At 52.3% G+C, this 72,089-nt stretch overlaps 3 protein-coding genes across 3 annotated transcripts in view; 1 reads left to right on the top strand and 2 right to left on the bottom strand.

Annotated features, from left to right (window-relative positions):
- Positions 1–9,424: 9,424 nt before the first annotated feature.
- Positions 9,425–39,559, bottom strand: LOC133360376 (sodium-coupled monocarboxylate transporter 2-like). Its single transcript, XM_061579075.1, has 15 exons — positions 38,450–39,559; positions 34,639–34,704; positions 31,402–31,453; positions 30,716–30,783; positions 27,851–28,005; positions 26,482–26,622; positions 25,111–25,240; positions 23,409–23,497; positions 22,771–22,883; positions 18,972–19,039; positions 16,643–16,729; positions 14,192–14,409; positions 12,539–12,642; positions 11,741–11,868; positions 9,425–10,263 (listed from the first exon to the last, which is right to left on the bottom strand). Exons 1-15 carry the CDS (start codon positions 38,798–38,800, stop codon positions 10,156–10,158), a joined length of 1,878 nt encoding a protein of 625 aa, XP_061435059.1. The 5' UTR covers positions 38,801–39,559; the 3' UTR covers positions 9,425–10,155.
- Positions 39,560–45,479: 5,920 nt separating this feature from the next.
- The window catches only part of LOC133360374 (sodium-coupled monocarboxylate transporter 1-like), a 41,159-nt gene continuing 14,549 nt past the window's right edge, over positions 45,480–72,089 (bottom strand). Inside the window, exons 8-15 of the mRNA XM_061579072.1 lie at positions 70,379–70,467; positions 64,460–64,572; positions 63,369–63,436; positions 61,356–61,442; positions 59,102–59,304; positions 47,746–47,849; positions 46,802–46,953; positions 45,480–46,029 (exon numbers count right to left, since the gene is read on the bottom strand). Of these exons, the coding sequence (XP_061435056.1) occupies positions 45,901–46,029; positions 46,802–46,953; positions 47,746–47,849; positions 59,102–59,304; positions 61,356–61,442; positions 63,369–63,436; positions 64,460–64,572; positions 70,379–70,467 (945 nt within the window). The 3' untranslated portion in view covers positions 45,480–45,900. The remainder of the gene's footprint in view (positions 46,030–46,801; positions 46,954–47,745; positions 47,850–59,101; positions 59,305–61,355; positions 61,443–63,368; positions 63,437–64,459; positions 64,573–70,378; positions 70,468–72,089) is intronic.
- LOC133360316 (follitropin subunit beta-like) overlaps positions 64,468–72,089 on the top strand; it is a 56,024-nt gene continuing 48,402 nt past the window's right edge. Inside the window, exon 1 of the mRNA XM_061578963.1 lies at positions 64,468–64,580. Within this exon, the coding sequence (XP_061434947.1) occupies positions 64,468–64,580 (113 nt within the window). The remainder of the gene's footprint in view (positions 64,581–72,089) is intronic.

The raw sequence follows: 72,089 nt of genomic DNA on the forward strand, positions 1-72,089 counted from the left end.
ATGGTGGAGGCTACTTGGTTCTTTCGGTAAAGTCACGTAGAATGGAAATAGAAAAAATAAAAACACAATAAAATAATTATCACGACGTTTCGGCCACAACGCAAAGCAGCCGTCCTCTACGTGACTTTACCGAAAGAACCAAGAAGATGAATCCCTGCAGTCACGAAAGCTTTAAATCGAAATTTAACGGTGGAGGCTGTGTTGGTGATGATACGAGTGGTGGTGGTGATGTTGTTGTTGTTGTTGTTTTTGATGATAGTGGTGGTTGTGATGATCATGATGGTCGTAGAGATGGTTGGTGGTGGTGGTGCTGTTGTTGCGGTTGTTGATGAGATGGTGGAGGTTACTTCTTGGTTCTCTCGGTAAAGTCATCACGTAGAATGGAAATAATAAAATAATAAAATAAAATATAATAAAATTATTCTCACGACGTTTCGGCCACAACGCAAAGCAGCCGTCCTCTACGTGACTTACCGAAAGAACCAAGAAGATGAATCCCTGCAGTCACGAAAGCTTTAAATCGAAATTTAATGGTGGAGGCTGTGTTGGTGATACGAGTGGGGTGGTGATGTTGGAAGTGGTTGTTGTTGTGTTTGATGATAGTGGTGGTGGTGATGGTGGTAGAGATGATGATGGTGGTGATGATGATGGTGGTGGTGGCAATGATGATGGTGGTGATGATAATGGTGGGATGATGATGATGGTGGTGATGATTATAATGGTGATGATGGTGGTGGTGATGATGATGGTGTGATTATGATGATGGCGATGATGATGGTGGTGAGGATGATGATGGTGATGGGGATGATGATGGTGGTGGTGGGGATGATGATGGGGATGATGACGATGATGGTGATGATGGTGGAGATAATGGTGATGATGTTGATGATGATGTTGGTGATAATGATGATGATAGTGGTTGGGTTGGTGATGATGGTGGGGGATGATGATGACGGTAGTGATGATGATGAGCAAATGATGGTGGTGGTGATGGCGGGCTACGCAGAGGAGCGCCACGCTGGCTAGGAGATGTTAACTACCTCGCCTGGTGTACAGGAGGTCATGGGTTCGATCGCGACCCTGACGCCTGCTGCTGTATATTTGGAGTTTGCGTCTTTCATCATCACCACAGTGGCTAGGAGATGTTAACTACCTCGCCTGGTATATATGAGTTCGTGGGTTCGATCACGACCCTGACGCCTGCTGTATATTTGGAGTTTGCGTCTCTCATCATCACCACAGTGGCTAGGCGATGATAACTACCTCGCCTGGTGTACAGCAGGTCGTGGGTTCGATCGCGACCCTGATGCCTGCTGTATATTTGGAGTTTGCATCTCTCATCATCACCACAGTGGCTAGGAGATGTAACTACCTCGCCTGGTGTACATGAGGTCGTGGGTTCGATCGCGACCCCTGACGCCTGCTGCTGTATATTTGGAGTTTGCGTCTTTCATCATCACCACAGTGGCCAGGAGATGTTAACTACCTCGCCTGGTATACAGGAGGTCGTGGTTCCATCGCGACCCTGACGCTTGCTGCTGTATATTTGCAGTCTGCGTCTCTCTTTCTCTCCGTGGTCACGGGGATTTTTTTTCTCCGGCTCCTCCGGTTTTGTCCCTCCAGATTTCGAAGCTCACGCGTTTAGAGTATTTGTCTACCGCTAATAAATGTCACGTGGTGATGAGCCACTTCGTGCGGCTGTCACTTGTGATGGTCAAGTCGCTCCTGACAAACAGCGGCTACTGTTGCTCAGTGGGGTCTTGCCTGGTGAAAATAAAATCATAAAAAAATGTTTGATGATTTTCTTAGTTCTCGCGATCGAACTTTACCCAAAGAACCAAGAAGTATGAATTCCTGTAGTCACCGAAGCTTTAAATCGAAAAAAAGATGATGATGATGTCGATGATGTAGATGATGATGTTGATGCTGATGTTAATAATGATGATGATGTTGATGATGATGTGAATGACGCTGTCCTTTCCGACAGCCTGTTCTTCACCTGAGGACGGCTGCTTGCGTTGTGGCCGAAACGTCGTGAGAATTATTTTATGATGTTTTATTTTCATTATATTATTATTTCCATTCTACGTGACTTTACCGAAAGAAGCAAGAAGATGAATCCCTGCAGTAACGAAAGTTTTACATCGAAATTGCCGAGTGTCACCCCATGGGCGTTGTGAATAGTCACTCAACAATAACGACTGAGAAACGGGCGAACACTTGGCAAAGCAACACACTCCCCCCCCCCCCCCATCTCTTTCCCTGGAACAATGAAACGAACTAGATTTGAAGCTTTCGTGACTGCAATGATTCATACTCTTAGGTTTTTTTCCGTAAAGTCACGTAGGGGGAAATAAATAAATAAATAATAGATACATAATAAAAATACTAATAGAAATAAATTAATTTCGATTTAAAGTTTTCGTGACTGCAGGGATTCATCTTCTTGGTTCTTCGGTAAAGTCACGTAGAATGGAAATAATAAAATAATGAAACATAAAAATAATAAAATAATAAACGAAATATTTTATTACGCTTTATTTTTTATCATTTTATTATTTTCCTTCTACGTGACTGTACCGAAAAAAACCAAGAAGAGAAATAAAATAATAAATCACGACGTTTCGGAGGCAACACAAGCTTCATATTCTTAGGTTTTTTCGGTAAAGTCACGTAGGTAAAAAAATAAAATTAATAAAAGTAAAATTAAAAATAAAATAATTTCTCTCACTTGATACAGCTATCGTGCTGTGACGGTTCCACCTGAAGACGGAAGCTTGTGTTGCCTCCGAAACGTCGTGATTTTTATTTTTTTGATTTAATTTTTTTACCTACGTGACTTTACCGAAAAAAACCTAAGAATATGAATCCTTGCAGTCACGAAAGCTTCAAATCTAGAATTAACACAAGCTTCCTTCATCAGGTGACTTTACCGAAGAAAAAAAAACCCCTAAGAGAATGAAACGAACTTTGTTTTCTGTGTTGAAGGTTCGAGGTCTCGTTACGAGTTGGAGATCCGGAATTCTTCCCAGCTCACCATGGCTGGACCTCGCTTTGGCTGCGAATCATCACTGCCGCCGCTGCTGCTGCTGCTGCTGATGATGATGATCGCCTTAGCGTGACGCTAAAGTCTCCGGCTCTAGCGAGGTCTCACTGCTCGGTCCGAATCACCACCGTCGCCATCGAGGACACATTGTGCGGCATCTGTTACGACGTCAACACGACCATCTGCCAGGGCGCGTGCGTGACCAAGGTGGGAAGAAGTGGTGGTGGTGGTGTAGTGCTCGTGTGTGAGTCGCCTCTGTTGTGCGTTGGGGCGATGCACTGCTGATGAAACCGCGCGTCGCCAGCCGAACTCTGGGTTACAGCAGAAACGACGATCAGTTGAACGCGTGTGAGGCTTTCGCCACCAATATTATTCATAAGCAACGTTTTTTTGTGGTTTAGAACCCGTGTCGCCAGGCTCACATAGCGCAGCGCGCTAACCGCTGCACCACCGCTCCTCCCCCACCACCGCAACGCTCACAGCAAAGCTACGCGCTCCACGGCCGCTCGGTGCAGCGCGCTAACCGCGGCACCACCGCTCCTCCCCTACCACCCCCCCCCCTACAGCAACTCCACGGCCGCTCGGTGCAGCGCGCTAACCGCTGTACCACCGCTCCTCCCCCACCACCCCCACCTCCTCCCCCACCCCCCACAGCAAGACTACGCGCTCCACGGCCGCTCGGTGCACGTGCTAACTGCTGCCCCACCACTCCCCTACCACCCCCACCCCCCAGCGCGCTAACCGCTGTCCCACCGCTCCTCCCCCACCAACCCCCCCCCCCCCACAGCAAAACTACGCACTCAACGGCCGCTCAGTGCAGCGCGCCTGCGTCTACTCGGAGGTGCGCTACGAGTCGTCGGTGCTGCTGCGCTAACCGCTGTCCCACCGCTCCTCCCCCACCACCCCCCCCAGCGCGCTAACTGCTGCCCCACCGCTCCTCCCCCACCCCCCACAGCAAAGCTACGCGCTCAACGGCCGCTCGGTGCAGCGCGCTAACCGCTGCCCCACCGCTCCTCCCCCACCACCACCCCCCCAGCGCGCTAACTGCTGCCCCACCGCTCCTCCCCCACCCCCCACAGCAAAACTACGCGCTCACGCCGCTCTGGTGCAGCGCGCTAACCGCTGTCCCACCGCTCCCCCACCCCCACACAGCAAAACTACGCGCTCCACGGCCGCTCTGTGCAGCGCGCTAACCGCTGTCCCACCGCTCCCCTACCCCACACAGCAAAACTACGCGCTCCACGGCCGCTCGGTGCAGCGCGCTAACCGCTGCCCCACCGCTCCCCCCACCCCCCAGCGCGCTAACCGCTGTCCCACCGCTCCCCTACCCCCCCCAGCAAAACTACGCTCTCCACGGCCGCTCTGTGCAGCGCGCTAACCGCTGTCCCACCGCTCCCCCCACCCCCCACAGCAAAACTAACGCGCTCCACGGCCGCTCAGTGCAGCGCGCTAACCGCTGTCCCACCGCTCCCCCACCCCCACAGCAAAACTACGCGCTCCACGGCCGCTCAGTGCAGCGCGCTAACCGCTGTCCCACCGCTCCCCCACCCCCCACAGCAAAAACTACGCGCTCCACGGCCGCTCAGTGCAGCGCGCTAACCGCTGTCCCACCGCTCCCCCACCCCCCACAGCAAAACTACGCGCTCAACGGCCGCTCTGTGCAGCGCGCCTGCGTCTACTCGGAGGTGCGCTACGAGTCGTCGGTGCTGCTGCGCTAAACCGCTGCCCCACCGCTCCCCCCACACCCCCAGGCGCGCTAACCGCTGTCCCACCGCTCCCCTACCCCCCCACAGCAAAACTACGCTCTCCACGGCCGCTCTGTGCAGCGCGCTAACCGCTGTCCCACCGCTCCCCCACCCCCCACAGCAAAACTACGCGCTCAACGGCCGCTCTGTGCAGCGCGCCTGCGTCTACGCGGAGGTGCGCTACGAGTCGTCGGTGCTGCTGCGCGGGTGCCCGGCGCGTCCCCGCGCGGCCACCGTCTCCGTGCCCGCCGCGGTGTCGTGCGCGTGCCGCCGCTGCGACTCGCGCACCACCGACTGCACCGAGCGGAGCGTGGGGCCAGACTTCTGTCGACTGCGCAGAGGCGGCGGATGAGGCGGGTGGTGGTGGGGGGAGGGGTGGGGGGTGGATGAGGCGGTTGGTGGTGGGGGGAGGAGTGGGGGTGGGGGGTGGATGAGGCGGTTTGGTGCGGGGGGGGGGGTGTGGGGGGTGGGGGGTGGTGGATGAGGCGGTTGGTGGTGGGGGGTGGGGGGTGGATGAGGCGGTTGGTGGTGGGGGGGGGGTTGGGGGGGGGGGTGGGTGGGGGAGGGTGGGGGTGGGGGGTTGGGGTTGGTGGCTAGGAGTGGGGGGGGGCTAGGGCCTAGGAGCGTTTGGGCCAGACTTCTGTCGACTGCGCAGAGGCGGTGGATGAGGCGGTTGGTGGTGGGGGGGTGGGGGGGGTGGATGAGGCGGTTGGTGGGGTGGGGGGGTGGGGGGGTGGGGGTTGGATGAGGCGGTTGGTGGGTGGGGGGTGGGGTGGGGTTGGGGGGGGGCGGTGGATGAGGCGGTTGGTGGGTGGGAGGTGGGGGTGGGGTTGGGGGGGTGGTGGATGAGGCGGTTGGTGGGTGGGGGGTGGGGTGGGGGGGGGTGGTGGATGAGGCGGTTGGTGGTTGGGGGGGAGGGGGGGGTTGGGGGGGGTGGGTGGATGAGGCGGTTGGTGCGGAGAGGGGGGGTGGGGGTGGATGAGGCGGTTGGTGGTGGGGGGGTGGGGGGTGGGGGGGAGGGGGGGGTGGGTTGGGGGGGGTGGTGGATGAGGCGGTTGGTGCGGAGGGGGTGGGTGGGGGGTGGATGAGGCGGTTGGTGGTGGGGGGGTAGGGGGTGGGGGGGAGGGGGGGGTGGGTTTGGGGGGGGTGGTGGATGAGGCGGTTGGTGCGGGGGGTTGGGGGGGGTGGTGGATGAGGCGGTTGGTGGGTGGGGGGTGGGGTTGGTGGGGTGGTGGATGAGGCAGTTGGTGCGGGGGGAGGGGGGGTGGATGAGGCGGTTGGTGCGGAGGGGGTGGGTGGGGGTGGATGAGGCGGTTGGTGGTGGGGGGGTGGGGGGTGGGGGTGTGGGGGGAGGGGGGGGTGGGTTGGGGGGGGTGGTGGATGAGGCGGTTGGTGCGGGGGGAGGGGGGGTGGGGGGTTGGGGGGGGGGTGGATGAGGCGGTTGGTGGTGGGGAGTGGTGGGGGGGAGAGGGAGAGGGGGGGTGGGGGAGAGGGTTGGGGGGGGAGAGGGGGGGGTTGGAGTGGAAAAGTGGGGGGGTTGGGGGGGTGGGCTTGTTGGAAATATATTTGAGTGGGGGGGGGGGTTGGTGGCTTGGGGTAGGGGTGGGGTGGTTAGGAGTGGGGGGGGGTCTAGGAGTTTGGTTGGTGGCTAGGAGTGGGGGGGGGGTGGACTACGAGTGGGGGGGTTGATGGCTAGGAGTGGGGAGTGGGGGGGGGGTGGCGGTGGGGGGGGTGGCTCGGATTGGGGGGAGGGCTAGGAGTGGGGGGGGGCTAGGAGTGGGGGGGCTAGAAGTGGGGGGGGGCTAGGAGGGGGGGGGCTAGGAGTGGGGTTGGTGGCTAGGGGGGGGCTAGGAGGGGGGAGGGCTAGGAGGGGGGGGGCTAGGAGGGGGGAGGGCTAGGAGGGGGGGGGCTAGGAGGGGGGGGGGGGCTAGGAGGGGGGGGCTAGGAGGGGGGAGGGCTAGGAGGGGGGGGGGCTAGTAGTGGGGTTGGACAGGAGGATTACCTCTGGAATGTGTTGTCTTGAGTTTTGTGTGTTGTGTTGTTGTCTTGAGTTTGTGTGTTGTTGTTGTTGTCTTGAGTTTGTGTGTTGTTGTTGTCTTGAGTTTGTGTGTTGTTGTTGTCTTGAGTATTGTGTTGTGCCATGTTGGTCTAACATTTGTCGTTATATTCTCCGGGTTTTGCTCGAAAGGCCTCATAATGTATGGCGCAATAAAAGTGACGCCTCACCAAAGGGGGACCCTATTACAGACTCCGCATGGAGTGGCTTCTTGTGTGACTGGGAGCGTTGACGTTGATTGTGTGTGTTGTGTGTGGTGTGTGTGTGGTGTGGTGTGTGTGTGGTGTGTGTGGTGTGGTGTGTGTGGTGGTGTGTGTGTGTGTGTGGTGTGTGTGGTGTGTGGTGGTGTGTGTGGTGTGTGTCTGTGTGTGTGGTGTGGTGTGTGGTGTGTGTGGTGTGTGTGGTGTGTGTGGTGGGGTGTGTGTGTGGTGTGTGTGGTGTGTGTGTGGTGTGTGTGGTGGTGTGCTGTGTGTGTGATGTGTATGTGTGTGGTGTGTGTGAGTGGTGTGTGTGGTGTTGTGGTGTGGTCTGTGTGTGGTGTGTGTGTGTGTGGTGGTGTGTGGTGTGTGTGGTGGGTGGTGTGTTTGTGTGGTATGTGTGGTGGTGTGTGTGGGGTGTGTGTGGTGTGTGTGCGTGGGGAGGTGTGTGTGTGTGTTTGTGGTGTGTTTGTGTGGTGTGTGTGTGGTGGTGTGTGTGGTGTGTGGTGTGTGTGTGGTGTGGTGTGTGGTGTGTGGTGGTGTGTGTGTGTGTGTTGTGTGTGTGTGGTGTGTGTGTGTGTGTGGTGTGTGTGTGTGTGTGTGTGTGTGGTGGTGTGTGTGGTGTGTGTGTAGTGTGTGTGTGGTGTGTGTGGTGTGTGTGGTGTGTGTGGTGTGTGTGGTGGTGTGTGTGTGGTGTGCGTGTGGTGGTGTGTGTGGTGTGTGTGTGTGTGGTATGTGTGTGGTGTGTGTGTGTGGTGTGTGTGTGCGGGCCCATTGCTGAAAAATTTCAAAGCTTACAGGCACATTTTTGTGTGTTTTACGACGCTGGCCACTGGCACACCTCCATTGTTTCGCAGCCGGAGCACCCATTGGTTTAGAGACGCCTTGCGACACTGAGCTTTCTGATTGGCTTAGCCTGCACGTGTACGGAAGTGGATGACGACCACTCACAGGAGCGCGGCCGAGTTACCGCCTGCTCGCGATTGGTGGGATTTGCACGTGAGGACGAGGGGGGGGGGGGGGGTCGGGAATGACTCGTCATACATTCAGCAGGCGATTAGTTGCCCGCTCACTATCGGCCAGAGGTCGCAACCGGGTATCCGATACCCGTACCCTACCCGATACCCGGCTACCCGTACCCGGCCGGGTACGGGTACCCGTTTGCGACCCTGGTGCGGCCGGGTACGGGTAGGCCGTGAGTCACTGGTGAGTCACCGTTTGTCACTCATTTCCCAACGTCTTGTCTCTTCTCACAATTCAAGTTCCTAGAATCAACCCACCCGCGCCTGCAACATGGCTTCATCCCAGAGGTCGCAATCGGGTACCCGATACCCGTACCCTACCCGTACCCGGCCGGATACGGGTAGGGTACGGGTACGGCCGGGTACTGGTACGGGTACCCGTTTGCGACCCTGGTGCGGCCGGGTACGGGTACGGGTAAGGAATCAAAACCCGTTTGCGACCTCTGCTATCGGCCTATTTCGCAAACGCTCTACAATTCGAGCGGTCGATTGCAACAACGGGCAGCAGCTCCGATTTGAAGCAAAGAGGTACAAGGCTGAGAGGGTGGGGCCTGCCATTCCGTGGACTCGGATGGATCGGGGCTGTACATCTTCTCGGTTGAAATTATGTCTATGTTTATATATCTGAATGGCTTCATGAACAAACCTTTGATCGTCGCCCGAAGATTTGCAGAGTATCTTGGTCTCGGAAAAAAAACAATATCACGCGAGCCCACAGCGTTATAAGGATGGCCAGCCACGTGACTTTACCGAAAGAACCAAAGGGTAAGTGGGGAGACTGTTTGACTTGTTGAAGCTGTTAACATTACATTAAATCCTTTATATTAAGTTCACTGCTTGCTTGCTTGCGTGCTTGCGTGCTTGCTTACGACCGTGCAAATCTTTCGGTCGTTTTTTAACCCACTTCCCGTGATCCAATCGAGCTGACATTTTGCACACAGACTCGTTGTGCGTGACAATTAATTTTCGTGAAAATTTTTTTCTCAAATTTTACACTGTTTAGGGAAATGTTTTTAAACATTTAATTACCAATTGCTTAATGGTGGCAGACAATCATCTGACCCATAGGTGGCAGCCATCTCAAGCCAGAGGACGAGAGGACTCTAGCCGCCCCGATGCCACGCATATAAAGGATTTATAGTGAAAAACTTAGTTTTTACGGGTTAATTTTTTTCGTTTAAAGCTAAAGTCCCATACAAGTGTTAACATTGTTTTGAATCACCCTGTATTTAGGGTGGTTCCCTTTGTTCTTCACATTAGGAATCGGGGGGGGGAGCCTTGCCCCCCCCCCCATTCTCCACCCTGCTCCCCCAAACTCCACCCAGAGCGGACAAACAAAAACAGACAACGAGGAGATGCAAAAACAACCACAGATGAATATTTAATCGATACCGTGACCCCCATCGAAACTGCGAGCCCTTTTGTTTGAACTAAAAGGAGCCAGCAGCAGCAGCAACACAGGAAGAGATGAGGATTGTTGTCTCATCCGAACCGTTGTTGTTATTGTTGTTTACATCTCACAAACATCTTTCTTTTTAAATCCTTTATATTAAGTTCACTTGCTTGCTTGCTTGCGTGCTTGCTTGCTTGCTTAGGACCGTGCAAATCTTTCGGTCGTTTTTTAACCCACTTCCCGTGATCCAATCGAGCTGACATTTTGCACACAGACTCGTTGTGCGTGACAATTTATTTTCGTGAAATTTTTTCCCCAAAATGTTTCACTTTTTAGGGAATTTTTTTTCATATTTAATTTAATATACCAATGTGATAAAAATGAAACTCTTACTCAAGAAAAACAGAAATGAATAATAAAATAAACCCGATGCCACGCATATAAAGGAGAACGTGGACAGGGTTACTCGACACAAAGTGGCTGCTGGGATTAAAACAAACACGACAACAACAACAACACACACTCGCAAAGAGAGACACAGCGAGACAGAGAGAGAGAGAGAGATCTCAACGAGGTTAGATCAAGTCCAAATCTTAGTCCGGTCCGGTGGGGTCACGTTGGGGTCACGACCAGACGAATGTAGCCCATCCCCTCCACACCGCCTCGAAAGGTTCCGTTTGGAGGCGCGCCACGCTGCTACAGCTTCGTCTGCCTGATGGGACTTGCGGAGTTCGAATCGAGGCCGTTCGTGTCGAGCGGCTGCTTCTTCTCCTCCGGCACCTCCACTTGAATATCTTCGGGTTCCTTTTTACAAAGACGCGAACGCACCACAAAACGCACCATTGGAATTCTAGATTTGAAGCTTTCGCGACTGCAGGGATTCACGTAGAAGGGAAGTAGTAGTCACGGCACGTGTCGTGACCACGTGTGTCGTGACCACGTGTGTCGTGACCACGTGTGCTGACCACGTGCCGTGACCACGTGTGTCGATGACCACGTGTCGACGACCACGTGCCGTGACCACGTGTGTCGTGACCACGTGTGTCGTGACCACGTGCCGTGACCACGTGCCGTGACCACGTGTCGTGACCACGTGCCGTGACCACGTGTGCCGTGACCACGTGTGTCGTGACCACGTGTGTCGTGACCACGTGTCGTGACCACGTGTGTCGTGACCACGTTGTGTCGTGACCACGTGCCGTGACTACGTGCCGTGACCACGTGTGTCGTGACCACGTGTGTCGTGACCACGTGTGTCGTGACCACGTGTGTCGTGACCACGTGTGTCGTGACCACGTGCCGTGACCACGTGCCGTGACCACGTGTGTCGTGACCACGTGTGCCGTGACCACGTGTGTCGTGACCACGTGTGCTGACCACGTGCCGTGACCACGTGTGTCGATGACCACGTGTCGACGACCACGTGCCGTGACCACGTGTGTCGTGACCACGTGTGTCGTGACCACGTGCCGTGACCACGTGCCGTGACCACGTGTCGTGACCACGTGCCGTGACCACGTGTGCCGTGACCACGTGTGTCGTGACCACGTGTGTCGTGACCACGTGTGTCGTGACCACGTGCCGTGACTACGTGCCGTGACCACGTGTGTCGTGACCACGTGTGTCGTGACCACGTGTGTCGTGACCACGTGTGTCGTGACCACGTGCCGTGACCACGTGCCGTGACCACGTGTGTCGTGACCACGTGTTGTCCGTGGACCACGTGTGTCGTGACCACGTGTGTCGGTGACCACGTAGTGTCCGTGACCACGTGTGCCGTGGACCTACGTGCACGTGACCAACGTGTGTCGTGACCACGTGTGGCGTGACCACGTGTGTCGTGACCACGTGTCCGTGACCACGTGTGTCCGTGACCACGTGTGGTCCGGTGACCCACGTGGTGTCGTGACCAGTGTGCCGGTGACCACGTGTGTCGTGACCACGTGTGCCGTGACCACACTGTGCACCGTGACCACGTGCCCGTGACCACGTGTGTCGTGACCACGTGTGCCGTGACCACGTGTGTCGTGACCACGTGTTGTCCGTGATGACCACGTGTGTCGTGACCACGTGTGCCGTGACCTACGTGGTGCCTTGTGACCACGTGTGTCGTGACCACGTGTCATCGTGACCACGTGCCGTGACCACGTGTGTCGTGACCACGTGTGTCGTGACCACGTGTGTCGTGACCACGTGTGCCGTGACCACGTGTGTCGACGACCACGTGTGTCGTGACCCGTGTGTCGTGACCACGTGTGCCGTGACCACGTGTCGAGCTCACCTGAGGCTCGTCCTCGCCGTGCCTCACCCCGCACCGCAGCAGGCGCCGCATCTTGTCCGACCAGAAGCAGCAGAGGTCACAGACGGGGCGCACGAGGCCGGGACTCAGACTGGCGCCTTTCGTGGGACCTGGCAGCACAACGGGGACGCTCGTCAGGACGGACGTGGTGGTGGGGGGGGTGGTGGTGGGGGGGAGTGGTGGGGGGTGGTGGTGGTGCGGGGGGTTGTAGTGCGATGGTGGTGGAAAGGGTGGGGGTGGGGGTGGTGGGGGTGGTGGTGGGGGGAGTGGTGGTGGTGTGGGGTGGTGGAAGGGGTGGGGGGTGGGGGGGTGGTGGTGGGAGGAGTGGTGGTGGTGGGGGGTGGTGGTGGGGGGGGGTGATGGGGGGTGGTGGTGGGGGGGTGGTTGGGGGGGGATGGTGGGGGGGTGGTGGGGGGTGGTGGTGGTGGTGTTGGGTGGGTGGTTGGGGGGGTGGTGGTGTGGGGTGGTGGAAGGAGTGGGGGGTGGTGGTGGGAGGAGTGGTGGTGGTGGCAGGGGGTGGGGGGGGATGGTGGGGGGGGTGGTGGGAGGGGATGGTGGTGGTGGGGGGGTGGTGGGGAGATGGTGGTGGGGTGGTGGGGGGTGGTGGTGGGGGGGGGTGATCCAGTCGGTGTTGCCAGCTACTGGGGTGCAGCGGGCGCGACTGTATATGTGTACACACACACACACACACCAGGGTGCTTCAACAAAACGTTAACCCTTCCGAGAGTTTGCCACTCCGAGGGTGCCACCCGTGTGCCGCCGCCTCCTCCTGCTCCTCACCTGTGGCGAGGCTGACGACGAGGCCCACCAGCACGGCGGTGATGGCTCCCACCGTGCTGATGTAGAGGTAGGAGACGGCGTAGAGCGAGTCCGCCAGGTCGGGCCTGCGGACACAGAGGACACGTGACCCCTCGCGACCCCTCGCGACCCCGTGCGACCCCGAGTGATCCTGCGTGACCCCTCGCGACCCCTCGCGACCCCTCGCGACCTCTCGCGACCCCTCGCAACCCTTCACGACCCCTCGTGACCCGTCACGACCCCTCGTGACCCCTCACGCGACCCCTCGTGACCCCTCACGCGACCCCTCGTGACCCCTCGCGACCCCTCGCGACCTCTCGCGACCCCTCGCGACCCCTCGTGACCCATCGCGACCCCTCGTGACCTGTCGCGACCCCTCGTGACCCCTCGCGACCCCTCGCGACCCCTCGCGACCCCTCGCGACCTCTCGCGACCCTTCACGACCCCTCGTGACCCCTCGCGAGGGGTCGCGACCCGTCGCGACCCGTCGCGACCCCGTGCGACCCCTCGCGACCCCTCGCGATCCCTCGCGACCCCTCGCGACCCCTCGTGACCTCTCGCGACCCTTCACGACCTCTCATGAACCCACTTTGCGTCGTGCCAGATGGTAGCGCCGAGGCAAGCTGGCACCCGTGTAGTGACGTAGAATTAGCTCGAGATTTGAAGCTTTCGTGACTGCAAGGATTCATATTCTTAGGTTTTTTCGGTAAAGTCACGTAGGTAAAACATTTAAATTGATCATATTATATTTTATTATTATATTATATTATTTTATTTTTTATTTTACTTTTATAAATTTAAATTTTTTACCTACGTGACTTTACCGAAAAAAAATCTAAGAATATAGAATTAGCCGTGTAGCAGCATAGCGCTTGCTGCTGGCGGGGAAGGGGATCTGCAGCCACAGTAGCCCTGACGTCAGCAGGCCACGTGACACACCAGAGGGGCCTCTAGGGGGAAGCTCACGGAAGGGGCACATCGAGAACCCGCTGGTAGGTTCTAGAAAGGGGGCGTGGCCACCGCTGGCAGTATAAAAGGGGGCACATGGTGGGGACCTCGGGGCTGTCGTGTGGAGTGGGGTCCCCGTGGTTCTGCTGAAGTCTTCACCGTCTTCACTATCTCGGCGTCACCAGTGAGGCAGTCTACCAGCTGTCCTGGCTGGGAACCGTAGTCGGCTATAGACGGATTCATTGGAAGTGTGAAACTTTGAAACTTCATTTGGCAGTAAAAAATATGATGATTGGTTTTTTACCCTTCTATCTGGCAAAAAAGTGTCAGTTTTGTTGCCAGATAGAAGGGTAAAAAACCAATTATAAAGTGTGAACCTGTTGGTGCGTGTTAATAAATGGAGGACGGCTGATTGCGGTGTGGCCGAAAGGTCGTGAGAATTGTATTTTATTATTATTTAAAAAATGTTTTATTTTTATTATTGTATTACTTCCCTTCTACGTGACTTTACCGAAAGAACCAAGAAGATGAATCCCTGCAGTCACGAAAGCTTTGAATCGAAAAATTATTTTATTTTCTTTTATTTTTATTATTTTATTACTTCCCTTCTACGTGACTTTACCGAAAGAACCAAGAAGATTCATAAAGTACTCCAACTTCTCAGCGTCTCCGAAGCGGTCACTGCACCTGTACTCGGCTTCGGCCGTGACGGCGGCGAGCGTGGAAGTGCTCGCCCAGGTAGTCGAGGATCCGTCCCAGGGCGCCGTGGTGATGTTGGGACGCGAGCAGTTCTGCGTGGAGAGCGGCAGCGCTCTGCTCTGCTCGTCCGTGGGTGGGTACAGGAGGGCTCCGAGTCCGATCCAGAAGGACATCACCACGCCCGCCACGGTGCCTGCGATCGCGCCCTGGGGAACGGTGGCACGACGCATTGGGGGGCCGCGCGTGCAATGACGATGACGGTGATGATGACGATGACGACGATGATGATGATGATGACGACGATGGTGATGATGATGATGACGACGATGGTGATGATGACGATGACGACGATGATGATGATGATGATGATGACGATGGTGATGATGACGATGACGACGATGGTGATGATGATGATGACGATGGTGATGATGATGATGACGACGATGGTGATGATGATGATGACGACGATGATGATGATGACGACGATGATGATGACGATGGTGATGACAATGATGATGACGATGGTGATGATGATGATGATGACGATGGTGATGATGATGACGATGATGACGATGGTGATGATGATGATGACGATGATGATGATGATGACAATGATGATGATGACGATGATGACAATGACGACGATGATGATGACGGTGATGATGACGATGACGACGATGACGACGATGATGATGATGACGACGATGATGACAATGATGATGATGATGACGACGAAGATGACGACGATGATGATGATGATGAAGATGATGACAATGACGACGATGACGACGATGATGATGACGACGGTGATGACAATGACGACGATGACGACGATGATGATGACGATGATGATGAAGATGATGACGATGATGACAATGACGACGATGATGACGACGATGATGACGATGATGACAATGACGACGATGATGAAGATGATGACGATGATGACGACGATGATGACGACGATGATGACGATGATGATGACGATGATGATGATGACGATGATGACAATGACGATGATGAAGATGATGACGATGATGACAATGACGACGATGATGACGATGATGATGAAGATGATGACGATGATGACAATGACGACGATGATGATGACGACGATGATGACAATGACGACGATGATGATGATGATGACGACGAAAACGACAATGATGACGAAGACGATGGCAAGCAAAGTGAAATTGTTAAGATTTGGCCCACTGTGATCGCTCACCGCAGGATATTTCGAGCATGTCGTGAACCCTGCGCGTGTGTGTGCATCGTGTACACACTGCTTGTGTGTGTGTGTACACGCTGTGTGTAGTGTACACACTGTGTGTCTGTGTAGTGTACACTCTGTGTGTGTGTGTCGTGTATGCGCAGTTTGCCTGCGTTTGTTCAGCTAGCGTCATCTTAATTCTTCTGCCGCGTGGCGTGGCGGAGGGGTGCACAACACACGGACACTTTGTTGTTGTTGTTGTTACACGCTTTCTTTTAACTCACTCTGTCTGTTGTTGTTGTTGTCGTTGTTGTATCCTCAAATCTTGTAACTCAATTTTAACCCACTTCCCAATGTGGTATCGACTGCAAACTTGGTATACTTATGTCATACTGATGACAACACTATATAAAGAATATATTACAATTTTTTTTAATATGTTAAGCTTCGGCTTGGGTCTAATTGTCCACGCTTAACATCCTGGAGTCGTGGAGTTCTGCCATTACGAGTACATTTAATTAAGGCGTGTTTTTAAAAAAAGTTCTTTTTTAAATATCACAGACGCTGTCTTCCCGACAGACCTGTTCTTCACCTGAGGACGGCTGCTTGCGTTGTGGCCGAAACGTCGTGAGAATTATTTTATTATGTTTTATTTTTATTATTTTATTATTTCCCTTCTACGTGATGACTTTACCGAAAGAACCAAGAAGATGAATCCCTGCAGTCACGAAAGCTTTAAATCGAAATGTAATATTTTAGTATGTTTTATTTTTATTATTTTATTTTTTCCCTTCTACGTGACTTTACCGAAAGAACCAAGAAGATGAATCCCTGCAGTCACGAAAGCTTTAAATTGACATTCAACGGGGCAATGTTGAGAGATAGGTCTGTTGGAAAGACAGCGTTCTTCACCTGAGGACGGCTGCTTGGGTTGTGGCCGAAACGTCGTGAGAATTATTTTATTATGTTTTATTTTTATTATTTTATTATTTCCCTTATACGTGATGACTTTACCGAAAGAACCAAGAAGATGAATCCCTGCAGTCACGAAAGCTTTAAATCGAAATGTAATATTTTATTATGTTTTATTTTTATTATAAAAAATTTTCCCTTCTACGTGACTTTACCGAAAGAACCAAGAAGATGCTACTTATTGTTGTTTGAACTCACGCGCTGATCTGACGGGGGGTGCGTGGCGCTGACTCGGCGAGCCTCGTGCCACTCACCTTGACGTTGGCGCACGGGAAGAGGATGCCGAGGGTGAAAAGTCCCAGCACGGGACCGCCACCCATGCCATGGATACTGAGCGCAGCCTGCGCGCGGAGTCACCATCGTTGCCGTCATCGTCATCATCATCATCAGCACCGCCACCATCGTCATCATCAGCAAGGCCATCATTTGTCATCATCACCACCACCATCGTCTTCATCATCATCATCATCAGCACCGCCGCCACCATCGTCATCATCATCATCAGCACCGCCGCCATCGCCATCATCATCATCATCAGCACCGCCAACATCGTCATCATCATCATCATCATCACCGCCACCATCGTCTTCATCATCATCATCATCATCACCACCAACATCGTCATCATCATCATCAGCACTGCCACCACCATCGTCATCATCATCATCAGCACCGCCACCAACATCGTCATCATCATCATCATCAGCACCGCCGCCATCATCTTCATCATCATCACCGCCACCATCGTCATCATCATCATCACCGCCACCATCGTCATCATCATCATCAGCACCGCCGCCATCGTCTTCATCATCATCACCGCCACCAACATCGTCATCATCATCATCATCAGCACCGCCGCCACCATCGTCATCATCATCATCAGCACCGCCGCCATCGTCTTCATCATCATCATCAGTACCGCCGCCACCATCGTCATCATCATCATCATCACCGCCACCATCGTCTTCATCATCATCATCAGCACTGCCACCATCGTCATCATCATCATCAGCACCGCCGCCATCGTCTTCATCATCATCACCGCCACCACCATCGTCATCATCATCATCATCATCACCGCCACCATCGTCTTCATCATCATCATCAGTACCGCCGCCACCATCGTCATCATCATCATCATCATCACCGCCACCATCGTCTTCATCATCATCATCAGCACTGCCACCATCGTCATCATCATCATCAGCACCGCCGCCATCGTCTTCATCATCATCACCGCCACCACCATCGTCATCATCATCATCATCACCGCCACCATCGTCATCATCATCATCATCAGTACCGCCGCCACCATCGTCATCATCATCATCATCACCGCCACCATCGTCTTCATCATCATCAGCACTGCCACCATCGTCATCATCATCATCATCACCGCCACCATCGTCTTCATCATCATCATCATCATCAGTACCGCCGCCACCATCGTCATCATCATCATCATCACCGCCACCATCGTCTTCATCATCATCATCAGCACTGCCACCATCGTCATCATCAGCACCGCCACCACCATCATCATCATCACCAGCAAGGCCATCGTCATAATCATCATCACCACCACCATCATCAGCAAGGCCATCATTTGTCATCATCATCATCATCAGCAAGGTCATCATTTGTCATCATCATCATCACCACCGCCACCATCGTCATCATCAGCAAGGCCATCATTTGTCATAATCATCATCACCACCGCCAATAAAATGTTCACGACGTTTTCGACTGCAACACAAGCAATCATTATCAGGTGTGAAATCCACAGCAAGAAAATTAGAAAAGTGCTGCGGATTTCACACCTGATGATGATTGCTTGTGTTGCAGTCGAAACGTCGTGAGAATTTAATTGTTTAATATTTTTATTATTTTATTATTTCCCTTCTACGTGACTTTACCGAAAGAACCAAAAATATTAATCCCTGCGGTCACGAAAGCTTTAACTCAAAGTTTGGTCTACGTTTATTTCGGCAGCATTTTGTTCTGTAAACCAGTGTGACCGGACCGGGGTCGGGTCAAACACGTGGCAACCCCCCCCACCCCCCAACTGTGTAGGTCGTACACCTGTCACGTGCTCTTACCTGCAGCACCTGTCCCATGTGTAGTGCCATAAGAGGGGAGGGGTTGCTGGGGGCTCTGGGATCCTAGGCAGATAAGCCCCTTGGCACCAGGATCCCAGGCACCCCAGACGCTTAAGCCCCTTGGCGCCACCAACAGGGGGGGCTGTGTGTGCTCTGCGGGATATTTGGGGGTGCACACAGCCCCACCCCTCGTTGGGGACGAGGCATAAAAGGGCAGCTCCCTGGCCAATCGGGGCCAGTCGCAGCTCAAGACCCAAGACCCAAGACCAGCCAGCTTAGGACCCTGGACCCCCTCGTCCCGCTTGTCCTTGTAAGGGCCGGGACGCTGTGAGGGCCAGTGGTGGGACTCTGGGACTCCCGGCTCTACGTCCTTGTAAGGGCGAGTTCCGAGGAAGCCAGAGTCCAGACCCACACGTGGCAACCAACCAACACCCCACCCCCCCCCACCTGTGTAGGTCGTACACCTGTCACGTGCTCTTACCTGCAGCACCTGTCCCATGTATGACGCCGCCACAGCCATAGCCGTGCAAGCGCTTCCGTAGAGCACACCTGGGCAGGCACAACGAATCATCGTCGTCAGCATCGTCATCATCGTCGTCATCAGCATCATCACAACTTCTTGGTTCTTTCGGTAAAGTCACGTAGAAGGGAAATAATAAAAGAATAGAAATTAAACATAAAATACAATTCTCACCGGTGACAATTGTATCTTATTATGTTTATTTTATTGCATGTATTGTGTTTTATTTTTATTATTTTATTATTTCCCTTCTACGTTACTTTACCGAAATAACCAAGAAGATGAATCCCTGCAGTCACGAAAGCTTTAAATCGAAATCATCACAACTGTTGTGATTGCAATCGCCATTGACGTCATCACTGCCATGCTCATTCTCATTGTCGATATATATCAACGCCACCATCTTCATCATCATCATCACAACTGTTGTGACTGCCATCGTCATTGACGTCATCACTGCCATGCTCATTCTCATTGTCGATATATATCAACGCCACCATCTTCATCATCATCATCGTCATCACAACTGTTGTGACTGCCATCGTCATTGACGTCATCACTGCCATGATCATCATCATCGTCATCATCATCACAACTGTTGTGACTGCCATCGTCATTGACGTCATCACTGCCATGATCATCATCGTCATCATCATCATCATCACAACTGTTGTGACTGCCATCGTCATTGACGTCATCACTGCCATGATCATCATCATCGTCATCATCATCACAACTGTTGTGACTGTCATCGTCATTGACGTCATCACTGCCATGATCATCATCGTCATCATCATCATCACAACTGTTGTGACTGCCATCGTCATTGACGTCATCACTGCCATGATCATCATCGTCATCATCATCATCACAACTGTTGTGACTGCCATCGTCATTGACGTCATCACTGCCATGATCATCATCATCGTCATCATCATCACAACTGTTGTGACTGCCATCGTCATTGACGTCATCTCTGCCATGATCATCATCGTCATCATCATCATCACAACTGTTGTGACTGCCATCGTCATTGACGTCATCACTGCCATGATCGTCATCATCATCATCACAACTGTTGTGACTGCCATCGTCATTGACGTCATCACTGCCATGATCATCATCGTCATCATCATCATCACAACTGTTGTGACTGCAATCGTCATTGACGTCATCACTGCCATGATCATCATCGGCATCATCATCATCGGGTGAATAAACACCATGGACCGTCATCCTCACGAACATCGACAAACATCGTCAGTCGTGGTGGCGGGTACCATTTATACGTGGCCAGCGTGCGCGTGCGTGTGAGTGAGTGAGTATGAGTGAGTGTGTGAGTGAGTGAGTGAGTGTATGAGTGTGTGAGTGAGTGAGTGAGTGTGTGAGTGTGTGTGTGTGAGTGAGTGTGTGAGTGAGTGAGTGTGTGAGTGAGTGTGTGAGTGAGTGAGTGAGTGTGTGAGTGAGTGAGTGTGTGAGTGAGTGAGTGTGTGAGTGAGTGAGTGTGAGAGTGAGTGTGTGAGTGAGTGAGTGTGTGAGTGAGTGAGTGTGTGAGTGAGTGAGTGAGTGTGTGAGTGAGTGTGTGAGTGAGTGTGTGAGTGAGTGTGTGAGTGAGTGTGTGAGTGAGTGTGTGTGTGAGTGTGTGTGTGAGTGAGTGTGTGTGTGAGTGACTGCGAAACGTGGACCCCCCTAATGGAGCATCTTCGCAGGTTGGAAACATTTAGGCTGGCCTGCCTACGATCCATCCTGGGTTTAACCAGGCTGGATTGTGTGAGGAGCTCACAAATCCTTGAAAGATTTGGGCAAAGTCCCATCGGTGAGCTCCTCCGGCAGGCAAGGCTGCGTTGGCTGGGTCATGTAGCCCGCATGCCCAGCCACCGCATGCCGAAACAGCTTTTGTTCGGCCGGATCGAGGGGGCTAAACGGGCGCGGCACATGGTAGAGAAGAGATGGAGTGATGTGGTACAGGAGGACGTGGAGCTGAGTGGACTTGCCGATGACTGGTACCAGCGGTGTTAAGATCGGCCTCAGTGGAGGAGGCTCGTGAAGGACGCTACTGGGCAGTTGGAGGCAGTCGCCCTCCAACAACAACGGAGGGCGGAGGAGCGACGCTCACAACAACGAGCAGAGCGCCGGGTGGCTAAAACACAGCAAGTTGGCACAGTAGGGGTCACAGGTGGTGCATCAGCCAGTCATCTCGGTCATCTCGGTCAGTCGACCCGTGGCACCTGCTGGGTCTGCCCCGTGACCTCCTCCTGCCAGCGGGCGTTCGACACTTCACGTGGTAGCCTCAAGGTGCACATGGCCTGGCACAAGCGTCGTGGTGATGTCACCGCCGCCTAGTGGCGAATGGCGGTTGTTGTTGTCGTTGTTGTATTGGGCATAACTGGCAAAGACACGCGGTTGCTGCCGGTGGCGGCGTCCTTTGGCGGTGCCGGTGCCGACTGCGATATGAAGAGAGGGGGGCGGGCAGGGCGTGGGGGGCATTGAAGGCGAATGGCACGCAGCAGGAGGTCACGGCCGTCGACGCCACGGGAGGGAGGGGGGGGTCCACGCCAAGGTTGGCACAGTCGTTTTTTTTTTACAATCGGGTTTAATTGTATTTTTAAATACTTTATATTAAGTTCGCTTGCTTGCTTAGGACCGTGCAAATCTTTCGGTCGTTTTTTAACCCACTTCCCGTGATCCAATCGAGCTGACATTTCCCACACAGACTCGTTGTGCGTGACAATTCATTTTCGTGAAAATTTGTTTCCAAAATTTTACACTGTTTAGGGAAAAAACTATTAAATATTTTATTACCAATTGCTTAATGCTGGCAGACAATCATCTGACCCATAGGTGGCAGCCATCTCAAGCCAGAGGACGAGAGGACTCTAGCCGCCACGCGTATAAAGGATTTAAAGTGAAAAACTTTGTTTTTACGGGTTAATTTTTTATATTAAACCCGATCATCTGAGATTGGGAGAAATCCGGTTTAATTGGTTCTAATTGCAGAACCGCACTTCGCCAACTTCTCAACGATGATGGGCTTCATCCATTCCAAGCGAAGGAACTCACTGGCGCCCACGATTGTGGAGGAGAAACTCGTGTTCATCAAGACCAACCTGCCCGCCGCATTCTACGACTACCCCGTGCACGACGGCCCCCCCGAGTACGATAGCAGCACCGACGAGGAAGCCTAAGCATATCAGAGTTTCCTATTCATTAAACCAGGTTTTAATTCCCCGAAATCGGGTTTAATTGTATTAAAGAAAGAACCCGATGCCTGCCGCTGGACAAATCGGGTTTTTTCCACCCATGGTCCACGCTGGGGCTCGTGCCAGAGGTCGCAATCGGGTACCCGATACCCGTACCCTACCCGCTACCCGGCTACCCGTACCCTGCCGGGTACGGGTACCCGTTTGCGACCCTGGTGCGGCCGGGTATGGGTAGGCCGTGAGTCACTGGTGAGTCACCGTTTGTCACTCATTTCCCAACGTCTTGTCTCTTCTCACAATTCAAGTTCCTAGAATCAACCCACCCGCGCCTGCAACATGACTTCATCCCAGAGGTCGCAATCGGGTACCCGATACCCGTACCCTACCCGATACCTGGCCGGGTACGGGTAGCCGGGTATCGGGTACCCGATTGCGACCTCTGGGATGAAGCCATGTTGCAGGCGCGGGTGGGTTGATTCTACCCGTTTGCGACCCTGGTGCGGCCGGGTACGGGTAAGGAATCAAAACCCATTTGCGACCTCTGGCTCGCGCTCACTCACTGAGGCCCTTGGTGAGGAGGGCTCCACGCTTGCCGGGAAAGGGCCCGAAGGTTGGGTTGACGATGTCCTCGTAGGTCACGGCCGCCAGCCCGTTGATGCTCGAGGCCACGGTGCTGCGGGGTAGAAGGAGGGGGGGCCGGGGGAGACAAAGACAAAGATTCATCTTCTTGGTTCTTTCGGTAAAGTCACGTAGAAGGGAAATAGTAAAATAGTAAAAAATAAACGTGATAAAATACAATTCTCACGACCTTTCGGCCACAACGCAAGCAGCCGTCCTTAGGTGAAGAACAGGTCTGTCAGAAAGACAGCGTCTGAATGAGCACCACCATGCTTGGCAGCGTATATTTAAGCTGGGTTAGAGGGGGAAGGGCGCCTTGACAAAGGCATTTGCATATCAAGAGGGATTTAGCATATTTATGGAAAATGCAGATATGCGATTAGTACTACTTGTGGAGTGCATAGGAGGTGGTGGGGGGGGGGGGGGGGGGGTCTCAAAGTCATATTATGCCCGTGCATTATGTAGGATTAGCAGCAACAAAGGGAGGAAGTAGCAGCAATAAAGGGAAGGAATTTTTAATAGTAAGGCGCTGCAGCAGCCAGAAGCAACTCGTTGTGCGGGAGGGTGGGAGGGTTGGCACCTCAGGGTCCCGCTGAAGGCGCATGACACGAAGACCCCGGGCAGACCCGGGTAGTCCCCAAGGATGTCCAGGACGTAGTAGGGCATGAGCTAGGGGAGCACCATCATCGTCATCATTGGCATTGTCGTCATCATTGTCGTCATCATCACCATCATCGTCATCATTGTCATTGTCGTCATCATTGTCGTCGTCATCATCATCATCGTCATCATTGTCATTGTCGTCATCATTGTCGTCATCATCATCATCATCGTCATCATCGTCATCATTGTCGTCATCATCACCATCATCGTCATCATTGTCATTGTCGTCATCATTGTCGTCATCATCATCATCATCGTCATCATCGTCATCATTGTCGTCATCATCACCATCATCGTCATCATTGTCATCGTCGTCATCATTGTCGTCATCATCATCATCATCGTCATCATCGTCATCATTGTCGTCATCATCACCATCATCGTCATCATTGTCATTGTCGTCATCATTGTCGTCATCATCACCATCATCATCGTCATCATCCTCATCATTGTCGTCATCGCAATCGTCGTTGTCATCATTGTAGTCATCGCAATCGTCGTCGTCATCGTCATCGTCATCGTCGTTGTCGTCATCGTCGTCATCGCAATCGTCGTTGTCATCATTGTAGTCATCGTCGTCGTCGTCGTCGTCGTCATCATCATCGTCGTCATCGTCGTCATCATCGTCGTCGTCATCATTGTCGTGATCGCCATCGTCGTTGTCATCATTGTAGTCGTCCTCGTCATCGTCGTCATCGTCGTCGTCATCATCGTCGTCGTCACCGTCGTTATCATCATAGTATTTGTCGTCATCATCCTCGTCATCATCGTCGTCATCGTCATCATCAACATTGCCATCATCATCATAGTCATTTTATCGGCGGCAGAACCTGCGCCATCGTTTCTCCAAACATTCTCGTTCTAAGAACGGTGCAAAGAAAACTGTTATAACACGCAAGTTTGGGGGTCAAGGTTCAACAAGGAGGGGCTGGGGGTCAGATTCAGCAAGGAGGGGCTGGGGGTCAGGGTTCAGCAAGGAGGGGATGGGGGTCAGGGTTCAGCAAGGAGGGGCTGGGGGTCAGGGTTCAGCAAGGAGGGACTGGGGATCAGGATTCAGTAAGGAAGAACTGGGGGTCAGGGTTCATTAGGGTGGGACTGGGGGTCAGGGTTCAGTAAGGAGGGGCTGGGGGTCAAGGTTCATCAAGCAGGGACTGGGGGTCAGGGTTCATCAAGCAGGGACTGGGGGGGTCAGGGTTCAGCAAGGAGTGGCTGGGGGTCAGGGTTCAGTAAGGAGAGGCTGGGGGTCAGGGTTCAGCAAGGAGGGACTGCGGGTCAGGGTTCAGCAAGGAGGGGTTGGGGGTCAGGGTTCAACAAGGAGAGGCTGGGGGTCAGGGTTCAGTATGGAGGGACTGGAGGTCAGGGTTCATTAGGGAGGGACTGGGGGTCAGGGTTCAGTAAGGAGGGACTGGGGGTCAGGGTTCATTAGGGAGAGACTGGTGGTCAGGGTTCAGTCAGGAAGGGCTGGGGGTCAGAGTTCAACAAGGAGGAACTGGGGGTCAGGGTTCAGTAAGGAGGGACTGGGGGGTCAGGGTTCAGTAAGGAGGGACTGGGGGTCAGGGTTCAACAAGGAGCGACTGGGGGTCAGGGTTCAACAAGGAAGGTGTCTGGACGCTTGTCACCTGGTCCGGGGCGTTGACGAACCCGGCGCTCCAGGGGTCGCAGGTGGCGTAGCGCGAGTACATGAGCAGCCCGCAGAGCGCGGCGCACAGAGCCACGATCCACAGGCCGATGAGGTTCAGGTAGAGCGCTCTGCACGGGCACAAACCCACCGCCACCGTCATCATCACCAACACCGCCACCACCACCATCACCGCCACCGTCACCACCATCACCAACACCAACACCACCCCCACCACCACCACCACCAACACCATCACCACCACCACCATCACCAACACCAACACCACCACCACCACCTCCACTACCACCCCCACCATCACCACCACCACCAACACCAACACCACCACCATCACCACCACCATCACCGTCACCACCAACACCAACACCACCACCACCACCTCCACTACCACCCCCACCATCACCACCACCACCATCACCAACACCACCACCATCACCACCACCATCACCGTCACCACCACCACCAACACCACCACCAACACCACCACCACCATCACCAACACCACCCCCACCAACACCACCACCATCACCATCACCACCAACACCAACACCACCCCCACCAACACCACCACCATCACCACCACCACCAACACCAACACCACCCCCACCAACACCACCACCATCACCACCACCATCACGCCGCCACCGCCACCACCAACACCACCACCATCACCACCATCACCACCATCACCATCACCACCATCACCACCATCACCACCATCACGCCGCCACCAACACCACCAACACCACCACCACCACGTGCAGTTAGCGGGCACCCGATGGAGGCTGGCATGGCGCGCGAGGAGGGAGGTGGGGGGTGGTGGGGGGGGCGGTGGGGGGGGCGGTGGGGGGTGGTGGGGGGGCGGAGGGGGGGGGGCGGTGGGGGGGGCGGTGGGGGATGGTGGAGTGGTGTTGGGGGGGTGGGTGGTGGTTGTGGGGTGGTGGTGGTGGTGGGGGTCGTGGGGTGGTGTTGGCGGTGGTGGGGGGGGGGGGGCGGTGTGGGATGATGGGGTGGTTTTGGGGGGGTCGGTGGTGATTGTGGGGGGGGTGGTGGTGGTGGGGGTAGTGGTGGTGGGGGTGGGTGGTGGTTGTGGGGTGTTGGTGGTGGTGTTGGTGGTGGGGGTGGTAGTGATGATGGTGTTGGTGGTGGTGTGGTGGTGGTGTGAGATGATGGGATGATGTTGGTGTTGTTGGTGGTGGTGTTGGTGGTGGGGGTGGTATTGATGATGGTGTTGGTGGTGGTGGTGTGGTGGTGGTGTGGTGGTGTTGGTGGTGGTGGTGTGGTGGTGGTGTGGGATGATGGGATGATGGGGTGTTGGTGGTGGTGTTGTTGGTGGTGGTGGGGGCGTCACCCCTTGGCGTGCTTCTCGGTGCGGCAGGAGATGCAGCGCTGCACGGTGGACTGGTTCACTCCGTAGATCCCGAGCCACGTGCAGGTGCCACCCACCAGAAACGTCCAGAACGTGTGGCGGCGCAGCGGGTCCGGGCTGAAGCTGCAGATGTACACACACACACACAAAGACACACACACACACAGACACACACACACACAGACACACACATACACACAGAGACACACACACAGACACACACACACAGACACACACACATACACACAGAGACACACACACACACACATAGACACACACACAGACAAACACACACATACACACACAAAGACACACACACACACAGACACACACACACAGACACACACAAAGACACACACACACACAGACACACACACACACAGACACACACATACACACAGAGACACACACACAGACACACACACACAGACACACACACATACACACAGAGACACACACACACACACATAGACACACACACAGACAAACACACACATACACACAGACACACACACACAGACACACACATACACATACACACATAGACACACACACAGACACACACACACACAGACACACACACAGACACACACATACACATACACACAGAGACACACACACACACAGACACACACACACAGACACACACACACATACACACAGACACACACACACACAGACACACACAGACACACACACACACACACAAACACACAGACACAAACACACAAAGATAAAGACCCCCGTATAGCCTTTAAACACTGTAGGCGCATACCCTTAGGTGTTTTTCGGTAAAGTCACGTGGGTGAAAAATAATAGAAGAAAATAATAAAAAATGAAAATAAATCAATTAAATCACGACGTTTCGGAGGCAACACAAGTCTCCGTCTTCAGGTGGGACCGTCACAAATCTAGAACTGTGGTGGTGATGATGGAGATGGTGGTGGTGATGGAGATGATGATGGTGGTGGTGATGATAGAGATGATGGTGGTGGTGATGGAGATGATCATGGTGGTGGTGGTGATGATGGTAGTGGTGGTGGTGGTGATGATGGAGATGGTGGTGGTGGTGGTGATGGAGATGGTGGTGGTTATGATGGAGATGATCATGATGGTGGTGATGATGGAGATGGTGGTGGTGGTGATGATGATGATGGTGGTGATGATGGTGGTGGTGATGATGGAGATGGTGGTGGTGGTGGTGGTGATGATGGAGATGGTGGTGGTGGTGGTGATGATGGAGATGATCATGATGGTGGTGATGATGATGGAGATGATGATGGAGATGATCATGATGGTGGTGATGATGGTAGTGGTGGTGGTGGTGATGATGGTAGTGGATTCCACTCACTCCCAGATGTGCATGCGACCTCCTTCCTCCGCCACCCGCCACACTCCGTCGAGACCACCGCTCACGAGGGAGCCCTGAATGATGACCATCAGGAACCCCCCCACCATCACGACCATCTGGAAGACGTCTGACCACACCACGGCCTTGAGACCACCCTAGGGAATCGCACGGACACGCACACGACATAGACACAGAGTCTTCATAATCAACGTTTTTTTGAATTTAGATCGCGTTATTTATAAATGTGTCGTAACCCTCCACCACCCGACACGGCCAATCAGTAAAAAAGGTGTCACGTTGACAAAAGACAAATATCTTATTGGTTCTTTCGGTAAAGTCACGTAGAAACTTTACCGAAAGAACAAAGAAGATGAATCCCTGCAGTCACGAAAGCTTTAAATCTAAAAGACAAATAGTTCACTGCTTTAGCCCACCGGTGTGTTGAAACGTGAAACCACAACATTTACGATTTTTTGAGTAGTACGACGTTTCGCTGGTAATTGCATCCAGCATCATCGGGCAATTCGCCAGAATTTTTACAACAACATTCTGGCGAATTTCCCGATGATGCTGGATGCAATTACCAGCGAAACGTCGTACAACTCAAATTGTAAATGTTGTGGTTTCACGCTTCAACACACCGGTGGGCTAAAGCAGTGAACTATTTTGTCTTTTGTCAACGTGGCACTTTTTTACTGATTGGCCGTGTCGGGTGGTGGAGGGTTACGACAAATTTATAAATAACGCGATTTAACACCCAAAAAAACGTTGATTATGAATAATATTGGTCGCGAAAGCCTGCGTGTTACACTGTCACAGATTCTTGATTGTAAACTTTCGTGACTGCAGGAATTAATATTCTTGTTTTTTTTTTCTCTACGCCTGATGAAGACCTCTTGTGTTGCGATCGAAACGTGGTGGCTTTTTAGCTTTCATTTTAAATTTTAATATATTTTTAATTTAATAAAATTTTTCTTTTCTTATCTACGCGACTTTACCGACAGAACCAAAAATTCATAGACACACATCTCCCGTGTAGCCTTGGATGGCAAGTGACGTTTTGGCGAGTTGCATCTACGAAGGCCGGCCCATCAGGTACACGAGGTTGATTGGGAGGTCAACACCCACGCCCCGGTGCCGCCTTTGTCTCCCTGGCGGCGATGATTTTACACCAGAGGTCGCAAACGGGGTTTGATTCCTTACCCGTACCCGGCCGCGCCAGGGTCGCAAATGGGCACCCGTTCCCTACCCGTACCCGTACCCTACCCGAAATGAGTGACAAACGGTGACTCACCAGTGACTCACGGCCTACCCGTACCCGTACCCGGCCGCACCAGGGTCGCAAATGGTTACCCGTTCCCTACCCGTACCCGTACCCTACCCGAAATGAGTGACAAACGGTGACTCACCAGTGACTCACGGCCTACCCGTACCCGTACCCGGCTGCACCAGGGTCGCAAATGGTTACCCGTTCCCTACCCGTACCCGTACCCTACCCGAAATGAGTGACAAATGGTGACTCACCAGTGACCTACGGCCTACCCGTACCCGTACCCGGCCGCACCAGGGTCGCAAACGGGTACCGGGTATCGGGTAGGGTACGGGTATCGGGTACCCGGTTGCGACCTCTGTTTTACACACCGCACCTTCATTTGCACATAAGTCGACCCGGCCGGGTTCGTAGCGCGGCGTAGCGCTAACCGCTCCACCACCGCTCCCCAGACGCACGCACGCACGCACACTCCGATTGATGCTTCTGCTGTTGTGGAGTGACTCATGCAGCCAGCTATGGCTGCAGGGTTTTGGTAGTACATGTTGTTTATGCCATTTATTGTGAAAATTCCGTCACAGTTCCTATGATCACTGTGTCATTGCTTTCATGGCTTTATTTTGGTGATTTTCGAAAAGTGTATTGGTTTGGCCATGTTTGTGTTGTTGTAGTACGGAGTTAGAATGATGGCTTTAATCTAAGTTGTCTTGTGGTTGTTGTTGTTGTTTGACTTGCATCCCACTGGGATTTTTGCACACAGCGTTGGTGTACGGTGTTTTTTCTGCAATATTTTGCTGTCTTTTCTTGGATTTTCTGTTTGCACATATTCACTTTAAGATGTTTTTTGTTCATGTTTTTGTTTTTTGTTTGTTGCGGTTGCACCCGATTCAAGAGCCGAATGGCTCACAGGGCTCTGTACCTTGAACTTGAACACAAAAGGCAAAGGGTCCCCGTGTAGCCTCAAGAGACTGTTGGGGGGCAAGTGCTGTATGGCAACGCGTAAACAACAACAACAACAACTTGCTGCTCACACGCGCGTTCAAGGACATTGCTTCTCGTTCACTGGGTGCGTAATTTTTACAACAACAACAACAATAAAAAAAAATGATAATGTTATTTACATTATTTTACGGAGGCAATTAGTGGGTCCGGTACATCGCGCTGCGACGCACACGCGTGCACACTAAATACAAAGATCCCCCGTATAGCCTTGAACAGACTGTTGGGGCAAGTGCTGTTAGCGAGTCGCACCTATGAATGGCAGAACGGCACACGAGGAAGTGGGGGGGGGGGGGTGGGTGACCAGCACCACGCCCGACCGCCTTTGTCTTCCCAGTGGGCGATGTTTTTTCAAACAGCACCAGATACTCATTTGAGGCCGAGTCCACCTAGGTGTGAGGCCAAGGTACCGGTTCAGATAATCGTCATTGGTGTCGGCCGTGAGCGCGAATCGAACTCGGGTCGAGAATGGATGACAAGGAGAGAGATGGGACAGCTTTCCACATTTTGACGTGCCAGAGGGAATTGATTTTCTTTTTAAAAACCGAGATCTTTGTGCAGCAGAAGATTGCAGACCAACGCGTGCGAGGACTCACCAGGGTGCAATAGAAGGTGCAGACAACGCCCGTGGCTGCCACGGACCCCCACAATGTGAAACCCGTCACTGCAGAGGGCAAAAACAAAGTTCACCACCATTCTTGATTTGACCACTGCTACAACGCGGGCGGGCTTTCGTGATATTGTTTTCACCGATACCAAAGTGCTCTGCAAGCCGTCTGGATACCACCCAAAGATTTGTCCACGAAGCCATCCAGATATCTAAACATAGACATAACTTCTTCTTGGTTCTTTCGGTAAAGTCACGTAGAAGGGAAGTAGTAAACTAATAAAAAACAAAACATAATAAAATAATATATTATGTTTTGTTTATTATTTTTTTTACTTCCCTTCTACGTGACTTTACCGAAAGAACCAAGAAGATGAATCCCTGCAGTCACGAAAGCTTTAAATCGAAAAATAGACATAACTTCAATCGAGAAGATGGATGATTCAAATTGATCAATCATTGGAAGGATGTTATTAACCAGGTGAAATATTAATTGCTTTTATATCTTACTTCAATACTCGCATTTACAGTTTCTACAGCACGCTACCCTCCCCCCCTTAAGTTTGCGAAACTCATCCGACGGAACGATTACAAACGTGGCACCACCGGGAGGGTGTGGGGGGTGTGGGGGGCGTGGGGGGGTGGGGGGGTGTGGGGGGTGACGAAGATGCTCACCTTGGTTGAGGGCGAGTGATGGAGCGTAGATGACAATTCCCGTGTAGAGGATCTGTGAGGGTTTGGGAGAAGCGTTAGTCGTGATCAGCATCATCATCAGCAGCACTAGCAGGTGTTCCATCATCATCATCAGCACCATCATCATCATTAATAATCATCAATCATGATCAATCATCATCAATCATGATCAATAATGATCAATCATGATCAATCATGATCATCAGCAGTACCAGCAAGTGTTCCATCATCATCAATCATCATCAATCATCATCATCATCAGCAGCACCAGCAGCAGCACCAGCAGGTGTTCCATCATCATCATCAGCACCATCATCATCAATCATCATCAATCATCATCAGCAGCACCAGCAGCAGCACCAGCAGGTGTTCCATCGTCATCAGCATCATCAGCAGTAGCACCAGCAGGTGTTCCACCATCATCATCATCAGCACCATCATCATCAATCATCATTAATCATCATCAATCATGATCATCAGCATCATCAGCAGTACCAGCAAGTGTTCCATCATCATCAATCATCATCAATCATCAATGATCATCATCATCATCAATGATCATCAATGATCATCAATCATCATCATCAATCATCATCATCAGCAGCACCAGCAGCAGCACCAGCAGGTGTTCCATCATCATTAGCATCATCAGCAGCAGCAACACCACCACCAGTTGAATCATGCTAAGCAGCAACATCACCAATGGTAATGCCACCATCATCAGCAGAATAATCGTGAGTAGCAGTATCAGCATCATCATCATCAAGAGCAACTCTGCCATTGGTGTCAGATTGGAATCAACGAGATGTTGGTGAGGTTACATTCAAATCCGGGTTTCAGCCACCCCACCATCAATCCGGGGTTGCCAAGCAGAGTGATTCTCACGTGCACTTTGTTTAGGCGGGGGTGAGAAATCAAGAGCGCAGAATGAGACTCCTTTTGATGGCGTGGGGGAGTGAACGTGTGGGCGAGTGAATGAGTGGGTGAGTGAATGAGTGGGTGAGTGCACGAATCAGTGGGTGAGATGGTGGGTGAGTGAAGGAGTGGGTGAGTGAACGAGTGGGCGAGTGAGATGGTGGGTGGGTGAATGAGTTAGTGAGTGCACGAATTAGTGGGTGAAATGGTGGGTGAGTGAATGAGTGGGTGAGTGAATGAGTGGGTGAGTAAATGAGTGGGTGAGTGAATGAGTGGGTGAGTGAATGCGTGGGTGAGTGAATGAGTGGGTGAGTAAATGAGTGGGTGAGTGAACGAGTGGGCGAGTGAGATGGTGGGTGATTGAATGAGTGGGTGAGTGCACGAATCAGTGGGTGAGATGGTGAGGTGAGTGAATGAGTGGGTGAGTGAATGAGTGGGTGAGTGAACGAGTGGGCGAGTGAGATGGTGGGTGATTGAATGAGTGGGTGAGTGCACGAATCAGTGGGTGAGATGGTGAGGTGAGTGAATGAGTGGGTGAGTGAATGAGTGGGTGGATCAGATGGTGGGTGAGTTAATGAGTGAGTGGGTGAGTGCACGAATCAGTAGGTGAGATGGTGGGTGAGTGAATGAGTGGGTGAGTGAGACGGTGGGTGAGTGAATGAGTGGGTGAGTGAACGAGTGAGTGAGTGAGGTGGTGGGTGAGTGAATGAGTGGGTGAGTTCACAAATTAGTGGGTGAGATGGTGGGTGAGTGAATGAGTGGGTGAGTGAATGAGTGGGTGGATGAGATGGTGGGTGAGTGAATGAGTGGGTCAGTCAGTTTGTGAGTGGACGCATGAGTGGGTGGGTGGATGGGTGAGATGGTGGGTGAGTGAATGAGTGGGTGAGTGAATGAGTGGGTGGCTGAGGTGGTGGGTGAGTGAGTGAATGAGTGGATCAGTCAGTTTGTGAGTGGACGCATGAGTGGGTAGGTGGGTGCGATGGTAGGTGAGTTAACGAGTTAGTGAGTGCACGAATCAGTGGGTAAGATGGTGGGTGAGTGAAGGAGTGGGTGAGTGAACGAGTGGGCGAGTGAGATAGTGGGTGAATGAATGAGTTAGTGAGTTCACTAATCAGTGGGTGAGATGGTGGGTGAGTGAAGGAGTGGGTGAGTGAACGAGTGGGCGAGTGAGATAGTGGGTGAATGAATGAGTTAGTGAGTTCACTAATCAGTGGGTGAGATGGTGGGTGAGTGAAGGAGTGGGTGAGTGAACGAGTGGGCGAGTGAGATGGTGAGGTGAGTGAATGAGTGGGTGAGTGAATGAGTGGGTGGATCAGATGGTGGGTGAGTTAATGAGTGAGTGGGTGAGTGCACGAATCAGTAGGTGAGATGGTGGGTGAGTGAATGAGTGGGTGAGTGAGACGGTGGGTGAGTGAATGAGTGGGTGAGTGAACGAGTGAGTGAGTGAGGTGGTGGGTGAGTGAATGAGTGGGTGAGTTCACAAATTAGTGGGTGAGATGGTGGGTGAGTGAATGAGTGGGTCAGTCAGTTTGTGAGTGGACGCATGAGTGGGTGGGTGGATGGGTGAGATGGTGGGTGAGTGAATGAGTGGGTGAGTGAATGAGTGGGTGGCTGAGGTGGTGGGTGAGTGAGTGAATGAGTGGATCAGTCAGTTTGTGAGTGGACGCATGAGTGGGTAGGTGGGTGAGATGGTAGGTGAGTGAATGAGTGGGTGAGTGAATGAGTGGGTGGCTGAGGTGGTGGGTGAGTGAGTGAATGAGTGGATCAGTCAGTTTGTGAGTGGACGCATGCGTGGGTAGGTGGGTGCGATGGTAGGTGAGTTAACGAGTTAGTGAGTGCACGAATCAGTGGGTGAGATGGTGGGTGAGTGAATGAGTGGGTGAGTGAACGAGTGGGCGAGTGAGATAGTGGGTGAATGAATGAGTTAGTGAGTTCACTAATCAGTGGGTGAGATGGTGGGTGAGTGAAGGAGTGGGTGAGTGAACGAGTGGGCGAGTGAGATGGTGGGTGAGTTAACGAGTTAGTGAGTGCACGAATCAGTGGGTGAGATGGTGGGTGAGTGAATGAGTGGGTGAGTGAACGTGTGGGCGAGTGAGATGGTGGGTGGGTGAATGAGTTAGTGAGTGCACGAATTAGTGGGTGAGATGGTGGGTGAGTGAATGAGTGGGTGAGTTCACTAATCAGTGGGTGAGATGGTGGGTGAGTGAATGAGTGGGTGGATGAGATGGTGGGTGACCCACGTGGTTCACCGTGACCCACGTGGTTCGCCGTGACCCACGTGGTTCGTGTGGTCACGTGTCTCACCGTCTGGACGATGTAGACGCCCGTGCCAATGAGCCGGACCACGCGGTTGAAGCGAAGCTCCAGGTACTGCCGGAGACGAAGGAGAGAAGCGAGGGTGACGCGCCGTGACGTCACAAAGGAACTCGCGCGTCGAAAAACGAGTGCACGTGGTCTCGCTAGGAAGGTGTGTGTGCGTGTGTGCGTGTGTGTGCGTGTGTGTGTGCGTGTGTGTGTGCGTGTGCGTGTGTGTGTGCGTGTGTGTGTGCGTGTGCGTGTGTGTGTGTGATTGTGTGTGTGTGAGTGGTTGTGTGTGATTGTGTGTGGTTTTGTGAGTGGTTGTGTGTGTGCGTGTGTGTGTGTGTGTGATTGTGTGTGTGATTGTGTGTGTGTGTGTGATTGTGTGTGTGTGTGTGATTGTGTGTGTGTGTGTGATTGTGTGTGTGTGTGATTGTGTGTGATTGTGTGTGTGTGTGATTGTGTGTGATTGTGTGTGATTGTGTGTGTGGTTGTGTGTGTGATTGTGTGTGATTGTGTGTGTGGTTGTGTGTGTGAGTGGTTGTGTGTGATTGTGTGTGATTGTGTGTGTGTGATTGTGTGTGGTTGTGTGTGATTGTGTGTGTGGTTGTGTGTGTGATTGTGTGTGATTGTGTGTGTGTGATTGTGTGTGTGATTGTGCGTGTGTGTGTGTGATTGTGTGTGTGGTTGTGTGTGATTGTGTGTGATTGTGTGATTGTGTGTGGTTGTCTGTGTGAGTGATTGTGTGTGTGAGTGATTGTGTGAGTGTGAGTGATTGTGTGTGTGAGTGATTGTGTGTGTGGTTGTGTGTGTGATTGTGTGTGTGTGTGATTGTGTGTGGTTGTGTGTGTGATTGTGTGTGTGATTGTGTGTGTGTGATTGTGTGTGTGAGTGATTGTGTGTGTGTGAGTGATTGTGTGTGTGATTGTGTGTGTGGTTGTGTGTGTGATTGTGTGTGTGTGTGTGATTGTGTGTGTGTGTGTGTGCGTGTGTGTGCGTGTGATTGTGTGTGGTTGTGTGTGATTGTGTGTGCGTGTGTGTGTTATTGTCTGTGTGATTGTGTGTGTGTGATTGTGTGTGTGTGATTGTGTGATTGTGTGTGATTGTCTGTGTGAGTGATTGTGTGTGTGATTGTGTGTGAGTGATTGCGTGTGTGTGATTGTGTGTGTGTGCGTGGTTGTGTGTGTGATTGTGTGTGAGTGATTGTGTGTGTGTGATTGTGTGTGTGTGCGTGGTTGTGTGTGTGATTGTGTGTGTGATTGTGTGTGTGAGTGATTCTGTGTGTGTGTTATTGTGTGTGTGTGTGTGTGAGTGATTGTGTGTGTGAGTGATTGTGTGTGTGATTGTGTGTGTGGTTGTGTGTGTGATTGTGTGTGTGTGTGATTGTGTGTGTGATTGTGTGTGTGATTGTGTGTGTGATTGTGTGTGTGAGTGATTGTGTGTGTGATTGTGTGTGGTTGTCTGTGTGTGTGTTTGTGTGTGTGGTGTGTGTGTGATTGTCTGTATAAGTGATTGTGTGTGTGTGGTTGTGTGTGTAGTTGTATGTGTGGTTGTGTGTGTGGTGTGTGTGTGTGGTGTGATTGTGTGGTTGTGTGTGTGATTGTGCGTCCGAGTTATTGTTTTTGTGTGATTGTGTGTGTATGGTTGTGCACGTGTGTGATTGTGTGTGTTTGTGATTGTGTGTGATTTGTGTGTGTGATTGTGTGCGTTATTGTGTATGTGAGAGTGTGTGTGTGTGGTTGTGCATGTGTGTGATTGTGTGTGATTATGTGTGTGTGCGTGTGTGTTGTGGGGAGCGGTGGTGTAGCGGTTAGCGCGCTGCGCTATGAACCTGGCGACACGGGTTCGATTCCCGCTCACGGCCAACACCAGTGACGATTATCTAAACCGGTCCTGGGCCTCCCCTAGGTCGACTCAGCCTCAAATGAGCACCTGGTGCGGTGTGTAAACATCGCCACTGGGGAGACAAAGGCGGCCGGGCGTGGTGTTGGCCACCCACCCCCTCGTGTGCCGTTCCGGCCTTCATAGGTGCTCGCTAACAGCACTTGCCCCTACAGTCTGTTAAGGCTGTATGGGGGATCTTTGTGTTTGTGTAAATAGACGACGCTTCGGTCGATGGACCCTCTTGCAGGGCACACGGGTAGAGAAAGCCGCTGGGGGAGGCGGAGTGGATGGCGAGATCTTCTTGGTTCTTTCGGTAAAGTCACGTAGAAGGGAAGTAATAAAATAATAAAAATTAAACATAATAAAATAAAGATAGCGTTCGAATCGGACGCTGTCTTTCCGACAGACCTGTTCTTCACCTGAGGACGGCTGCTTGCGTTGTGGCCGAAACGTCGTGAGAATTATTTTATCATGTTTTATTATTTTATTATTTCCCTTCTACGTGACTTTACCGAAAGAACCAAGAAGATGAATCCCTGCAGTCACGAAAGAAGCTTTACATCGAAATTGGATGGTGAGAGTCGGAGATGCCCTTTTTGTTTAACACCGTCCGGGTGCCTGACGGGAATTTTTTTTCTCGATTTGAAGCTTTCGTGACTGCAGGAATCAATACTCTTTGGTTCTTTCGGTAAAGTCACGTAGAAGTGAAATAATAAAATAATACAAATATTAAAAAACTCAACTTTCAACATTTTACGACTTTACTGAAAGAACCAAAGAGTATGAGAATTATATATATTGTTAAAACGTTCTCTTTTTATAAAGACCTCAGTTTAAAAAACAAAAATGAATTCGTCCCATGACCAGCTACAACATCGGGAGCTGTCGAGTCACGTTCGACTCCCTTACTGCTACTCCACCATCTCCACCTCCTGCTGCTGCTATTCCACCATCTCCACCTCCTGCTGCTGCTACTCCACCATCTCCACCTCCTGCTGCTACTCCACCATCTCTACCTCCTGCTGCTACTCCACCATCTCTACCTCCTGCTGCTGCTATTCCACCATTTCCACCTCCTGCTGCTGCCACTCCACCATCTCCACCTCCTCCTGCTGCTACTCCACCATCTCCACCTCCTGCTGCTACTACTCCACCATCTCCACCTCCTGCTGCTGCCACTCCACCATCTCCACCTCCTGCTGCTGCTACTCCACCATCTCCACCTCCTCCTGCTGCTACTCCACCATCTCTACCTCCTGCTGCTACTCCACCATCTCCACCTCCTGCTGCTACTCCACCATCTCCACCTCCTGCTGCTACTCCACCATCTCTACCTCCTCCTGCTGCTACTCCACCATCTCCCCCTCCTGCTGCTACTACTCCACCATCTCTACCTCCTGCTACTGCTACTCCACCATCTCTACCTCCTGCTGCTGCTACTCCACCATCTCCACCTCCTGCTGCTTCTACTCCACCATCTCCACCTCCTTCTGCTGCCACTCCACCATCTCTACCTCCTGCTGCTGCTACTCCACCATCTCTACCTCCTGCTGCTGCCACTCCACCATCTCCACCTCCTGCTGCCACTCCACCATCTCTACCTCCTGCTGCTGCTACTCCACCATCTCTACCTCCTGCTGCTGCTACTCCACCATCTCTAATTCCTGCTGCTCCACCATCTCCACCTCCTACTGCTACTCCACCATCTCTACCTCCTGCTGCTTCTACTCCACCATCTCCACCTCCTGCTACTACTCCACCATCTCCACCACCTCCTGCTGCTACTCCACCATCTCCACCTCCTGCTGCTTCTACTCCACCATCTCCACCTCCTCCTACCATGCTTCCACCCCACCCCCCCCGCCACTACAGCACCCCCCCCCCCGCCACTACAGCACCCCCCCCCCCTCTCCGCCCTCCTCCCACACGTCACCTCGTACGTGCTGGTGATGCCCGAGCGGTAGAAGACGGGGATGTAGATCTCGGAGCAGGCGACGATGACCAGCGTGTAGGAGATGCAGAAGAGCGTGAACATCGCCCCGTAGCGGTAGACCTCGGCGGGGGCGCCGATCACCGTCACGGCCGACATGAAGCTCGCGGTGAGCGACAGCGCCACCGGCACGGCGGTCATCTGCCGCCCGCCCGTCAGGAACTCTTGCGAGGAGCCTCCGCGGCCGGCGAAGGCGTGGTACACGCCGATGAGCGACGAGACCACGAAGAGGCTGGAGAACACCACGTAGTCCCACGTGGTGAAGCCACGCACCTCCGTCTGGAAGTCGCCCATCGCTGGCGCGGCAGGGGGGTTTGGTTATGGGTGGTGGTGGTGGGTCGAGAGAGTTTCGCGAGGAAGGAATCGATTGCTGCTGCTGCTGGTGATGCTGGTGATGATGCTGCAGCTGCCTGGTTAGAGAGTCCGGCTTGCAGAGGCTGGTTCGGCGGTGTTGGTTCGAGAAGCTGGTTAGAGAGTCCGGCTGGAGAATCTGGTGCAAGGGATTTTTGGTGAATTAAATCGAGTGGTTTGCAAGAGTCCAGTTAGAGAAAGAGTGAAGAGTTCCACTGGAGAGGCTGGTTAGAGAGTCCGGTTAGAGAATCTGGTGCAAGGGATTTTCGGTGATTGAAATCGCGTGGTCGCAAGAGTCCAGTTAGAGAAAGAGTGAAGAGTTCCACTGGAGAGGCTGGTTAGAGAGTCCGGCTGGAGAATCTGGTGCAAAGGTTTTTTGGTGATTGAAATCGCGTGGTTGCAAGAGTTCAGTTAGAGAGAGAGCAGATCTGTTGGAGAGTTCAGTCCGACACCTATCAAAGAGGTTCAATCGGAATAGATAAAGTCCAGAGAGTGGCTGGAGTCTGCGCTCAGAATCCAGTCAAGACAGAGAGAGAGAGAGAGACAGTTCTAGCAGTGACATGGAGTCCTATCAAGAGAGTCCCCCGAGAGAAATTGTGCTCAGACTCTGTAGAGAGTGCAGTTCAGAAGGTCCAATCGTGGCGCCTTCTCAGCTCGTCTGCCCATCATTTGACTCGGCTCGTAATCGGGGACCCGCTGTTCGTCAACTGCGCCCCTTTATAATGAGCTCCAGACAGACGCGTGCGTGACACACACACACACACACGCGCGCACACACACACACACCGTGGGCCCTTGGGCCGATAGCTTGACAGGAGGGGCTTGAGGGACAGGTACAGGCGGTTTGATCATTACGAGACCTTTGAGACGAGCGTCGATTAACAGCTGGACCCAGCAGATATGGTTGAGTGCCCAGTGATCAGGGCAAAGTTCAGCGCTTGCCGTGCAGAGCGAGGCCCCCCTCCCTTACTCGCCCAGCCCCCCCCCCTTACCCCCCCAGCCCCCCCTTGCCCCCCCTTTCCCACCGTATCCACCCCCCCCCAGCCACTCCTCCTTACCCCTCCACCCCCCTTACCGCTCCCAGCTCTAGGGTTTGGTAGGGGGGCGGGTGCAGAAAAATCAGGGAACTCGCCAAGTTCAGGCAGCCACGGCAATTGAGATCTTCGTGAAATGTTTATCAGTCTCACATACAACACACACACAACATACACACAACATACACACAACACACACAACATACACACAACATACACAACACACACACAACATACACACAACATACACACAACATACACACAACATACACAACATACACACAACATACACAACATACACACAACATACACAACATACACACAACATACACACAACATACACACAACATATATACAACATACACAACACACACACAACATACACAACACACACACAACATACACAACATACACACAACACACACAACATACACACACAACACACACACAACACACACACACAACATACACACACAACACACACAACATACACAACATACACACACAACACACACAGCATACACACAACATACACAACATACACACTCAACACACACACAGCACACACAACACACACACAACATACACAACATACACACACAACATACACACAACATACACAGACAACACACACACAACACACACAGACAACACACACACACAACACACACAACATACACAACACACACACAACACACAACATATATACACACACAACACACACACAACGTACACACAACATACACAACACACACACACAACACACACAGAACACACACAACATATATACACAGACAACATACACACAACACACACACAGCACACACACAATACACACACACAACACACTCAACAACACACAACACACACACAATACACACACACACAACACACACACAACATACACAACACACACACAGCACACACACAAAACTCAACAACACACACACAACACACACACAACACACACACAACACACACACAATACACACACAACACACACAACAACAACACACACACACACAGCCCTGGCGGGTTGTTAATTCGTCGAGTCGGCGATCTGGTTTGGACAGCACTGGCCAATTTTCATCATTGCCGTCACTTTCATTTGTTGTTGTTGTTTTTCTCGCACTTTTTGTTTATAGATGGCGTTATGTCACCACTTTGAAAGGGTTTAGCCAGAGATCAATCCTAGATTTGAAGCTTTCGTGACTGCAAGGATTCGTACTCTTAGTTCTTTCGGTAAAGTCACGTAGGTAGAAAATGAAATTAAAATTTATTAAAAAAAAAATAAAGTCACGACGTTTCGGAGGCAACACAAGCTTCTGTCTTCAGGTGAAACGGTCACAGCAAAATATCTGTATCAAGAGATCAATCGATTTAAATTTTGGTCCGCGTTTTGGGCGACTGAGAAAATGGGAGAGACGTCTTCTGGCGTTGCTTGGCACAAAGGGCAGCAGGAGTTTGGGACGTTTGGGTCTATTCGATTTTGGTAATCGGTTCGCATGGAGCAGCAGTAACCTGAACGGAGTTGAGCCAGTTTTGTTGCGAGTTGCCCGGGTCAGGGATTTTTCGTCGTCTGCTATGGGTGGAGTCCAACCCCCTAGCACGACATTGGGGGCCTGTAGGCGTTCAGGCAGTGCATGGTGGCAGCGGTGTGCAAGTGGTTCAACTTTGATGTGGTGGTGGTATTTGGTGCAAGAGCGTTTAACGTAGATTGCACATTGGCAGAGCTGAAGTAAAGCGAGGTGGATTTCATTTTCCTAGCAGGTGCAGGGGTTTTGAGTAGCTTCGTGCAAGGATGCGTTGTCGAGTGGCATGAAGCCAGATATTGATCGGTGAGAAGCTTGCGGTGTTCTTGAATCGGAAGAATGGTCAATTGGTGCCATGAGGTGGTATCCTGTGGCTAGGCGAAGTGCCTGGTTTTGGGAGGCTTGGAGCTTTTGGTAACCTGTAGAGGAGACTAAGAATATGTCGCCAGCCCTGTCCAACCCACGCTATAAAAGTTTCCACCCCTGATCGGTGACTTGCGCATAATGGTTTAGACCGTGGGCTTCTGCATCAGGAGCAAACGAACAAATAAGCAAATAGACCCCAACACTTTCGATTTAAAGCTTTCGTGACTGCAGGGATTCATCTTCTTGGTTCTTTCGGTAAAGTCACGTAGGTAAAATAAATAAATAAAAGTTAATAAAAGTAAAATAAAAAAATAAAATATTTTACTTTTATAAATTTAAATTTTAATGTATTTTTTTACCTACGACTTTACCGAAAAAAAAACCTAAGAATATGAATCATTGCAGTCACGAAAGCTTCAAATCTAGAATGCAGAGGAGAGGTTTGAGACCCCAAATGGGACTGGCATAATTGACGATGGGACGTCCAATGACTTTGTAGGTTAGGAGTAAAGTCTCCTTTGTTGACCCCAAGATTTGCCCGCTAAAGCTCGCGAGATGTTATTTCGTTTGCTAACTTTTTGCGTGGACGTTTCTGCCGTGTTGAGCGAAGCTGAAAATGGTGTTAAAGTTCTAGATTTGAAGCTTTCGTGACTGCAAGAATTCATATTCTTAGGTTTTTTTCGGTAAAGTCACGTAGGTAAAACATTAAAATTAATAAAAGTAAAATAAAAAAAATATAATAATATTATAATATAATAATATTATTAATTTATTTTTTTTACCTACGTGACTTTACCGAAGAAACCTAAGAATATGGTTCTTTGGTTCTTTCGGTTAAGTCACGTAAAAAGATAAAATAATAAATTAAATAATAGCAAACTACGACGTTTCTTTAGACGTGACTTAACCGAAAGAACCAAAGAATAATTCCTGCAGTCACGAAAGCTCCAAAATTGAGATTAAGAATATGGTGTCAAAGGTTACACCTAGAATTAAGGGAGGGTTTTGCTAGCGGGAGGCGTTGGTTTTGTATTATGACGTTGGGATGTAAGTTGTCTTGAAGAGAATCAGGTGTGAAAAGGGTGACTGTTGATTTGGATGTTGAGAATTGAAGCGATCTATTGTCTAGGAAACTCCTGAGCCGTTTTAAATTTGGAGTTGATGGAGTTTTCTATTTTGGGAATGCAGTGATCCCTCGTTTATCGCGGTTAAAGGGGACCGGAACCCCTCACGATAGGTGAAAATCCGCGAAGTAGGATTGGCCCCCTAGGAATTTCCGTATATGTGTGTGTGTGTGGGTACCAGAATGTTTAAAATATGTATATTTATACTTTATATATATATTCTTAGGTTTTTTTCGGTAAAGTCACGTAGGTAAAAATTTTAAATTAATAAAAGTAAAATAAAATAAAAATCACGACGTTTCGATTGCAACACAAGCAATCATCATCAGGTATAAATGAAATAGCAACAAACATTTCTAACCAGAAAAAACTATATACAGACATATAAGCAGACAGATATCACCAAGATACATAGAGAGAGAGTAACACAGGTACAGAGAGGGAGATAGTCTCTGTGGAGTGGCCTTAAAATTTTTACTTAAATCTATTTAATTATAAAACCTTAATATTATACATTCACTCTCTCTCTCTCATACGATACGTATTGTGGCGTTCTACACTCACCAATGACAGTAGTACCTTGAGACTTGACTCCAGTAATGACGACGACGACGATGACAATGACGATGACGACAGACCTGTGCAGTTCGATGAATGTGATGATGGATGATGATGATGATAGTGCTACTGCACAGCTATAAAGAGGCCTTTAAATCAGTTCGAAAAATCCGCGATGCACTGAGGCCGCGAAACTTGAACCGTGAAGTGGAGAGGGATTACTGTATTTTGATTAGAAGTGTAAACTATGATGTCGTCGGCATAGCCGACTACTTGTACTCCTTTTGGAGGCGTTGGTAGATCGTGGAGGTAGGCGTTGAACAGCGCCGGGGATATTATGGAACCTTGTGGGTTACTCCTGCATAAATGTTTCGTTAGGAGGATTGCATATCATGGAAGAGAACACGTGATTTGGCGGCCTCTTAGGTAATTTGTAAGCCAGCAAGCAAGGCCTGATGGTAGCGTAGAACCACGGATGATGTTGATGAGCCATGATGTTGATGAACCAATGAGGTTCCAATGGTGTAAATGCTTACCCCGAGCTCTCATACTCTGATGGTGCATTGTCTTTGAGTTGTGCGCCTTTTGGCGTCATCTGGTCCAACACCATGTGAGACTAGGCTCTAAGGAAAGCTGTCTCGGGTGTGGACCAATCAACTTTAAGGACGGTGCATACATTATCAGAGTTGTGTTTTTTGTTTGCATTATGACTGCAGGTATTGTGGTCTATGCAAACATGACTCCTTGTAAAAAAAAAAGGTGTCAATTTTGTTGCCAGATAAAAGGGTAAAAAAACAATTATCATATTTTTTCTTCTGGCAAATGAGGTTCCAATGGAGCGTGAGGTGATTAACGGTCCCGAAAGCCTTTGTAAGGTCAAGGGAGGCGACGATAGTGCGAGATGGGGGCTTTTTAAATCCTTTATATTAAGTTCGCTTTCTTGCTTGCTTGCGTGCTTGCGTGCTTGCTTACGACCGTGCAAATCTTTCGGTCGTTTTTTAACCCACTTCCCGTGATCCAATCGAGCTGACATTTCCCACACAGACTCGTTGTGCGAGACAATTAATGTTCGTGAAAAATTCTTTCAAAAATGTTATACTGTTTAGGGAAAAAAATTAAATATTTAATTACCAATTGCTTAATACTGGCAGACAATCATCTGACCCATAGGTGGCAGCCATCTCAAGCCAGAGGACGAGAGGACTCTAGCCGCCACGCATATAAAGGATTTATAGTGAAAAACTTTGTTTTTACGGGTTATACTTGTTCTCATTGAAACCGTTTGCAATTTGGGTGGTTAGGTTGAGCAGAGCTGTTGTTGTTGATTGTGCAGGGCGAAAGCCGTGTTGCTGAGATGATGGAAGTAAGTTGGTGGTGATGTTTGGAAGAATGAGGGCCTCTAAAATCTTGATTGATGGGCAAAGTAGGGAGATCGGCCTGTAGGACGTTGCTTGATTGAGGTTTTTGCCGGGTTTGGAAGTGGAATGATTGCCGATGATTTCAAGATGGCCGCAATGAGGTTGCATTGGGAGTGAGGCGTTGATGGTGGAGGCGAGAAACTTCATGCCAAGCGGGCCGAGGTGTTTGAGATGGGATGTAGCTATTCCATCCGGGCCAATTGCGAAGTAATTTTTGGCTTTTTTGATAGCTAGTTTCACGACGATGACGACGACGACGATGATGACGATGACGACGACGACAATGATGACGATGACGACAATGATGACGATGACGACGACGATGACAACGACGATGACGATGATGACGACGACGATGACGATGATGACGATAATGACGACGACGATGAGGATAATGACGACGACGATGATGACGACGACGATGACGATGATGACGACAATGACGACGATGCCGCACGTGGTGCGGAAGCTGCTGCATGACGCCAGCTCGGCACATGCCCCCCCCAACACCACCGCCCCCCCCACCACCCCCCCCCTACCGCCTCCCACCACCGCCCCCCATCGCGACATATCAACCACGGAAATCCAGCGGCGTTCCAATGGGTGGTTTATTACCGCCGTCACCGGCGGTAACACGACGTCTTGCGAATGTCACAAAAATTGAAAAATCCGATGGGCGAATCCGCACCCCCCTTGGGCCCCCGGCGCGTCACAGGCCACGTCACAGGCTACGTCACAGAATACGTCACAGGCTACATCACAGGCGCGTCAGAGGCGCGTCAGAGGCGCGTCAGAGGCTACGTCACAGGCTACGTCACAGACTACGTCACAGGCGCGTCAGAGGCGCGTCAGAGGCGCGTCAGAGGCGCGTCAGAGGCCACGTCACAGACTACGTCACAGACTACGTCACAGACTACGTCACAGACTACGTCACAGGCGCGTCAGAGGCGCGTCAGAGGCTACGTCACAGAGTACGTCAGAGGCTACGTCACAGGCCACGTCACAGGCGCGTCAGAGGCGCGTGCTCTTGCTCGGGAGTGGCGTGGGGTCGCCTTGGCCCACTTTGTCCGCCACGTAGCTGCCGTTCTCCATCCCGGCCAGAGATCCATCCCAGCCAGCGGTGGCAGCAGCAGCAGCGACCTGCAGACACGCGGAGAGCGAGGCAGAGAGGTGACGCCATGGGTGAATGTTTCAATGCTGTTATGGACGCTGTATTGCGACCTGCCCACCACCTTCGATAACTCTAGCCACACCACCGCCTACTCCACCCACTCCACCACCAACTTCACTACAATAACTGCAACAGCAACAACAACAGGAAAACCAACAGCAACAACTATAACAAAAACAACAGCAACAACCAAAAACAGCAACAACAACAACAGCAACAACAACAGCAATACCAACAGCAACACCAACAGCAACAACAACAACAGCAACAACAGCAACAACAACAACAGCAACAACAACACCAACAACACCAACAACAGCAACAACAACAACACCACCAACAACAGCAACAACACCAACAGCAACAACAACAACAGCAACAACAACAACAACACCAACAACACCAACAGCAACAACAGCAGCAGCAACAGAAACACCAACAACAACAACAACACCAACACCAACAACACCAACAACAACAACACCAACAGCAACAATAACAACACCAACAACACCAACAACACAACACCAACAACACCAACAACACCAACAACAACAACAACAACACCAACAACACCAACACCAACAAACACCAAAAACACCAACAACACCAACACCAACACCAACAAACACCAACAACACCAACACCACCAACAACAACACCAACAACAACATCAACAACAACACCACCAACAACAACAGACGTCAATGACGACTCTGCTTGCGAGCGATGTGGGGTCACCTCCAGCCTGTGGGTGGCAGCGTCCTCCCCCTCCTCCTTGCCGCCGTTGCTGCCCGACGAGAAGGGCAGCAGGGGGCAGGCCCGGCCGCACGACGAGTCGCTCGCCCACACGAAGAGCGTCGGGTCGCGTGCAACACCCTTCTCTCGTCCCGCTGGGGGCAGCAAGTGGAGAGAGTGGAGGGGGCAGCGTGGAGTGAGTGGGTGAGGGCAGCAAGTGGAGTGAGTGGGTGGGGGCAGCGTGGCTAGGCAACAACAGCGTCACTAGAGGCAACAACAGCGTCACTAGAGGCAACAACAGCATCACTCGGCAACAACAGCATCGCTAGGCAACAACAGCGTCGCTAGGCAACAACAGCATCACGAGAGGCAACAACAGCATCGCTAGGCAACAGCAGCGTCACTAGGCAACAACAGCGTCGCTAGGCAACAACAGCGTCGCTAGGCAACAACAGCATCACTAGAGGCAACAACAGCGTCACTAGGCAACAACAGCATCGCTAGGCAACAACAGCGTCGCTAGGCAACAACAGCATCACTAGAGGCAACAACAGCATCGCTAGTCAACAACAGCGTCACTAGAGGCAACAACAGCGTCGCTAGAGGCAACAACAGCGTCGCTAGGCAACAACAGCGTCACTAGAGGCAACAACAGCGTCACTAGGCAACAACAGCATCACTAGAGGCAACAACAGCGTCACTAGAGGCAACAACAGCGTCGCTAGGCAACAACAGCGTCACTAGAGGCAACAACAGCGTCGCTAGGCAACAACAGCGTCACTAGAGGCAACAACAGCGTCACTAGAGGCAACAACAGCGTCGCTAGAGGCAACAACAGCGTCGCTAGGCAACAACAGCGTCGCTAGAACAACAGCGTCGCTAGAGGCAACAACAGCGTCGCTAGGCAACAACAGCGTCGCTAGGCAACAGCAGCGTGTAGTTCTGACCGAAGAGGAAGCTTCCCAGAAGGCCGAGCGCGACGACCGCCACGGTCCCCACAGCGCTGAAGTAGAGGTAGGAGAGCGAGTACCACGTGTCAGCCAGAGCGGGCCTGGCGGGGTCAAGGTAGAGGGGGGCGGGGGTGGTCACACGCGCAATCATCGTCGTCATCGTCGTCGTTGTCATCATCGTCGTCGTCGTCATTGTCATCATCATCGTCATCATCATCATCATCGTCATCGTTGTCGTCATCGTCGTCGTCACCGTCGTCATCGTTGTCATCATCGTCATCGTCATCATCATCGTCATCGTCGTCGTCGTCATCGTCGTCATCATCGTCGTCATCGTCGTCGTTGTCGTCATCGTCGTCGTCATCGTCGTCATCATCATCGTTGTCGTCATTGTCGTCATCATCGTCATCGTCGTCGTCATCGTCGTCGTCATCATCATCGTTGTCATCATCGTCGTCATCGTCGTCATCGTCGTCATCATCATCGTCATCATCATCGTCATCATCGTCGTCATCATCGTCGTTGTCATCATCGTCATCATCGTCGTCATCGTCGTCATCGTCGTCGTCATCATCGTCGTCATCGTCGTCATCGTCGTCATCGTCGTCGTCATCATCGTCATCATCATCGTCATCATCGTCGTCATCGTCGTCATCGTCGTCGTCATCATCGTCGTCATCGTCGTCATCGTCGTCATCATCGTCGTCATCATCGTCGTCATCGTCGTCGTCATCATCGTCGTCATCATCGTCATCGTCGTCGTCATCATCGTCGTTGTCATCATTGTCATCATCATCATCGTCGTTGTCATCATCGTCATCGTCGTCGTCATCATCGTCGTTGTCATCATTGTCATCGTCGTCATCGTCGTCGTCATCATCGTCGTCATCATCGTCATCGTCGTCGTCGTCATCATCGTCGTCATCATCGTCGTCATCGTTGTCATCATCGTCGTCATCATCGTTGTCATCGCCGTCGTCATCGTCGTCATCGTTGTCATCATCGTCGTCATCATCGTTGTCATCGCCGTCGTCATCGTCGTCATCGTTGTCATCATCATTGTCGTCGTCATCATCGTCATCATCATCGTCGTCATCATCATCGTCGTCGTCATCATCGTCGTCATCGTCATCATCGTCGTCATCATCGTCGTCTTCATCGTCGTCGTCATCATCGTCATCATCGTCGTCTTCATCGTCGTCATCATCGTCATCATCATCGTCATCATCATCCTCGTCATCACCGACGACTTTTTGTGGTCAGTTTGTTGTCTGTGAGCGCGGAACCACGTGCCGACCCCCCCCCCACATCCTCACCCCCCCAATTACAGGGAGCGAGCGGCCGGGGAATCAGCGATACCTTCTAGAAAATAGTGAGTCCGTGATCGGGTGGGTGAGCAGACGAGTGAGTCTGTGATCGGTTGGGTGAGCGGACGAGTGAGTCCGTGATCGGGTGGGTGAGCAGACGAGTGAGTCTGTGATCGGTTGGGTGAGCGGACGAGTGAGTCCGTGGGTTGCACGAGACGACACGTGTCCTCGCAGAGCCGAGTGAACGGTAGCCGCGATGGGCACGCCGTGATTACAAGTTGAGCCGCCGACAGCCGATCGCCTTTTAGAACGGGTCACTTTACGGCTTGTCCTCAACCCAAGGTGGGTTGGGTGGGTTGGGTGGTGGGGATTCAACGGGTCAACCAATCGACGCGGCTCAGATCTTACAGTCAGACGACCGGGGGTAGTAGTCGTGGTGGTAGTCCCGTCAAGGTCTTTCTATTTGCAGAGCCGTAAACCCCAAATATTGCCCAGCCGTGTGTTTATTTGGATTTTTTACTGCGGTTGCATAAACGCGCATGCCGACATTGGCCCGAGCGGGGCCGTAGACGTTGATCGTAAAAGCCGATCGAGGTTTTGTCCCCAATCTCGAGCCCGGCGTGTTCCCTCCCCCCCCCCCCCCCCACCTACTACCCCCATTGGTATCCAACCTCTGGGTGTCACGCCATGTCCTTCACGGTGACCTCCTCCACCCTCTACACCACGCGTCCCACCCATCACCTCTTCTTCCACCCTCACACCAATTGTCCCACCCATCATCACCTCCACCACCCTGCACACCACTCGTCCCACCCATCACGACCTCCTCCACCCTCACACCACGCGTCCCACCCATCACTACCTCCTCCTCTACCCTCTACACCACGTGTCCCACCCATCACCTCCTTCTCCACCTTCCACACCACGTGTCCCACCCATCAACACCTCCTCCTACACCCTGCACACCACTCGTCCCACCCATCACCAGCTCCTCCACCCTACACACCACTCGTCCCACCCATCACTACCTCCTCCACCCTCACACCACGCGTCCCACCCATCACCACCTCCTCCTACACCATGCACACCACTCGTCCCACCCATCACCAGCTCCTCCACCCTACACACCACTCGTCCCACCCATCACTACCTCCTCCACCCTCACACCACTCGTCCCACCCATCACCACCTCCTCCACCCTCCACACCACGTGTCCCACCCATCACCTCCACCTCCTCCATCCTCCACACTACACGTCCCACCCATCACCACCACCTCCTCCATCCTCCACACCACTCGTCCCACCCATCACCCCCTCCTCCACCCTGCACACCACGCGTCCCACCCATCACTACCACCTCCACCCTCCACACCACGTGTCCCACCCATCACTACTACCTCCACCCTCCACACCACGTGTCCCACCCATCACTACCTCCTCCTCCACCCTGCACACCACTCGTCCCACCCATCACCACCTCCTCCACCCTACACACCACGCGTCCCACCCATCACCACCTCCTCCACCCTGCACACCACGCGTCCCACCCATCACCACCTCCTCCACCCTCCACACCACGTGTCCCACCCATCACTACCTCCACCCTCCACACCACGTGTCCCACCCATCACTACCACCTACTCCACCCTCCACACCACGCGTCCCACCCATCACCACCTCCTCCACCTTAACACCACGTGTCCCACCCATCACTACCTCCACCCTCCACACCACGCGTCCCACCCATCACTACCACCTCCTCCACCCTGTACACCACGTGTCCCACCCATTACCACCTCCTCCACCCTGTACACCACGTGTCCCACCCATCCCCACCTCCTCCACGCTGCACACCACGCGTCCCACCCATCACCACCTCCTCCACCCTGCACACCACGTGTCCCACCCATCACCTCCTCCTCCACCCTGCACACCACGTGTCCCACCCATCACCACCTCCTCCACCCTCCACACCACGCGTCCCACCCATCACCACCTCCTCCTCTACCCTGCACACCACGTGTCCCACCCATCACCACCTCCTCCACCCTCCACACCACGCGTCCCACCCATCACCACCTCCTCCTCCACCCTGCACACCACGTGTCCCACCCATCACCACCTCCTCCACCATGCACACCACGTGTCCCACCCATCACCTCCTCCACCCTCCACACCACGTGTCCCACCCATCACTACCTCCTCCACCCTCACACCACGTGTCCCACCCATCACCACCTCCTCCACCCTGCACACCACGTGTCCCACCCACCACCACCTCCTTCACCTTCCACACCACGCGTCCCACCCATCACCACCTCCTCCACCCTCCACACCACGTGTCCCACCCATCACCATCTCCTCCTCTACCCTGCACACCACGTGTCCCACCCATCACCACCTCCACCACCCTCACACCACGTGTCCCACCCATCACCACCTCCTCCACCCTCCACACCACGTGTCCCACCCATCACCACCTCCTCCACCCTCCACACCACGTGTCCCACCCATCACCACCTCCTCCACCACCCTGCACACCACGTGTCCCACCCATCACCACCTCCTCCACCCTCCACACCACGTGTCCCACCCATCACCACCTCCTCCACCCTCTACACCACGTGTCCCACCCACCACCTCCTCCTCCACCCTGCACACCACGCGTCCCACCCATCACCACCTCCTCCACCCTCCACACCACGTGTCCCACCCATCACCTCCTCCTGCACCCTGCACACCACGTGTCCCACCCATCACCACCTCCTCCACCCTGCACACCACGTGTCCCACCCATCACCACCTCCACCACCCTGCACACCACGTGTCCCACCCATCACCACCTCCACCACCCTGCACACCACGCGTCCCACCCATCACCACCTCCTCCTCTACCCTGCACACCACGTGTCCCACCCATCACCACCTCCACCACCCTGTACACCACGTGTCCCACCCATCACCTCCTCCTCCACCCTGCACACCACGTGTCCCACCCATCACCACCTCCTCCACCCTCCACACCACGCGTCCCACCCATCACCACCTCCTCCTCCACCCTGCACACCACGTGTCCCACCCATCACCTCCTCCTCCACCCTGCACACCACGCGTCCCACCCATCACCACCTCCTCCACCCTGTACACCACGCGTCCCACCCACCACCACCTCCTCCACCCTCCACACCACGTGTCCCACCCACCACCACCTCCTCCACCCTCCACACCACGTGTCCCACCCATCACCACCTCCTCCACCCTGCACACCACGTGTCCCACCCATCACCACCTCCTCCACCACCCTGCACACCACGTGTCCCACCCATCACCACCTCCACCACCCTCACACCACGTGTCCCACCCACCACCACCTCCTCCACCCTCCACACCACGTGTCCCACCCATCACCACCTCCTTCACCACCCTGCACACCACGCATCCCACCCATCACCACCTCCTCCACCCTGCACACCACGTGTCCCACCCATCACCACCTCCTCCACCCTGCACACCACGTGTCCCACCCACCACCACCTCCTCCACCCTCCACACCACGTGTCCCACCCATCACCACCTCCTTCACCACCCTGCACACCACGCATCCCACCCATCACCACCTCCTCCACCCTGTACACCACGCGTCCCACCCATCACCACCTCCTCCACCCTCACACCACGTGTCCCACCCATCACCACCTCCTCCTCTACCCTGCACACCACGTGTCCCACCCATCACCACCTCCTCCACCACCCTGCACACCACGTGTCCCACCCATCACCATCTCCACCACCCTCACACCACGTGTCCCACCCACCACCACCTCCTCCACCCTCCACACCACGTGTCCCACCCACCACCACCTCCTCCACCCTCCACACCACGTGTCCCACCCATCACCACCTCCTTCACCACCCTGCACACCACGCATCCCACCCATCACCACCTCCTCCACCCTGCACACCACGTGTCCCACCCATCACCACCTCCTCCACCCTGTACACCACGCGTCCCACCCATCACCACCTCCTCCACCCTGCACACCACGTGTCCCACCCATCACCACCTCCTGCACCCTGCACACCACGTGTCCCACCCATCACCACCTCCACCACCCTCCACACCACGTGTCCCACCCATCACCACCTCCTCCACCCTGTACACCACGTGTCCCACCCATCACCACCTCTACCACCCTCCACACCACGTGTCCCACCCATCACCACCTCCTCCACCCTGTACACCACGTGTCCCACCCATCACCACCTCCTCCACCCTCACACCACGTGTCCCACCCATCACCACCTCCTCCACCCTGCACACCACGTGTCCCACCCATCACCACCTCCACCACCCTCCACACCACGTGTCCCACCCATCACCACCTCCTCCACCCTCCACACCACGTGTCCCACCCATCACCACCTCCTCCACCCTCACACCACGTGTCCCACCCATCACTACCTCCTCCACCCTCCACACCACGTGTCCCACCCATCACCACCTCCTCCACCCTCACACCACGTGTCCCACCCATCACCACCTCCTCCACCCTCCACACCACGTGTCCCACCCATCACCTCCTCCACCCTCCACACCACGTGTCCCACCCATCACCTCCTCCTCCACCCTGCACACCACGTGTCCCACCCATCACCACCTCCTCCACCCTCCACACCACGTGTCCCACCCATCACCACCTCCTCCTGTACCCTGCACACCACGTGTCCCACCCATCACCTCCTCCTCCACCCTGCACACCACGCGTCCCACCCATCACCACCTCCTCCACCCTGCACACCACGCGTCCCACCCACCACCACCTCCTCCACCCTCCACACCACGTGTCCCCCCCACCACCACCTCCTCCACCCTCCACACCACGTGTCCCACCCATCACCACCTCCTCCACCCTGCACACCACGTGTCCCACCCATCACCACCTCCTCCACCACCCTGCACACCACGTGTCCCACCCATCACCACCTCCACCACCCTCACACCACGTGTCCCACCCACCACCACCTCCTCCACCCTCCACACCACGTGTCCCACCCATCACCACCTCCTTCACCACCCTGCACACCACGCATCCCACCCATCACCACCTCCTCCACCCTGCACACCACGTGTCCCACCCATCACCACCTCCTCCACCCTGCACACCACGTGTCCCACCCACCACCACCTCCTCCACCCTCCACACCAAGTGTCCCACCCATCACCACCTCCTTCACCACCCTGCACACCACGCATCCCACCCATCACCACCTCCTCCACCCTGTACACCACGCGTCCCACCCATCACCACCTCCTCCACCCTCACACCACGTGTCCCACCCATCACCACCTCCTCCTCCACCCTGCACACCACGTGTCCCACCCATCACCACCTCCTCCACCACCCTGCACACCACGTGTCCCACCCATCACCATCTCCACCACCCTCACACCACGTGTCCCACCCACCACCACCTCCTCCACCCTCCACACCACGTGTCCCACCCACCACCACCTCCTCCACCCTCCACACCACGTGTCCCACCCATCACCACCTCCTTCACCACCCTGCACACCACGCATCCCACCCATCACCACCTCCTCCACCCTGCACACCACGTGTCCCACCCATCACCACCTCCTCCACCCTGTACACCACGCGTCCCACCCATCACCACCTCCTCCACCCTCACACCACGTGTCCCACCCATCACCACCTCCTGCACCCTGCACACCACGTGTCCCACCCATCACCACCTCCACCACCCTCCACACCACGTGTCCCACCCATCACCACCTCCTCCACCCTGAACACCACGTGTCCCACCCATCACCACCTCCACCACCCTCCACACCACGTGTCCCACCCATCACCACCTCCTCCACCCTGTACACCACGTGTCCCACCCATCACCACCTCCTCCACCCTCACACCACGTGTCCCACCCATCACCACCTCCTCCACCCTGCACACCACGTGTCCCACCCATCACCACCTCCACCACCCTCCACACCACGTGTCCCACCCATCACCACCTCCTCCACCCTCCACACCACGTGTCCCACCCATCACCACCTCCTCCACCCTCACACCACGTGTCCCACCCATCACTACCTCCTCCACCCTGCACACCACGTGTCCCACCCATCACCACCTCCTTCACCCTCACACCACGTGTCCCACCCATCACCACCTCCTCCACCCTCCACACCACGTGTCCCACCCATCACCTCCTCCACCCTCCACACCACGTGTCCCACCCATCACTACCTCCACCACCCTCCACATCACGTGTCTCATCTCCTCATCATGGTCCCAACCTCCAAGTAGCTGTACCCGAGGTCGCAAACGGGTTTTGATTCCTTACCCGTACCCGTACCCGGCCGCACCAGGGTCGCAAATGGCCGGGTACGGGTACCCGTTCCCTACCCGAAATGAGTGACAAATGGTTACTCACCAGTGACTCACGGCCTACCCGTACCCGGCCGCACCAGGGTCGCAAACGGCTACCCGTACCCGTACCCGGCCGGGTACGGATAGCCGGTTCTCGGGTAGGGTACGGGTATCGGGTACCCGGTTGCGAACTCTGAGCTGTACCCTTCCTCATCAAAGGTGGATTTGTTCAAGCAGGTGAGAAACCAGTCAGACGAGTGACACTTTGCCGATGATCGCTGCCGCTGTGTAGACCCAGCCTAGGAGACCCCCAGTGGCAGCTGGCCCTGTGCATCAGTCTGCCAGCCCCTTGCGATGTGTTAACGATGTGTGCTCTGGTCTAGGGCACCTCCAGTGACGGTTACGATGGCCACTGAGGTAGGCAGTGGTGACCGGAGGCTAAGGCCCTCAACTCAGCACCCTCAAAGGATCCGCACTGAATCCGAATCCGAACAATGCGGATCTCAGCGGTAACAGCGAACCCGCTAAATATACTAATAGGGGTTTTTTTCTCCTTTTTTCTGGCAACAAAACTGACACCGTGATAATTGTTTTTTTACCCTTCTATCTGGCTACAAATTTGACACCTTTTTTTACAAGGAGTCATGTTTGCATAGACCGCAATACCTGCAGTCATAATGCAAACAAAAACATAACTTTCGATTTAAAGCTTTCGTGACTGCAGGGATTCATCTTCTTGGTTCTTTCGGTAAAGTCACGTAGAAGGGAAGTAATAAAATAATAAAAAAATAAAACATAATAAAACAATTCTCACGACGTTTCGGCCACAACGCAAGCAGCCGTCCTCAGGTGGACCTGGTTTTCACCTGAGGACGGCTGCTTGCGTTGTGGCCGAAACGTCGTGAGAATTGTTTTATTATGTTTTATTTTTTTATTATTTTATTACTTCCCTTCTACGTGACTTTACCGAAAGAACCAAGAAGAAAAAAACATAACTCTGATAATGATATGCACTGTCCTTGAAGTTGATTGGTCCACACCCGAGACAGCTTTCCTTATAGCCTAGTCTCACATGATGTTGGACCAGATGCCGCCAAAAGGCGCACAACTCAAAGACAATGCACCATCAGAGTATGAGAGCTTGGGGTTAAGCATTTACACCATTGGAACCTCATTTGCCAGTAAAAATATGATAATTGTTTTTTTACCCTTTTATCTGGCAACAAAACTGACACCTTTTTACAAGGAGTCATGTTTGCGTTGACCACAATACCTGCAGTCATAATGCAAACAAAAACATAACTCTGATAATGTATGCACTGTCATTGAAGTTGATTGGTCCACACCCGAGACAGCTTTCCTTAGAGCCTAGTGCACCTTTTGGCGTCATCTGGTTCAACCCATGTGAGACTAGGCTCTGGACCAATCAACTTCAACGGACAGTGCACATTTTCAGAGTTATGTTTTTTTTGCATTATGACTGCAGGTATTGTGGTCTATGCAAACATGACTCCTTGTAAAAAAGGTGTCAGTTTTGTTGCCAGATAGAAGGGTAAAAAAACAATAATGATATTTTTTACTGGCAAATGAGGTTCCAATGGTGTAAAACTGACACCTTTGCAAGGAATCATGCTCACATTGACCACAATACTTGCAGTCAAATGCAAACAAAAAACAATACTCTGATAATGTATGCATTGTCTTTGAAACTGATTGGTCCACACCAGACAGCTTTCTTTAGAGCCTAGTATCATATGGTGTTCGACCAGATGACGCCAAAAGGCACACAGTTCTAAGACACCGCACTACCAGAGTAATGAGAGCTCGGGGTGAGCAGCTACATCATAGGACCTCCTTTGCCAGTACCAAAATATACTAATAGGGGGTTTCCCCTTTTTTCTGGCAACAAAACTGACACCTTTTGCAAGGAATCATGTCTACATTGACCACAATACTTGCAGTCAAATGCAAACAAAAAACAATACTCTGATAATTTATGTATTGTCTTTGAAACTGATTGGTCCACACCAGAGACAGCTTTCTTTAGAGCCTAGTCTCACATGGCGTTCGACCAGATGACGCCAAAAGGCGTCATCATATACTATTAGTATTTTTCGATTTAAAGCTTTCGTGACTGCGGGGATTCATCTTCTTGGTTCTTTCGGTAAAGTCACGTAGAATTGAAGTAATAAAATAATAATGTATTCATTATTTTACTATTAGTATATTTTGGTACTGGCAAAGGAGGCCCCATGATGAAGCTAACCCGCTCTTTGTTTTTCCACTGGCACATCCGAGCTGTGTTGGGGCCGTGCTGAGGTGGTTCCTGCGTGGCTTAGAAGTCGTCCCCCACCCCCCCATCGCAAGCCGAGCCACCCATGTGGTCACGCGTAGTGTGATTTAGAGACACTGAGCTGACAGAAAACAAAGATAAACATCCTCCGTATAGCCTTTGAACTGCCTGTTAGGGGGCAAGTGCCGTTCGTGAACACTTAATAAAAGCCGGCACGGCACACGTGGGCCGGTAGGTGGTCAACACCACCCAGGCCGCCTTTGTCTCCCCAACGGCGATGTTTACTACACACCGCGCCAGCTACTCGTTTGAGGCCGAGTCGACCTAGAGGAGGCCCAGGACCGGTTCGATTCCCGCTCACGGCCAACATCACCGAGTCGACCTAGGGGAGGCCCACGACCGCTTCGGATAAATCGTCGGCGATGTTGGCCGTGAGCGGGAATCGAAGCGGCCCTGGGCCACCTCTAGGTCGACTCAGACTCGAATGAGTACCTGCTGCGGTGTCTAGTAAACATCGCCAGGAGGGAGACAAAGGCGGCCGGGCGTGGTGCTGAACCACCCACCACCTCGTGTGCCGTGCCGGCCTTCATAGGGTGGTGCTGCTGCTACTCGCTAACGGCACCTGCCCCTGCAGTGTGTTAAGGCTACACGGGGGATCTTTGTCTTTGTGTGTGAAGGTGAATGGATGTTCCTATGGGGTTGTTATTGATGGACTCGCCAGTCAAAGGTTCAAGTTTGTCAATCCCCACCCCCCCTCACTCACGTGGTGGTACAGGGCAGGCAGGTCACGTGGTGGTACAGGGCAGGCAGGTCACGTGGTGGTACAGGGCAGGCAGGTCACGTGGTGGTACAGGGCAGGCAGGTCACGTGGTGGTCGTGGTGGTGGTGGGGTAGAGTGTGGGTAGCTCTCGAGCTACGACGTGGGTGTGTGTGTGTCTGGTGGGGGGGTGGTGGTGGTGGGGGGGTGGTGGTGGTGGGGGTGGTGGTGGAGTTTGGTGGGGGGTGGTGGTGAGGGGTGGTGGTGGTGGGTGGGTGGTGGTGGTGGATGGTGGGGTGGTGGGGGGGTGGTGGTGAGGGGTGGCGGTAGGGGGTGGTGGTGGGTGGGTGGTGTTGGTGGGTGGTGGTGGGGGTGGTGGGGGGTGGTGGTGGTGTTGGTGTGGTAGTGGTGGTGGTGTTGGTAGTGGTGGTGTTGGTGGTGGTGTAGTGGGGGTGGTGGTGGTGGTGTAGTGGTAGTGATGGTGGTGTAGTGGTGTTGGTGGTGTAGTAGTAGTGGTGTAGTAGTGTTGTTGTAGTGGTGTAGTAGTGTTGATGGTGTAGTAGTGGCGTTGCCAGCTGGTGCTGTCTGCGCCTGCCCACTCGCCTGCCATGATCAGCAGGCGAGGAGTACGAGTCGTGTGCGCCGCTGCTGCTGCTGCTGTTGCTCATCGTCGCGTTCAGGAGGCGGCATCCCGCCGTGGAGAGCGCGAGGGGCATCGTCCTGTGGGCCAGCGGCGGGTAGACCTGGGCCCCGACCCCCAGCCACAGCGAGAGGCCGAAGCCCAGAGCCAGACCCACGAGGGCGCCCTGACAGCCAACGGAGCGCACAATCACGGCAGGCAGGCAGCAGTAGCAGCAGCAGCAATAGTAGCAGCAGCAGGAGCAACAGCAGCAGGAGCAGCAGCAGCAGCAGCAGGAGCAACAGCAGCAGCAGCAGCAGGAGCAGCAGGAGCAGCAGTAGCAGCAGCAGGAGCAGCAGCAGCAGCAGGAGCAGCAGCAGCAGTAGCAGCAGCAGCAGGAGCAGTAGTAGCAGCAGCAGGAGCAGCAGCAGCAGGAGCAGCAGCAGCAGGAACAGGAGCAGTAGCAGCAGTAGCAGCAGCAGCAGTAGCAGCAGCAGCAGGAGCAGCAGCAGTAGCAGCAGTAGCAGGAGCAGCAGCAGTAGCAGGAGCAGTAGCAGCAGTAGCAGTAGCAGCAGGAGCAGCAGCAGCAGGAGCAGCAGCAGTAGCAGGAGCAGTAGTAGCAGCAGCAGTAGCAGGAGCAGCAGCAGCAGTAGCAGGAGCAGCAGCAGTAGCAGGAGCAGTAGTAGCAGCAGCAGCAGCAGGAGCAGCAGCAGCAGGAGCAGCAGCAGTAGCAGGAGCAGCAGCAGCAGTAGCAGGAGCAGCAGCAGTAGCAGGAGCAGTAGTAGCAGCAGCAGTAGCAGCAGTAGCAGCAGAGCAGCAGGAACAGTAGCAGCAGCAGCAGGAGCAGCAGCAGCAGGAACAGGAGCAGTAGCAGCAGTAGCAGCAGCAGCAGTAGCAGCAGCAGGAACAGGAGCAGTAGCAGCAGGAGCAGCAGTAGGGAGAGTAGCAGTAGCAGGGGCGGGTTCACGATTCACGTTTTCATTTTGTGTATTCAGGTGCGAACTCAAAAATGCCAGGCTAGTCTCGCTTGCAAGAACGACTGGCTGCGTGGAGTTAATAAATACGTGTGGATCCACGAATGATTGGGGGAGCGAGATGGTGGGTGAATGCATGAATGAGTGGGTGAATGAGTGGGTGAGTCAGATGGTGGGTGAGTGCATGAATGAGTGGGTGAGTCAGATGGTGGGTGAGTGCATGAATGAGTGGGTGAATGAGATGGTGGGTGAGTGCATAAATGAGTGGGTGAATGAGTGGGTGAGTCAGATGGTGGGTGAGTGCATGAATGAGTGGGTGAGTCAGATGGTGGGTGAGTGCATGAATGAGTGGGTGAATGAGATGGTGGGTGAGTGCATAAATGAGTGGAGGAATGCGATGATGGGTGAATGCATGAATGAGTGGGTGAATGAGATGATGGGTGAGTGCATTCATGAGTGGGTAAATGAGATGGTGGGTGAGTGCATGAATGAGTGGGTGAATGAGAGGGTGAATGAGATGAGTGAGTGCATGAATGAGTGGGTGAATGAGAGGATGAGTCAGATGTTGGGTGAGTGCATGAATGAGTGGGTGAATGAGAGGGTGAGTCAGATGGTGGGTGAGTGGGTGAATGAGTGGGTGAATGAGATCATGGGTGAGTACATGAATGAGTGGGTGAATGAGATGGTGGGTGAGTGCATGAATGAGTGGGTGAATGAGTGGGTGAGTCAGATGGTGGGTGAGTGCATGAATGAGTGGGTGAATGAGATTATGGGTGAGTGCATGCATGAGTGGGTGAATGAGTGCGCGAGTCACATGGTGAGTGAGTGCATGAATGAGTGGGTGAATGAAATGTTGGGTGAGTGCATGAATGAGTGGGTGAATGAGAGGGTGAGTCAGATGGTGTGTGAGTGCATGAATGAGTGGGTGAGTGAGATGGTGGATGAGCGAATGAGTGGGTGGGTGCATGAATGAGTGGGTGAATGAGATGGTGGATGCGTGAGATGGTGGGTGAGTGAATTAGCGGTGGGTGAGTCAGATGGGTGGGTGAGTGGGTAAGCGAATGAGCGAGTGAGATGGTGAGCGAATGAGATGGTGATCTTGTTCAACCGAATGAGAGCAAACGCAAGAAGAGTCTCGTGCGCGAGAGTGACTTCGGGTCACCAGAATTAGAGGAGCGAAAAATCCAAATCAAATCTCAACCTCCGATCCCACGCTCTCTTTGGTGGCAGGACAAAACAAACACGCGCACACACTTGGACTCACGCTGGAGTTGGCGTAGGGGAACACCATTCCAAGCGTGTAGAGGCCCAGCAGGGGACCCCCCATCATGCCGAATATGCTGAGCGCCGCCTGCAACAATCGGCGCAGAAAGCAAACACGCGCGTCACGTGGGGTGTCCTCACCTGCCCGGGGCCGCGCTCACACCTGGGGCAGGCCGTGCCTCGTCAGGGCTCGCGTCCTCGCACCCCTCGCCCCCTCGTCCCCCTCGCCCTCTCGTCGCCCTCGACCTCCTGTCCCCCTCTCCCCCTTGTCCCCCTCGCCCCCCTCTACCCCTCGACCTCGTCTCGAACCTCGCAGTCACGGGGGCGCATCATACGAACGTGGCAGCAGCATCATCGTCATCATCGTCAGCGTCATCATCGTCATCATCGTCATCATCATTGTCATCATCGTCATCATTATCGTCGTCAGCGTCATGATCATCATCGTCATCGTCATCATCATCGTCGTCATCATCGTCAGCGTCGTCATCATCGTCGTCATCATCATCGTCATCATGATCATCATCATCGTCATCATCGTCGTCATCATCGTCATCATCGTCATCATCGTCGTCATCATCATCGTCATCGTCATCATCGTCGTCGTCATCATCATCGTCATCATCATCATCATCATCGTCGTCATCATCGTCATCATCGTCGTCATCATCATCGTCATCATCGTCATCATCGTCATCATCATCATCGTCATCATCGTCATTATCGTCATCATCATCATCGTCATCATCATCGTCATCATCATCATCGTCAATCATCATCGTCATCATCATAATCATCATCGTCATCATCGTCATCATCGTCGTCATCATCATCGTCATCATCGTCGTCATCATCGTCATCATCATCATAATCATCATCGTCATCGTCATCATCATCATCATTGTCATCATCATCATAATCATCATCGTCATCATCATCGTCATCATCATCGTCAACACCGCCAGTGACGATCATCTGAACCGCTCCTAAAGCTTCCCCTAGGTCGACTCGGCCTCAAATGAGTACCTCGTTTGCGGTGTGGAAAGATCATCGCCACTTGGGGAGACAAAGGCGGACGGGCGTGGTGCTGGCCACCCACCCCCTCGTGTGCCACAGCGCCGGTAGCCTTCATAGGTGCTGCTACTCGCTAACAGCACTTGCCCCTACAGCCTGTTACAGAATATATGTGGACGCTGCCCTCTGGGACGTTGCCCTGTCACGCTGCCCCCTGGGACACTGCCCATGTGACGCTGCCCTGAGACGCTGCCCCTTGGACGCTGGCTCTAAGGTTTTTTCGGTAAAGTCACGTAGGTAAAATAATAATAATACAATAAAATAATAAGAATAAATGAAAATAACTGAATTAAATCAAGATACAGTCAATTTGGCTGTGACGGTCCCACCTGAAGACGGAGACTTGTGTTGCCTCCGAAACGTCGTGATTTAATTCAGTTATTTTCATTTATTATTATTTTATTTTATCATAATTTATTTTCATCTTCTTGGTTCTTTCGGCGAAGTCACGTAGAAGGGAAGTAATAAAATAATAAAATAAAACATAATAAAATAATTCTCACGACGTTTCGGCCACAACGCAAGCAGCCATCCTCAGGTGAAAACCAGGTCTGTCGAGGCGACAGCGTCTGGTTTTCACCTGAGGACGGCTGCTTGCGTTGTGGCCGAAACGTCGTGAGAATTATTTTATTATGTTTTATTTTTTATTATTTTATGATTTCCCTTCTACGTGACTTTACCGAAAGAACCAAGAAGATGACTCCCTGCAGTCACGAAAGCTTTACATCGAAATTTATTTTCATTTATTATAATTTTATTTTATCATAATTTTTTCACCCACGTGACTTTACGGAAAACACCCGAAGAGTATGAATCGTTGCAGTCACGAAAGCTTCAAATCTAGAATTCCTTGGACGCTGCACCTGAGACCCTGCCCCGTGACGCTCCCTCTGAGACGCTGCCCCCTGGGGGGGTGGGGGTGGTGCGACGCTGCCCTCACCTGTAGGAGGCTGCCCATGACAGACGCCAACACCGCCATGGCGATGCACACAACGCCGTAGAGGAGGCCTGGGGGGAGGGGAGGGGTGAGCGAGGAATCAGAGCGCGTTGGGTTACCAGGAGCGAGGTGTCGCGTGACACGCCACGTGGCGCGAGGCAATCTGCCTCTGCTGCTGTTTGTTGTTGTTGTCGTTGTTGTTGTTGTGCAAAATTTTTTTTTAAAGAGAAAAACAGCCTTGAGCGGTTCCCGAAGGAGCTGTGCTCATTTCCTTGGTTCTTTCGGTAAAGTCACGTAGAAGGGAAATAATAAAATAATAAAAATAAAACATAATAAAATACAATTCTCACGACGTTTCGGCCACAAACGCAAGCAACCGTCCTCAGGTGAAGAACAGGTGTGTCGGTAAAGTCACGTAGAAGGGAAATAATAAAATAATAAAAATAAAACATAATAAAATACAATTCTCACGCCCTGTTCCGAAGGCGATCTACACTGATGAGTCCCAGTGAGAATGAAACCCGCCCACAAGTCGCCACTTTGTCTCACCCACTGCCCCAGTTCTGATGGCGGTCTACACTGATGAGTCCCAGTGAGGATGAAACCCGGCCCACAAGTCGCCACTTTGTCTCACTACTGCTCTGTTCCGATAGCGGTCTACACTGATGAGTCCCAGTGAGAATGAAACCCGGCCCACAGTCGCCACTTTGTCTCACTACTGCCCTGTTACGATGGCGGTCTGCACTGATGAGTCCCAGTGAGAATGAAACCCGGCCCACAATTTGCGCGCTTTGTCTCAACGCTGCCCCCGTTCTGATAGCGGTCTACGCTGATGATTCCTAATGAGCATGAAACCCGGCCCACAGTCGCCACTTTGTCTCACCACTGCCCCTGTTACGATAGCGGTCTACGCTGATGAGTCCCAACGAGGACGAAACCCCCGGCCCCGCGAGTTGCGCGCTTTAAAGGGACACCGCGCGACCCAGCGGGCAAACCCCGACGACGTCTCCTGGCACAACTGAAGGCACCAAAAAAGGGGGGGGCCCCCCACCCCCCCCGCCCCCCCGCCCCCCCCGCCCCCCCCCCTTACGTACTGGCGGCCATGGAGAGGCGCGAGAGGGTGCGTGGGTCGAGGCCCGGGCAGCACGGCCTCACGAGGTCCTCCACCGTCACGGCGGCCAGAGCGTTGATGCTGGAGGAGACCGTGCTGAGCACGTGGGGGGGGGGGGGCACGTGGGGGGGGGCACGTGGGGGGGGGTGGGGGGGCACGTGGGGGGGGGGGTAGGACGTGGGGGGGGTAGGGGGGTGGCACGAAGACAAACTTTCTGGTTATCACCTGATGAAGCAGGTTGTAGTTGTCGTAGTCGTCATCATCCGACGAATCGCCACGGTTCTCGTAGCTCAACCTCGCGTGTGCGGGGCCACACTCTCCGACAAACACCGCAGTGACAAGGACACGTTACCCCCCCCTGCCCCCCCCCCCTCAAGGTCTACTAAGATACGGGGGATGCCAAGGCCGTAGCCATGGTGTCAACATTGGGGGGGACCAAATCTTCCAGGGGGTCTGGGGGTCCCAACCCAGAAAAATATCAAAATTTTCTGCCTAAAATATTAAAAAAATCACTCACACATGGGATGGACTTTTTATTTATATTTACCAATAATATTCTTAGGTTTCTTCGGTAAAGTCACCAGGTAGGTAAAACATTAAAATTAATAAAAGTAAAATAAAATAAAAATCACGACGTTTCGGAGGCAACACAAGCTTCCGTCTTCAGGTGGAACCGTCACAGCCACGACAGCTTGTGTTGCCTCCAAAACGTCGTTATTTTTATTTTATTTTACTTTTATTAATTTTAATGCTTTACCTACACGGTGACTTTACCGAAAAAAACTAAGAATATGAATCCTTGCAGTCACGAAAGCTTCACATCTAGAATTTACCAATAATGTCTAATAGTGCATTGAATTACATGGCTCTGTTTTTACTTTTTTTTTACCATTTCTTGTATCGTTGTATGTAATGGCAGAGATTAGGGATTGATAAAGTACAACCATAACCACAATCATATGAACAGAAATATATGTTTCGTGGTTCTTTCGGTAAAGTCACGTAGAAGGGAAATAATAAAATACAAATAAAAAAACATAATAAAATAATTATTTTAAAATAAAACATAATAAAATAATTATTTTATTATGTAATATTTTTATTTTTATTTTATTATTTCCCTTCTACGTGAAAATAAAATAAGTAATTTATTATGTTTTACTTTTATTATTTTATTATTTCCCTTCTACGTGACTTTACCGAAAGAACCAAGAAGATGAATCCCTGCAGTCACGAAAGCTTTACATCGAAAAAGAAATCTATGCATTGATTTATATGAAAACAAGTCCAGATATTGTGGCCAAGGTTTAGCAAATTGTTATTTTTATTTACAAAGCATAGACATTATTTTGTTTATAGCAATATATTAGGCGGGGACATTTTGAGCACATTTGAATATTATATATCATAATTACCAGCCTTGGGGGATTATGTTTCCGACCGTGATTTATTTTCCCGTGTCAGCCCCCAGGCTGTGGAACGCTCTTCCACGAAACATCGGAAAGATCTCTCTCTCTCTTCTTCCTGGTTCTTTCGGTAAAGTCACGTAGAATGGAAATAATAAAATAATAAAACCTAATAAAATAATTCTCACGACGTTTCGGCCACAACGCAAGCAACCGTCCTCAGGTGAATACCAGGTCTGTTTTATTTTTATTATTTTATTATTTCCATTCTATGTGACTTTAACCGAAAGAACCAAGAAGATGAATCCCTGCAGTCACGAAAGCTTTAAATCGAAAAATCTCTCTCTCTGTCTGGAGCACAATTTTGTTTAAAAATTGCGTTTTTTTTTAAACCCATATTTTTAAACGCTTCCGCTTATTCAACTTTGAGTTCATTTAGTAAATGGATTTTCATTTTTTGTATTAATAATGTCATTATTTTTATGCAGCTGCTGCTATGTCCTGTACAGCGCTTTGATATCCTTGATGAAGAGCCGCTCTATAAATGGAATTACACTGGTAGGAACCTCCTGGTTCCACCAGCCCACAGGGGATTATTGTGTCCGTCCGTCGTGCATCCAAAAATTGGGAGGGGTGGGGCTGGGTAAAGAGGGGAGGGTGGGGAGGGGCTGGGTGGGGGTGGGGCTGAGTGGGGAGGGGCTAGGTGGGGAGGGGCTGGGTGGGGAGGGTGGGGAGGGGCTAGGTGGGGAGCGGGGGGAGGGGCTGGGTGGGGAGGGTGAGGCTGGGTGGGGGGTGGGAGGGGTGGGGCTGGGTGGGGAGGGGCTGGGTGGGGAGGGGCTGGTCACCCCGTGGTGCCCTTATAAAACTCAACGTTTCACCTACTCACGCCGGCTTGTGCCCGCCCTCACAGTCGGGCATATTTGCGGAATACACCACGCCGCCGTTGACCCTGCAGGCCATTGACCGAGCAACCCAACGTTCCTACCAGCTCCCTCCGCAGAAATGTGTTCATTATCGTTGTTCTTATTATCACTACTACCGGTGTATGCCAAACTGGGTAACGCACTGTCCACGTTTTGTCTACGCGACGAACCATTTTTACTCATCGGCTTCGTGTGTCGGGGTTGGCTGCGGGGTTTAACGACGCCACATCGATATTCAACCTCGTAATAATAATAAGAACAACAGCAGCAGCAGTAGCAGCATCACCAGCACAACGTTCAACACGTGCATCGCTAAACTCTCGTCTGCCTGTCAATGGTGACAAGAGCAGTAGTTGCTGTGCCAATGTTGAGATCTGCTGGCTGCTGCTGCCCAAAGACGAGAGAGGCTTCAGCAGAGAGAGAGAAAGTTTGTATACCGTGTCAACCCGCACGGTTTTACCCCGTTTTCTTGTACAGGGAAATTGAGTTTTTTCAGGTCCATAGGCGCACAGCCGTTTCAATACGGGCAAAACAAAAATTGCGTTTATTCGTTGGTGTTTCTCCCTTGTGATGGGACTGTGATGTATGATGAACGCTGAGATTATAAGTGGCACGGGGTGATCGATAAGTTCTGAATTGGTCCGTAATAAGGTAGGGCACTGATAAGAGGTTGACAGGGATGCAGTGGTGAGTGTGCTAGTGGTGAGTGTGCTAGTGGTGAGTGTACTCGTAGTGTTTGTGCTAGTGATGAGTGTACTAGTGGTGAGTGTACTAGTGGTGAGTGTACTAGTGGTGAGTGTAGTGGTGGTGAGTGTAGTGGTGAGTGTACTAGTGGTGAGTGTAGTGGTGGTGAGTGTAGTGGTGAGTGTCGTAGTGGTGAGTGTCCTAGTGGTGAGTGTACTAGTGGTGAGTGTTCTCGTGGTGAGTGTAGTAGTGGTGAGTGTACTAGTGGTGGTGAGTGTAGTAGTGGTGAGTGTACTAGTGGTGAGTGTACTAGTGGTGGTGAGTGTAGTAGTGGTGAGTGTACTAGTGGTGAGTGTACTAGTGGTGAGTGTAGTGGTGAGTGTACTAGTGGTGAGTGTAGTAGTAGTGAGTGTAGTGGTGAGTGTAGTGGTGGTGATCGTCTATTCGTTTAGTGTTTCTCCCTTGTGATGGGACTTTGTAGGATGAACGCTGAGATTTATAAGTGGCACGGGGTGACTGATAAGTTCTGAATTGGTCTGTAATAAGGTAGGGCACTGATAAGGGATCACAGGTTTGAGTTCCCGTCCTGTTACTGTTCCTCTCTCAAAGGATGGCAGGCAACACGTGGGTTTAATGTGCGATCTCGGTGGGTATCTCTGGGTCTCCATCAGAGGTCGCAAACGGGTTTTGATTCCTTACACGTACCCGGCCGCACCAGGGTCGCAAACGGGTACCCGTACCCTACCCGTACCCGGCTGGGTACGGGTAGGGGTAGGGTACGGGTATCGGGTACCCGATTGCGACCTCTGGAATGAAGCCATGTTGCAGGCGCGGGTGGGTTGATTCTAGGAACTTGAATTGTGAGAAGAGACAAGACGTTGGGAAATGAGTGACAAACGGTGACTCACCAGTGACTCACGGCCTACCCGTACCCGGCCGCACCAGGGTCGCAAACGGGTACCTGTACCCGGTAGGGTACGAGTAGCCGGGTATCGGGTAGGGTACGGGTATCGGGTACCCAGTTGCGACCTCTAGTCTCCATGCGTCTCTTACTTTCTCTATCGGTCTCTATGGGGGCCTTTGTCTCCCTAGTGCCGGTGTTCACACACCCGTATCAGGTACTTCACTGAGAGCTGAGCACACACACACACACACGAACGCGCAGACACACTCCACGTAGTCAAGATCCACTTGGGTTCGTGTTTAAACTGCTGGGGCCAAAGTGCTTTTGAAAGGGGTTTCGTGTCAAATGGATGTTCTTTCTTAGTCGTCTCACCTGCCCTGCTGCCCCCCCACCACCACCACCACTATCTCACTCGCACCTGTGCTCCCCCAATGATAATAATACGAACAATGAAGTGGATTTACAGGCGCACTTAAACAACGGGGCCTGAGAACACCCCATGCGTGTATAGTGTAGTGTATAGTGTAGTATAAAGTGTAGTGTAGAGTGTAGTATAAAGTGTAGTGTATAGCGTAGTGTTGAGTGTATAGTGTAGCAGCTACTACACGTGCAGCCACTACACGTGCAGCTACTGCACGTGTAGCAGCCACTACACGTGCAGCTACTGCACGTGTAGCAGCCACTACACGTGCAGCTACTGCACGTGTAGCAGCTACTACACGTGCAGCTACTACACGTGTAGCAGCTACTGCACGTGCAGCTACTACACGTGCAGCTACTGCACGTGCAGCTACTACACGTGCAGCTACTGCACGTGCAGCTACTACACGTGCAGCTACTACACGTGCAGCTACTACACGTGTAGCAGCTACTGCACGTGCAGCTACTACACGTGCAGCTACTGCACGTGCAGCTACTGCACGTGGAGCTACTACACGTGCAGCTACTGCACGTGCAGCTACTACACGTGCAGCTACTACACGTGTAGCAGCTACTGCACGTGCAGCTACTACACGTGCAGCTACTGCACGTGCAGCTACTACACGTGTAGCTACTACATGTGTAGCTACAACACGTGCAGCTACTACACGTGTAGCTACTACATGTGTAGCTACTACACGTGTAGCTACTACATGTGTAGCTACAACACGTGCAGCTACTACACGTGTAGTAGCTACTACACGTGTAGTAGCTACTACACGTGTAGCTACTACACGTGCAGCTACTACACGTGTAGTAGCTACTACACGTGTAGTAGTTACTGCACATGTAGTAGCTACTTGTGCTACCAGGATCATCCGGCACGAACCCAGACTCTCTCACACACGCTCAACCCACCACCACTCACACACACACGCACACACCCACACACACACCCACACACACCCACGCACACACACACGCACACACACGCACCCACACACCCACACACATGCACACACCCACACACACGCACACACCCACACACCCACACACATGCACACACACACTGCCCCCTCGCCACCAACTGCCCCTCACCACCCACTGCCCCCTCACCACCCACTGCCCTTCACGAGAAAGAGAGAGACGCAAACTCCAAATATCCAGCAGCAGGCGTCAGGGTCGGGATCGAACCCACGACCTCCTGTGCACCAGGCGAGGTAGTTAACATCTCCTAGTCACCGTGATGATGATGAGAGACGCAAACTCCAAATATACAGCAGCAGGCGTCAGGGTCGGGATCGAACCCACGACCTCCTGTGCACCAGGCGAGGTAGTTAACATCTCCTCGCCACCGTGATGATGATGAGAGACGCAAACTCCAAATATACAGCAGCAGGCGTCAGGGTCGGGATCGAACCCACGACCTCCTGTGCACCAGGCGAGGTAGTTAACATCTCCTCGCCACCGTGATGATGATGATAATGAGAGAGAGACGCAAACAGGGTCGGGATCGAACCCACGACCTCCTGTGCACCAGGCGAGGTAGTCAACATCTCACTCACCTGAGCGTTCCGCTGTAGGCGCAGGCCACGAAGAGGCCTGGGACGCCAGGGAAATCCCGCAGGATGTCGAGGGTCAAGTAGGGGATGAGCTGCAGATGAACACCAAGAGCGTCAACATCATCATCAGCAGCAGCAGCAGCGTTAGCAGCAGCAGCAACATCACCAGTGTCATCATCAGCACGGTCATCATCAGCAGCGTCGTCATCAGCGTTAGCAGCAGCAGCATCACCAGTATCATCATCAGCACGAGCATCATCAGCAGCAGGATCATCATCAGCATGATCATCATCAACAGCAGGATCATCATCAGCAGCATCATCAGCCATCATCATCGGCAATAGCAACAATAACATCATCTCCATCAGCAGCATCATCAGCCATCATCATCGGCAACAGCAACAATAGCATAATCTGCATCAACAGAATCAACAGCTATCATCAGCGGTAGCAGGATGATTAGGTGAAATGTTATAGCAGCCAAATGCTCTAAATGTGTGATGTTGATTTTCATTGTACCAGTGAGATGCATTGTACCAGTGAGACGCATTGTAGCAATGAGACACATTGTACCAATGAAACACATTTTACCAATGAAACACATTGTACCAATGAAACACATTGTACCAATGAAACGCATTGTACCAATGAAACTCATTGTACCAATGAAACACATTGTAGCAATGAAACACATTGTACCAATGAGACACATTGTACCAATGAAACACATTGTAGCAATGAAACACATTGTAGCAATGAAACGCATTGTACCAATGAAACACATTGTAGCAATGAGACACATTATACCAATGAAACAAATTGTACCAATGAGACACATTGTAGCAATGAGACACATTGTAGCAATGAAACACATTGTATCAATGAAACACATTGTACCAATGAAACACATTGTACCAATGAAACACATTGTACCAATGAAACACATTGTAGCAATAAAACACATTGTACCATTGAAACACATTGTGCCAATGAAACACATTGTAGCAATGAAACACATTGTAGCAATGAAACACATTGTAGCAATAAAACATTGTACCAATGAAACACATTGTACCAATGAAACACATTGTACCATTGAAACACATTGTGCCAATGAAACACATTGTAGCAATGAAACACATTGTAGCAATGAAACACATTGTAGCAATGAAACACATTGTAGCAATGAAACGCATTGTAGCAATGAAACACATTGTACCAATGAAACACATTGTAGCAATAAAACACATTGTACCAATGAAACACATTGTACCAATAAAACACATTGTACCATTGAAACACATTGTGCCAATGAAACACATTGTAGCAATGAAACACATTGTAGCAATGAAACACATTGTAGCAATGAAACACATTGTAGCAATGAAACACATTGTACCAATGAGACATTGTACCAATGAGACACATTGTACCAATGAGACACATTGTACCAATGAGACACATTGTACCAATGGAACACATTGTACCAATAAAACACATTGTACCATTGAAACACATTGTGCCAATGAAACACATTGTAGCAATGAAACACATTGTAGCAATGAAACACATTGTAGCAATGAAACACATTGTAGCAATGAAACACATTGTACCAATGAGACATTGTACCAATGAGACACATTGTACCAATGAGACACATTGTACCAATGAGACACATTGTACCAATGGAACACATTGTACCAATGAAACACAT

The sequence above is a fragment of the Lethenteron reissneri genome, chromosome 68 (genome assembly GCF_015708825.2).
Source record: "Lethenteron reissneri isolate LAM-NWPU_2019-01 chromosome 68, ASM1570882v1, whole genome shotgun sequence".
Taxonomy (NCBI): domain Eukaryota; kingdom Metazoa; phylum Chordata; class Hyperoartia; order Petromyzontiformes; family Petromyzontidae; genus Lethenteron; species Lethenteron reissneri.

Coding starts and splice junctions, on each gene's coding strand:
- LOC133360376 (XM_061579075.1), bottom strand. CDS start 38,800: ATGGGCGACTTCCAGACGGAGGTGCGTGGCTTCACCACGTGGGACTAC. Junction 23,498..25,110: donor TCGTCAACGCCCCGGACCAG/GTGACAAGCGTC, acceptor GTGCTCCCCTAG/CTCATGCCCTACTACGTCCT. Junction 19,040..22,770: donor CCTCCTCACCAAGGGCCTCA/GTGAGTGAGCGC, acceptor GTGCCTGCCCAG/GTGTGCTCTACGGAAGCGCT.